Source organism: Macaca nemestrina, chromosome 11 (genome assembly GCF_043159975.1).
Source record: "Macaca nemestrina isolate mMacNem1 chromosome 11, mMacNem.hap1, whole genome shotgun sequence".
In the NCBI taxonomy this organism is placed as follows: Eukaryota; Metazoa; Chordata; class Mammalia; order Primates; family Cercopithecidae; genus Macaca; species Macaca nemestrina.
The window spans coordinates 80,651,774-80,712,721 of record NC_092135.1 but is presented as its reverse complement, the minus strand read 5'-3'; the positions used below and the strand labels follow the sequence as shown (position 1 = coordinate 80,712,721).

Below are 60,948 nucleotides of genomic sequence, written 5' to 3'. Positions count from 1 at the left end.
ACCTTTATGAGGAAATACTGGTGAGCAGGATAAAGTGATATTGAAAAGAAAAAAAAGAAAACTCTTCCAAACACAATAAAGCATATTCTAACAGGTTTTTGAAAAAATTGCAAGCCTTTTAATTCATTGACCTCTTTTGATTGATTGGAATTTTTACCATTCTGTACACTCCGAATATAACTAAACAACTACATGTTACTGACAAATTTGTGATTCTCTGAGTCTAAACAACATAGAAACTAAAAGATCCCTTTCCTAGATTTATATACTTGATTTTCTTATAAAAATAACTTCAGTTATTATGTCAATATTTATCTGAAAAAGGCAGCCCTCTGGCAGTAAACTAGTAACTGGAATAACTACAGTATCATTATGAGCTACAGTAAAACAACCCTGTAAAGTAATTTTTCCTATTTGAATGATAAATAGACTGGACAGGAGTGAAAAACCAAAACTATGAAAGAAAAACCCAATGTAAATAAAGGATACAGGTCAAAACAAAGTTCAGAAGGCAAATATGTAAATATTAGATGCCTCAAAAATCAACTATCAGTGGGAAAATTTCTATGAAAGCAATTTCAGAAAATACATGAACACATATATCTTTAATATACAGAACTCTAAATACTTGATAACATATTTAGGATACTCTACAATGCCCAGTTAATTGCTATAATTTTTTTCCCTCAGGTTTTCCTGGATGATACAGCAATCTACAGAATTTGTGCACTTACTGTTGCTCAAATTTGTATACTTACTGTGTGCACATATACTGCTGCACTGTTTCTCAGCTGTGAAAAATTAAAAACATTTTTTCAACCTTTGAGAAGGAAAGAAAACAATGAAGAATCTCTTCATAATAATATAGCATAACAGGGTATGTTTACTGTGCCACATCATGAGTGTTTTTAAAACATAATATAAATATATAGTCAGGGATAGCATTTTTAGGAGAACAAGTGACCAAAAACCAAGTTACCTCTTTTCAGGCCAGCCAAAAAACGTGAAGGGAAAGTGCGCTTTATACAACTTAGACATTTATGTAGATAATAGCACAGCAGACTCATGTTCAAGCCAGCCACCTGAAACCTAAGTCCGTAGAGAGGGACAGCAATCTATCGTCCATGGACTGAATCTGGCCTACTTTTGTATGGCTCTGAGCTAAGAATGGTTTTTATATTTTTTAAAGAGTTGTTAAAAGCAAATAACAGAGAAGAATACATGATGACTCCATTCTTGTTCTCTTGTGTGAACCATATAGCCTGCAAAGTCTAAAATATTTATAATCCGGCCCTTTACAGAAAAAGTTTGCGGACCCTTCTTTTATACCAGTGCTGTAGATAATTCTGGCAGTACAACTGCAAGTCTAAGATAATGTTCATTCATTCCCATCATAAACGTAACATTCTAAATAGGTGTCTTCTGATGTCATCTGTCAGAATTTCTTTTAAATTTTTTCTTCATCTTCAACATTATCAAAGTTCATCCTATAATAATAATGTAAAGGCAATAGAGAAAGGAGAAAGTATGAGTTTGCAATGTTAAAAATAAGGTAAAACACCACAAACTAACCAACACTTTATTTTCAGAAATACTCAATATTCTTGTTTAATGGATCATGACATGAAATATACTTTGCCAAAACATAACAATAAAAAAGAAAAGAGTATCTCCTAGTTCTCACCTGCCCACAGCAGATATTACTAACTATATAGGTTTACATAATTTCAAGCATATTCAGTAAGCTCTTTAACTTAATTTCAGGTATGATATTCTAGATTATGACAATTTTTAAATTTCAAATATTTAACACGATAAAAGTTATACCTCTCAAAATAAAATATCTTGAGAAAATATGGTAAAACACTAGAAAAATATGTTTGTTCTGTGGAACCAAGAAAATACAGAATCATAACTCTTTCCTATTTCAGATTTGTACAAATTTCAGATTGGTAAAGAATATTCTTGAAGTAGGTTATTATAAGGCTTTGTCTATTGGGGTCTGCAGTTTGAACTGGATTACAGTAGAACCTATAGTCTAATATGGTGCTATAAAGCCAGACTTCTCTATCCCTTTCCAGAGGCTGAGCTATTTTGTCCTCCTTTCGCCTCACAGGGAAAGAATCCAAGATACCTCATGTGATTGTATTAAATTCCATTTTAAAAGCACTACAACATTCATAGACTCTTTGTTCTGTTTTTAAATATGACCTACAGTAACATGGATTTGAAAAAGGTAAAACTGAACTGCCTTCTGAAGAGTAACAGGAAAAAGGTTGTGCTGCTTCTTGACAGATTAAAGATTCAAAGAGGGGCCAGGAGAAATATGGGTTTCAATACATTCTGATTACACCAAGAACAAAAGAAAATTTGCTATCCAAAACGTGTTATGAGGCTCCAGTATATTTATTCCTAACAACTCAATGCTTTATTTACGTTTGAACAAAATTTAAATAATTTATGGTTATAGTCACTATTTTTTTTTACGCTTTGTTGAGATATATTTCACATACTATAAAATTCCCACATTTAAAGGAGTTTAGTGGTTTTTGGCATATTCAGAGTTGTCCAACTGTCACTGCAATCTAATTTTAAAATATTTTCCGTATTCCCAAAATAAACTCCTTACTACCCATTAGCAGTTACCCAATTTGCGCTCTTTTCTATTCCACTCCACTTCAGCCCCAAGCAATCATTAATCTACGTTCTGTCTCTACGGATTATTCTAGATATTTTACATCAATAGTATTATATAATATTTGGTCTTTGTGACTGGCTTCATTCACTAAATATTTTCCAAAGTTCATCCACGTTGTAGCATAGATCAGTACTTCATTCCTTTTATGGCTGAAAATATTCTATTGTATGGATACACCACATTTCGTTTATCTGTTAGTTGACAGACATTTGGTTTCGTTCTTTTTCGCTATTATGAATGATACCACTAAAATTTTTGTATACATGTTTTTGCATGGACCACAGTCACTATTTTTTGTTAAGTGGTTTTACTTGTCCAAATTTCTAAAAGCACTTCAGTGTCTAGGCTACATTTTGATTGTCCTATTTCCCAAAGTAGAATTTTTAGCTATCTTACTATTTTTTGATGCCTCATTTTGCTTGCCTCTGGATACATGTAATGTATAGGAAAAATAAATTTTGCTAACTTTTGCCAAAGTCAACTCTAGGCTTAGTCCATACCTTATTCCTCTTGCCTTGATTTTGAAGAGTTTCCAATTTTTCATTTATTAAGGCAGCGATTGCTTTTGCATCTCTGGTATTTATCTGCTCTTCTTGAAAATTTCTCTAAAATTAAAAACACTTGTTATCTTTTAAGTATTTAATCAAAACATAACAATTCCACCTAAAAAACTTGATTAAATATGCTTTCAAGTTCTTTTGTTCCAAAACTTGAAGTGTTTGAAATTCAAATTTCTTCTCTTCAAGGAAATAATGCTGCAAAAACAGTTAACCCATAATGTACCTAAAATAAATATTAATAATAGTGTCATGGAAACATGAAACTGTTCTTTGTTAAAAAAAAAAAAAATGCATCACTGACTCCAAAAGCCCCAAAACATCAAAACTGTGCAAGAACACATGTTCCTGGAGAAAGTGTGAGAGGGCATTCCAAGATGGCCAAGTAGGAACAGCTCTGGTCTGCAGCTCCCAGTGTGATTGATGCAGAAGACAGGTGATTTCTGCATTTCCAACTGAGGTACCTGGTTCATCTCACTGGGACTGGTTGGACAGTGGGTGAAGCCCATAGAGAGCGAGCTGAAGTGGGCTTGGGGTGGGGGGTGTTGTCTCACAAGGGAAGTGCAAGGGGTTGGGGGATTTCCCTTTCCTAGCCAAGGGAAGCCATGACAGACGACCTGGAAAAACGGGACCCTCCCGCCCAAATACTGCACTTTTCCCAAGGTCTTAGCAATAGGCAGACAAGGAGATTCTCTCCTGCACCTGGCTTGGCGGGTCCTGCGCCTAGCTTGGCGGGTCCCACGCCCATGAAGCCTTGCTCACTGCTAGCGCAGCAGTCTGAGATAGAACTGCGAGGCAGTAGCCTAGCTGAGGGAGGGGCATCCACCATTGCTGAGGCTTGAGTAGGTAAACAAAGCAGCCGGGGAAGCTCTAACTGGGCAGAGCCCACTGCAGCTCAACAAGGCCTATTGCATCTAGACTCCACCTCTGTGGTCAGGGCATAGCTGAACAAAAGGCAGCAGATAACTTCTGCAGACTTAAATGTCCCTGTCTGATAGCTCTGAAGAGAGCAGTGGTTCTCCCAGTACGGCGTTTGAGCTCTGAGAATGGACAGACTACCTCTTCAAGTGGGTCCCTGACCCCTGTGTAACCCAACTGGGAGATACCTCCCAGTAGGGGCCAACAGACACCTCACATAGGTGGCTGCCCCTCTGGGACAAAGCTTCTGGAGGAAGGAGCAGGCAGCAATATTTGCTGTTCTGCAGCCTCTGCTGGTGATACCCAGGCAAACAGGGTCTGGAGTGGACCTCCAGCAAACTCCAACAGACCTGCAGTTGAGGGACCTGACTTAGAAGGAAAACTAACAAAGAGAAAGGAATATCATCAACATCAACAAAAAGGTCATCTACACTAAAACCCCATCTGTAGGTCACCAACATCAAAGACCAAAGGTAGATAAAACCACAAAGATGGGGAGAAACCAGGGCAGAAAAGCTACACATTCTAAAAATCAGAGCGCCTCTTCTCCTTCAAAGGATCGCAGCTTCTTGCTGGCAACGGAACAAAGCTGGATGGAGAATGACTTTGATGAGTTGACAGAAGTAGGCTTTAGAAGGTCGGTAATAACAAACTTCTCTGAGCTAAAGGAGAATGTTTGAACCCATTGCAAGGAAGCTAAAAACCTTGAAAAAAGATTAGATGAACGGCTAACTAGAATAAACAGCATAGAGAAGAGCTTAAACGACTTGATGGAGTTGAAAATCATGGCACGAGAACTTCATAATGCATGCACAAGCTTCAACAGCCGATTCGAGCAAGTGGAAGAAAGGGTATCAGTGATTGAAGATCAAATTAATGAAATAAAGCAAAAAGACAAGGTTAGAGAAAAGAGAGTAAAAAGAAATGAACAAAGCCTCCAAGAAATATGGGACTATGTGAAAAGACCAAATCTACATTTGATTAGTGTACCTGAAAGTGATGGGGAGAATGGCACCAAGGTGGAAAACTCTCTTCAGGATATTATCCTCAACCTAGCAAGGCAGGCCAACATTCAAATTTGGGAAAAACAGAACACCACAAAGATACTCCTCAAGACGAGCAACCCCAAGACACGTAATTATCAGATCCACCAACGTTGAAATGAAGGAAAAAATGTTAAGGGCAGGCAGAGAGAAAAGTCAAGTTACCCTCAAAGGGAAGCCCATCAGACTAATAGCAGATCTCTCGGCAGAAACCCTACAAGCCAGAAGAGAGTGGGGACCAATATTTAACAATCTTAAAAGAATTTTCAACCCAGAATTTCATATCCAGCCAAACTAAGCTCCATAAGTGAAGGAGAAATAAAATCCTTTACAGACAAGCAAATGCTGATGTTGTCACCACCAGGTCTGCCTCACAAGAGCTCCTGAAGGAAGCACTAAACTTAGAAAGAAACAACTGGTACCAGTCACTGCAAAAACATGCCAAATGGTAAAGACCATCGATGTTATGAAGAAACTGCACCACTTAACAGGCAAAATAACCAGCTAATATCATAGTGACAGGATCAAATTCACACATAACAATATTAACCTTAAATGTAAATGGGCTAAACGGCCCAATTAAAAGACACAGGCTGGAAAATTGGATAAAGAGTCAGGACCCATCAGTTTGCTGTATTCAGGAGACCCATCTCACGTGCAAAGATGCACATAGGCTCAAAATAAAGGGATGGAGGAAGATCTACCAAGCAAATGGAAAGCCAAAACAAAACAAAACAAAACAAAACAAAAAAACAGGGTTGCAATCCTAGTCTCTGATAAAACATAGTTTAAACCAACAAAGATCAAAAGAGACAAGGTCATTACATAATGGTAAAGAGATCAAGTCCACAAGAAGAGATAATGATCCTAAATATATATGCACCAAAATTAATAAAGCAAGACCTTAGAGACCTACAAAGAGACTTAGACTCCCACACAATAATAAGGGGAAACTTTAACACCCCACTGTCAATATTAGATCAATGAGACAGAAGGTTAACAAGGATAACCAGGACTTGAACTCAACTCTGCAACAAGCAGACCTAATAGACATCTAGATAACTCACCTCCCCAAATCAACAGAATATACATTCTTCTCAGCACCACATTGCACTTATTCTAAAATTGACCATATAACTGGAAGTAAAGCACTCCTCAGCAAATGTAAAAGAACAGAGATCACAACAAATTGTCTCTCAGACCACAGTGCAATCAAATGAGAACTCAGGATTAAGAAACTCACTCAAAACTGCAATTACATGGAAACTGAACAACTTGCTCCTGAATGACTACTGGGTAAATAACGAAATCAAGGCAGGAATAAAGATGTTCTTTGAAACCAATGAGAACAAAGAAACAACGTACCAGAATCTCTGGGATGCAGCTAAAGCAGTGTTTAGAGGGACATTTATAGCACTAAATGCCCACAGGAGAAATGAGGAAAGATCTAAAATCGACACCCTAACATCACAATTAAAAGAACTAGAGAAGCAAGAGCAAACAAATTCAAAAGCTAGCAGAAGGCAAGAAATAACTAAGATCAGAGCAGAAATGAGAGAGATAGAGACACAAAAAACCCTTCAAAAACAAACAAAAAAAATCAATCCAGGAGCTGATTTTTTGAAAAGATCAACAAAATTGATAGGCCGCAAACAAGCCTAATAAACAAGAAAAGAGAGAAGAATCAAATAGACACAATAAAAAATGACAGAGGGGATATTACCACTGAACCCACAGAAATACAAACTACCATCAGAGAATACTATAAACAGCTCTATGCAAATAAACTTGAAAATCTAGAAGAAACGGAAAAATTTCTGGACACATACACCCTCCCAAAACTAAACCAGGAAGAAGCTGAATTTCTGAATAGACCAATAACAGGCTCTGAAATTGAGGCAATAATTAATAGCCTACCAATCAAAAAAAGTCCAAGACCAGAAGGATTCACAGCTAAATTCTACCAGAGGTACAAGGAGGAGCTGGTACCATTCCTTCTGAAACTATTCCAATCAACAGAAAAAGAGGGAATCCTCCCTAACTCATTTTGAGGCCAACATCATCCTGATACCAAAGGCTGGCAGAGACAAAACAAAAAAAGGGAATTTTATACCAATATCCCCGATGAACATCGATGCGAAAATTCTCTATAAAACACTGGCAAACCAAATCCAGCAGCACATCAAAAAGCTTATCCACTACAATCAAGTCAGCTTCATACCTGGGATGCAAGGCTGGTTCAACATACGCAAATCAATAAATGTAATCCATCATATAAACAAAACCAAAGACAAAAACCACATGATTATCTCAATAGATGCAGAAAAGGCCTTCAAAAAAATTCAACAGCCCTTCATGCTAAAAACTCTCAATAAACTAGGTATTGATGGGACGTATCTCAAAATAATAGATATTTATGACAAACCCACAAAAGCTGGAAGCATGCCTTTTGAAAACCGGCACAAGACAAGGATGCCCTCTTTCACCACTCCTTATGTACTGGAAGTTCTAGCCAGGGCAATCAGGCAAGAGAAAGAAATAAAGGGTATTCAATTAGGAAATGAGGAAATCAAATTGTCCCTGTTTGCAGATGACATGATTGTATATTTGGAAGACACCATTATCTCAGCCCAAAATCTCCTTAAGCTGATAAGCAACTTCAGCAAAGTCTCAGGATACAAAATCAATGTGCAAAAATCACAAGCATTCCTATACACCATTAACAAAAAAACACAGAGCCAAATCATGAGTGAACTCCCATTCACACTTGCTACAAAGAGAATAAAACACCTAGGAAACCAACTTACAAGGGATGGGAAGGACCTCTTCAAGGAGAACTACAAACCACTGCTCAACAAAATAAAAGAAATGAAATAAAAGAGGACACAAACAAATGGAAGAATATTCCATGCTCCTGGATAGGAAGAATCAATAGCATGAAAATGGTCATACTGCCCAAAGTAATTTATAGATTCAATGCCATCCCCATCAAGAAAATGACTTTCTTCACAGAATTGGAAAAAACTACTGTAAAGTTCATATGGAACCAAAAAAGAGTCCGCATTGCCGAGACAATCTCAAGCAAAAAGAACAAAGCTGGAGGCATCATGCTACCTTTCTTCAAACTATACTACAAGGCTACAGTAATCAAAACAGCATGGTACTGGTACCAAAACAGAGATATAGACCAATAGAACAGAACAGAGGCCTCAGAAATAACACCACACATCTACAACCATCTGATCTTTGACAAACCTGACAAAAACAAGCAATGGGGAAAGGATACCCTATTTAATAAATGGTGCTGGGAAAACTGGCTAGCCATACGCAGAAAGCTGAAACTGGATCCCTTCCTTACACCTTATACAAAAATTAATTCAAGATCGATTAAAGACTTAAACGTAAGACCTAAAACCATAAAAACCCTAGAAGAAAACCTAGGCAATACCATTCAGGACATAGGCATGGGAAAGGACTTCATGACTAAAACAACAAAAGCAAAGACAACAAAAGCCAAAATAGACAAATGGGATCTAATTAAACAAAAGAGCTTCTGCACGGCCAAAGAAACTATGATCAGAGTGAAGAGGCAACTTACAGAATAGGAGAAAATTTTTGCAATATACCCATTTGACAAAGCGCTAATATCCAGAATCTACAAAGAACTCAAATTTACAATTAAAAAAACTCCAACAAAAAGTGGGCAAAGGATATGAACAGACACTTCTCAAAAGAAGACATCTATACAGCCAACAGACACATGAAAAAATGCTCATCATCACTGGTCATCAGAGAAATGCAAATCAAAACCACAATGAGATACCATCTCACACCAGTTAGAATGGCAATCATTAAAAAGTCAGGAAACAACAGATGTTGGACAGGATGTGGAGAAATAGGAACGCTTTTACATTGTTGGTGGGAGTGTAAATTAGTTCAACCATTGTGGAAGACAGTGTGGTGATTCCTCAAGGATCTAGAACTAGAACTACCATCTGACCCAGCAATCCCATTACTGGGTATATACCCAAAGTATTATAAATCATGCTACTATAGATACATGCACACGTATGTTTACTGCAGCAGTATTCACAATAGCAAAGACTTGGAACCAACCCAAAAGTACATCAATGATAGACTGGATTAAGATAATGTGGCACACATACACCATGGAATACTACGCAGCCATAAATAAACGATGAGTTCATGTCCTTTACAGGGACGTGAATGTAGCTGGAAACCATCATTCTCAGCAAACTATCACAAGGACAGAAAACCAAACACTGCATGTTCTCACTCACAGGTGGGAATTGAACAATGAGATCACTTGGACACAGGGCAGGGAACATCATATACTGGGGCCTGTCGGGGGGCTGGAGGCTGGGGGCTGGGGGAGGGATAGCATTAGGAGAGATATCTAATGTAAATGATGAGTTGATGGGTGCAGCAAACCAACATGGCGCATGCATACCTATCAAACCTGCACATTGTGCAGATGTACCCTAGAACTTAAATTAAAACAAAAACAAACCAAAGATGTTCCCAGAGGACTGAACTCATTCCACTCTAATACAGTCATAAGCACTGCCAACCATGACCAACAATAATGGAAGGCAACATATATCTCCTAGTTTTCATCTGCGCACAGCAGGAAGGTGACTGAAAAGCAGGGAAGGAACAGGTCAATATAACCTGACCTGCTTATTTGCTTCTGGGGCCACCTGTTGTCTTAATCTTGGTGTGAACCCTAATCTCCAACTACATGCTAGGATTTTGTTTTGTGTGTCAACTGCCCACCTGGATTCTTAAACAACAGTTTCATTTGACACTCTACTCCAACCATTATTCTGCTTTGGTCTTCCTGTCTGGCCTCAATGGCTGAATGCCACCCTTGTCTTTCAATTTGGACAGGGATGTTTGGTTCCTAACTTTGTCCCCTAGACTTCTCTGGACACATGGCAACATCTTTTCAAACAGCTCTGTCTATGGTATGGTTAACTCTTGTGACTCATCATCAAATTGATGCTTCTCTGATATTATCTGAAGAAGACTCCTATTTATGTCACCCATCTCTCAGCTGTTTTGAAAACTGAGAAACAGAGCTGTTGATTCAAAGAAATGAAGACTCAGGCTCTGGTATAAGCTGCCTCTCACCTCCATCAAGTTCTGCTTGCTCTAGATTGTTCTAAAGACAGAGACAGATTATTGACAAATCAAAAACATTCACTGAAAAATCTAGATGTGTGGCAATTCTAGATTTCTGAAATTCATCATCCAATTTCTTAATTTAGCCCTACTCATCTTAAAATATCACTACCAATAAATAACATCAGATCTAAACCTAATTCTCCCTCAAAATGTGGGGGGGCGCACGGCAACATATTCAAACTTACGTACATGGCATTTGAGGTCGGGGCATGGAAAAACACTGGGGCACTGTGTGTATGTTATATGTGCATAAGAATGAAACTCCTTGACCCTGAAAACAGGACAGGGAGCGGAGGGTGTGGTGTGATAAGGAATGCTGAAAACAGCCTCCTGAGAACACAGTTTGAGCGCTTTTACAAGGTCACGGGTGTCTCACGACCGGACCTCAAAAAGGTCATCTAGTGGATGTTTGTGGTTTAACAAGCCCTTTCAATAAATACTTGGTGGATGGATGCTGGGGCGGGCTCCCCCTCGGCTGGAATTGTCTGATAACTCATTCTTGGTGTTCAGTGCAAGCTGTAAGCGCTGCATAAAAAGCATGAAAATATTTGAAATTATGTATTTTTAATGTTTTAACAGAAAACATGAGTGGATGGCAAATACTTTATCATTCTTTCCTCCCCACAAAGTAAGCTCATTACTTTGAAACTTACTCACTAAAAAGTATACTGAATAGAAATATAGTAAGGAAATATTATTCCAAGCAGCAGTGTGTATTATAGAGTATCCTTAGTGACCTCAACAGTCACCATAACCTTTCACAGGAAGTAGAAAATTACCTTGAATTCCAGCACCAAAGATAATAATAATACCTTTTTTGTCTCTTTCTAGTATTTTTTCTATTAATTAGTATAAAAATATTAAGGCAATTGAATCTGTATCAACCATGAGACAAAAAAACCTTTTAAGAACGCTTGGTATACACGTAAATTTTAAAAACTTGTATCAGTAATATGTAATAATATAAAAAAAATGACAGGAAGCAGAAAATAGAAAAAAACATTACTCAGACTAAAACACATCTTTTGAGCTTGGCCTACTAAGGGAAGGAAGAGAGGAAAGTCTGGACATACCTTTGCTCTTTCATAGAAATAAAATTTAACAGTTGGATAGGCTCTGATACCAGCTTTCTGGCATGTCTGAGCATAAGCCTGACAGTCTACTTTTCCGGCTTTCACTTTTCCTTTAATCATCTGAAAAAGAAAAATATGGTTTGTCATTTTGTTTGGCATAAACTATTTTGGCAACAAAAAAGCAATAGGATATAAAACATTTTGCATCTAAGAATTTATTTAAAAAACTTTAATTCTTCCAACTCAAGATTATTTCCACATTATCCCTTTAAGCCCCTATTCACCTAGCACCACCTCTCCAACAGCAAATAAACCCTCCTTTGCCTTATCAAGAAAACTGAGTGGCTTTATCCTGAAATGTCTCAACTTCCTGCCACCCACAACTGGCACATCATACCATAAATGTGTTTCTGTTTCTATCTTTTTCTCCTTTCACTGGGTGTGTGCTGTGGTAGGACTCTTTGGGGACTGTTTGTCTTGTGAAGGCTGACTACTCCATCTGTATTCTCCAGTCCCTCCCTGTCAGAATGCATATTCTCCAGTGAAGATGTATATAATCACGAAAGGATTCCTTCCTGGATTACAGCTCCTCTGCCATTGTGCTTCTCATGCTCTCTCTTTTTTTCCTGAGCAGCAGTCTACTCTTTCACTGCTTCCCCACTGTCTGCTTATTTGGCAACATTTTAGTCTGGCTTCTGTGCTTACTGCTCCCTCCACTGAAACTGCTGTAAGTTCACCAGTGACCGCTTGACCAAACTGGGCACTTTTTGATCTTATTGGGCAACTGATGTTTACTGCTGACCACTCTTTTTTTTTTTTTTTTTTTTAAACAACTGGTAATCAATTTATTAAAATAGTTGACTTAAGCATCTACAATGGTGACTTCCACCTCAACTCCTGGCTCAATACTGATGGAAGTAATCTGCTTAACAATCTCAGAAGGACTGTGCGAGGCTGACCACTCCTTTCTTTTCTTATTTCTTTTTTAGCATTTATCACTACTCTCTCTTGGCTTTCTTACCCCTCTGACTGTTCTTCCTTTTTCCAGCATGAGGATCTGCTTTACCTGCCCCTCAAGTTATTAGCGTTCCATCTTTGATCAACAATCTTTTCACTGTGAACAGTTGCCCAGGGTGGTTTTCCGTATCTATATGCTAATGTACCCCAATCACTCTCTTCGATTTCATAGCTAACTACAAACTGGCCTGCTTTGAGTGAATGCTGCATAAGCACCCAAACACAAGATGTCCCCTGAACCCACTCTTCTTCCTGTCCTATTCATTCACTTCAAGCCAGAAATTAGGCTTATCCAGACTCCTCTCTATCCTTCATCTATCACATTCAATACTATTTATTCTCATCTCTCTTTTGTATTTGTCCCCTTCTTTCTATCATCACTGCCCTAATCCTGGTTAAAGTTATCACCTCTCACTTTAGGACAATTAAAACATCTTTGCTGCCTCTAGTTTCGTCCCCAAGGCAGGGGTATACTAATATGCAGACTAACTTGTGTTAGGGCACAAGCATGTAGGCAGACACACACACACACACACATACTTGCATACTGAAAGTAAGAAAAATGTAGGAATGTTATTTTCGTAAGTTTCTATGTCATTTACAAAATGTTTGTGTATGTGCTTACTTGTATTTCCAATTACTTATGAGATGGCACCATACTGTTTTTGGTGCTCTAAACATATTTCTCTGGCATCACTGACACTCTTCTGCCCATGTTCCACCTTCATTCTAATTTTACTGTAGCAACTATCTTGTATTACTTATATTTATTTCCATTTTCTCTTTTCACTAGATTAAAATCTCCTTAAAGACATGGAATTTCTTCCTTTTCATCTTCCTTTTCTTTCATCTGGAGTTATATGGCCCTACTACTTAGCATAATTGCTTTTCACTTGGTACTTAAAATTTGTTGAATGAGTGGTCTTTTTCATGTTTAAATAATTTTCTACTAGATATAATACAGAGTTGCACTACAAAGTTTATAATTAAGTACAGTTTTTAGCACATGAGAAATGAAGTAAAACACAATTATTACAGAAGGAAGCATAAGAAGATTAGAAAAAATGGAAAGAATAAACCTCTTATCTGATGCACCAGCTAATAACAAAAATAATCTTTCATAGCTAGTAAGACCTTTAAAATCCCTCTGCTAAAAAATTCCCATGGTCTGGGATGCTAAGCTTTAGTGTGAACTGAACTGGTGGAACTGGCACTGACTTTCTCATTCTAGTTGAATGTTTTATACCAACACTAGTGGCAAGAGTTCCTTGAGTTATGGAGGCAAGAAAGCTATCAACCTGGATTAGGTCACTAATAAGACTGTTATGACAGAAAGAAACACTAAAAACTGACTACATTGAGGGTACATATTCAGTTTACTTTTATATAAGCATTTACTGAGTTAGGCCCTGGGGATATAAAAATAAATAAAACATGGACTTTGCCCTCAGGAAGAGACAGTCATTTTCAAAGGAAGATGGACAATGCTATATCGAAAAAAAAAACCAAACCAAAACCAACCAACCAACCAAAACCCAAAATTGCTACAACTAAATATTTCCATTAGTATTCAGCTCCTTTTATTTCCGGTCAAATTTAAAATCTTTCAAGTAATAATAAATAAATAATTAATATGCATTGTATCAGTACACTGATAACATATCCAGGTGACAATGATTAACTGAGAAGGGCAGAGAATAGAGCAGTGCCATCAGAGCTAAGTTTTGTAGGAAGAGGAGAAAAAATACAGATGACCAAGGTAAGGACAGAGCATTTTAGAGAGAGGGGGTGGCATGTAAATAAGGATACATGTTCGGAGAACCTGAAGTACTCTGTTATACTGGAATCTAAGGTGTGAGGTGGACAATAGAGATAGAGCTCATATCAGATACCTGAAGTCAATGTATGCATATTGAGAAACTTAGTGAGCCAGAGAGGGAAATATTTTAGAAGATCACCAGGGCAGCACTGACAAAGGTAGACTGACAGTCTTGAACAACAAAGGCTTGAACTGTGTTGAACTGCTTGAACTGGGAATTTTTTTCTTCTAAGCAATTGCAGATGGAAAATATAATATTCATAGGATGTGAAACCCTGCATACAACCCACTGTGAGGCCTGAGCATGAACAGATTTTGGTATGGAATGGGGGTTCCTGGAACCAATCCCCTGAGTATACCAAGGGAAGACTGTACTTAAAAGGCAAATATGGTTAAGTCTAGACAACAGATGATAAAGGGTTGAATAAACAGGTTAGCAGCAGAAATGAATAAGAAATGACATTTGAAAGACATTTAGGAGATAAAACTGACAGAATCTAGTGACTGCCTGGAAGGCAACAGAGTACTTGGGTGGGGAAGAGGAAATAGACAAGAGGGAGAAGAAAGAGAAGTTTCTGGCTTTTATGGTTAGTAGATGATGATGTCTACCAAGATAGAGAAGATGTTAGCTAAAAGCTTTAACAAAGAAAGAGGAAATCTACTACAATGATTATAATCATAGAAATATAATAGTTATTTTTAAATTCAGAGGAAACATTTAAGAAAAAAACCTAAAAATTATGTATTTACAATGTTTTATCTAATTACTAAACACGAACGTTGTTACAACTTATTTAAGACAGGTAAGACTCACCCTAGCCAAGAGCTCAAACTCTGGAGCAAAATTCTGGCAAGGTCCACACCAAGGAGCATAGAAATCAATCACCCAATGATTTTTCCCTTGTAGAACTTTTTCACTGAAAGTCTGAGGTGTTAGATCTGTGGATACTTGAGGTAAAAATCTGTGGCAAAGGATCAAAATCATTTTTCATTATATAAAACCAAAGCAAACATCTAAAATGTAGTAATATTGTAATACTTTCTAAGTTAAAAATGATGTCAGGGAATGGCAACGTAATAAAGTACAGTACCATCTTGGTTAATATAATCCTTTACTAAGTAATTTAAAAGGCTAGAACCTTAACCCATAGTAAATTTAACTATTGACATAAAAGGGGGGTAAATAGCTTTGAATCTATTTTATACAATGATATACATTTTAATTACTCACCCTAGACCCCAGATTCTCAGGGAATAAGCATCCCTATTCCAACCATTGTAACTGCTGAGAGAAGAAAAAATGTTAGTTGTAAATAGGATTATCTATTATTGGATGTATTCAGAAAACAATCTTATTGTAGCAATTTAAAAAACAAGTTATACTGATTGATTTCATCTGGCATCTCTCTTCTCAGATATTCCTAGCTACAAATTCTGTTTACAAGGCCTCACAAATGTATTTTTCTCTAGTCTTGGTATCTTTGTGTCCCAGACAGCCCAGAATGTCTAGCTACCTATTGGACATCTCCTGTAGACCTATGGGAACTGCAAAACTCAGAATGTCCACGGTTTTAGTTTCTGAATCTTTATTCAAGTTATTACTGTCTGTTAAATTCCTACCAATTTTTAAAGACACATGTCAAAAACTACCTACAAAATGCAGCCTTTCATAATTTCCTCATAGTTGAGATCCTTTCCTCCCTTGAAATCCATGGTTCAATTTTACTTGTTTAATAACATTCATCATATGTACCTTACATTTGCGTTTTCTACCTGAAATACCACATGGTGTTGTGGAAACAGCATGGGTGCTGAGACAGACTTGGGTTCAAACCCCAGCTTCAACTTAACAACTGTGTGACTTGGGGAAGTTATCTAAGCCTTAGATAACTTATAGACCTTGGATTCTAAGGGCTGAGAATCACAGTTTACTTCTCTGTAATAGTAGGAAGGGCAGTAATTCCTAGTTCACAAAGTATATGTGAGGATTATTGGAAATAAGGTGAGTAAAGTATCTAATATAGTACCTGAAACCAAATAAGGACTTAATAAATGTTAGCTCTTCCTTTCCTTATCTTTTTGTCTAGATTATAAGTTTTATGCACATTGAGACTGTTCAGTACTCTCTTTTCATCTTCTGAAGTGCTCATTAACACACTATCTTTACGTACTAGGCTCCCAATAAGTATTTGTTGGGTTAACTTTTATTTTGTTCAGGTAACTTAACTGTTAAGTGTATAATTAAATAATTATAATACATGCCTTCAAATATGAGAGAATACTTACTGATACTGATAAGCTTTATTTGATTTTGGGGGAAAAAATCTTATCTCAGGGTATCTTTGAACATTTTCCTGGGCACAAAAAGAATGGTACTGTTGGCAATCTATACTGCCCACATTGATCAGTCCAGTTAATGTCTATAAAAGAAGAAACGGATTACCTCCATCACTTTTTACATATGTTTACAATAAAGAAACAAGCATTATATTATTATAGTGAAATAGTTATTATGTATCAGTGACTTTCACCCAGTAAAAATGGATAAGGGTTTAACATAAAATAGACCACTTATAATAATGAATTTGTAATCTAATTTTGTAATTAAGCACTTACTAAAATTATTGCAGATTAAACAATTTACTTCATTTACCTGTTACATGAGAAAAAACTATGTACTTCTAAAATTCAAAGTGCCAGAAACTAATGAAAGTCTTTGCAATATTTCAAAGAATTACTCTTTCCAATGAAAACAAGCATTATAGGTATCTAATATGTTATACTGACTCACACCTGAACTTAAAAATTGTATTGAAAAGAGCACAAAAATATGTAATCCTAAATGTTAAGATACTAGAAATCACTTTAACTCAGATTTATTTTTTATCTTGTAAATAAATGTGAAGTAGTAATTGCATTTTCCATTCTGGTATTTAAGTAATTTGTTTCCAATCTTGTACAACTTAAAACATGGTGCCTATTTTCAGGAAATTTTCTAATACACATGCTGAAAGCTTTTTGTTTTCTTACTTTTAAGTCCTACAATATGTGAGGAAATGTTATCTTTAAGCTCTAAAAATAAAGCAGAAAAAAAATTAGAAAAAATTGAAACAAAAAATGAGGTAAAGTTTTGGGTTGTTTTTGGCAACAATTTAGTTAAAAGCACCGGATATACTGGGCACGGTGGCTCATGTTTGTAATCCCAGCACTTGGAAAGGCAGAGATAGGCAGACTACTTGAGGCCAGGAGTTCAGGACCAGCCTGGCCAATATGGCAAAACCCTGTTTCTACTAAAAATACAAAAATTAGCTAGACGTGGTAGCACATGCCTGTAATCCCAGCTACGAGGGTGGCTGAGGTTGCAGTGAGTCAAGATTGCGCGACTGCACTCCAGAGTGAGACTGTACCTCGCTGACCAAAAGAAAAAAAAAAATGTGTACCAGATGCTATACACACAAAAGGGTAGGCTATGCCATTCACGTACCAGACAGAAACAGAGCTGGAATCAAAGTGGTATGATCAGAACTGTTATAAAGTAATAATTTAATTGTGGGTTCACTCACATCAGTTTCAAAATAATTCTGTTAAATAAACAGTAAATGTTAAGATTAAAAATAAATGATTTTTACTATACCCGGGCCATTCTTTTCCATTCTGGCATTAAGACTTGACAAGGATGACACCACGGAGAATAGAAATCAACCATCCATACTTCGTTGTGTTTTCTTTGTGTAACTAGTTCATTGAAGGTGGTGGGTGTAAGGGAGACCACTGAAGGATTCATAAGATCCTGAAGAGAACATAGCTTCCATTATAACATGTATATAAAACACAGCTGTTCATATATTCCTGGAAAATCGTTGGTACAGGCTGAGTATCTCTTATCCAAAATACTTGGAAGTATTGTGAATTTTGAATTTTGGAATATTTGCATGTATCTTGGGGATGAAACCCAAGGCTAAACATGAAATTCAGACTTTGGAGCATTTCAGATTTAAGATTTTTGGATTAGGGGTGCTCAATCCGTGTATGTCCTTTAGAAAGTTCTCATTTTTGAGAAACTAAAAGGTACTTAAGGATAGCTAAAAGAAATCTAATGTGAATTAACTTAAAAAATGAAAATAAAACTAACTTAGATTTTTTAAGTTTGGATTTTGCTCATCAGTTTTGTAAAAAATCAAGGTCTATTTTTCCTTTATCTCTACATATCACTAAAATGACAGGCAGGGAAAAGAGGTGATTTTAAGTTTCCGCGTGGATAATACAAAAGTTTCAAGGGCTGCCTGGATGTCTACAGAGGCCATAAAGTTTTGTTCTAGAACCAAGAATGACTGGCTTGAAAATGATTCTTTAATTACTAATGGAAAGCCTACTATCTCATTTTTCTGACATTCTGACTGGTGATACTACACCGTTCTACAGATTCTTTGCTCCAAATGATATTTTAACAAAGCTTCAGCCTACAACAATCAGGTAATACTAATGAAGAGGGTAGCTTCACTGGGAAACCACCACAAAACATTACGTTAGAGAAGGAGGAACAGATGAGTAGGACAAGGTTGGAGGGTCATTAAATGGATAATAATAAACAAGAATTTTTCATTTTTTTCTAGGAGGCCCCTGTATTTCAGTCAATCAAGAGTGTTACTGAGAAGAAAAAAAAAAAAAAAGATGCTGTAGATGCCGGACACTCATTTTCAGAGAAAACAGCGCAAGGGGGTGACGAGGTGAAAGTATACTGCATATGTTCAATAAAGAATTGTGTCCATTGTTTATAAGGCACTGTACATACCAGGTAACAAGTAAAACACAGATTTACGTTGAGTTTAGTAACAGTAAAACATTAGAAAAATTCTTTAAAAATCATTTTGTCAGAAAATAGTTTGGGCATGGAAAGAAGAAATCCTATTAAACAATATGAAATATTCATACAGGGTGTAACATATAAAAAGACAAATTTCTAGCCACATAGTCTATAGTTTGAAATACCTCTATGAACTCCAAGATTTGTTCAGCAGAGTGATGTCCTTCATACTCATGAATGTTGGACTGGTTGAATACCACTGTTGTTGGATAAGCCTGAATGTTATACTGATAGGAAGGAGAATACAAATTAAAGATTTTATAGATTTCACCTATTTGTTACAAATTTATAACAAGTTTGCCTCTAACAGGATTTTAAAAACCCATTTCTAAATTGCTGGTGACAAAAATTTTAGTCTCACCAAATTTAGCAAAGCACTCATGGCAATGAATACTGCTAAATACTGATGAATACCTGATCCTTATTTATAGCTGCTCCATTAGCCATGAAAACCATAGACATTGAAACATTGAGAAATCGACATGGTAATTACACGAATGGTCCCTTTTTACTCTCCTGAACCAAGATAAGAAGAGGCTATAAAGAACAGGCTGTATCTCTAGCTTGAGTCTTTTTTTAAACCATAATAAATACTTTTTCTACAAATGATGATGATCAGGAAATAACATAGCAAGAATAAAGACACAAATAATTAGGGGGTACATGATTATATTTTAGGTTAAAGAATTATGAATCATGCCCTATGAATGTAATCACTTTGTATTCTTTCTTCAAGATAGCCTTTATAGTAGGAAATGCTTAATTTCCTTCTCAGAAGTAAAATGGGCACCAGCCTAGGAAGCATCTCTCTCAAGCTCTTATTTTTAAAGTTATAAAGAGATCCCTGTCTGTAGATTTGCTGTAGCTGAACTTTGTACTCTTAAAGTTTTAAGTACTCATTAGCAAATTGGAATCTTTGACCAGGATTCAAAATAATTTTTGAAAAAACAATGGAAACATTTATATTAGTCTTGAAAAATGTGTGCAAATTCAAATAATTCATTGATTAACAAAGCGATTACAGCTGAAATTTAATGTGTTTACTATGTGTTGAGCATTATTTTAGCATTTAACATGTAGTTTCTCATTTATTCTTCACAACAATTCTACTTAGTTGCTAAAATTATAAAACCCACTGTATAGATTAGGAAACTAAGCTACTGAGAGGCTAAGTAACTTGGTCAAGGTCAACCAATTAGTGAGTGGCAACTAATTGGTGAGTGTGAATTTTGGCCTCTATTCCAGGTACATCGGATATCAGTTTTAAACGCTTACACTGAACTCACATTTGTTTAACGAGCTAAGATGGAAAGTAGAAAAACTGAAGGAATTAAAATTAAGATAATTATTGTTTACCACATTAATTTTGTATTTTTGGCATTTCTTTCAAAGTTACAGATAAAACATTCAAAACCAAAGGCCTTATTCATTTCCTTTTATAAAAATGTATTTTAAAGAAATTTCTACAGGCATGTGCCACTGCTGCTGGCTTAAACTTCTATGATGTTCTAAAAATGTATGGCTTTCTTTTGTTTTCCTTCCTCTTCCCATTTCTTTTTTCCCTTTATCTTTTCTCCATCTATTTTAACTTTTTTTATGAGTTATTTAAAACATTCACAAAAGTAGAGAGCAACAAACTCTCGCGTATTCATATAGCTACAATAATCACTGACTCACGGCTTTTTATTTCACTTATACTCCCTTTCTAGTCTACTCCTAAGATTATTTTAAAGCAAATTTCAGATGATCTGTAATTTCATCCACAAATATTTCAGTATATTTAAAATGTAAGGACTCCCCTCCATATAACCATAGTATCAGTTTTGTTGTCAAAAATTAACAATAATTACCTGAAATCATCAGATATCTTGTCAGTGTTCACATTTCCTCAATTATCTTTCTCTGCACTTGGTTTGTTTAAATTGCATCCAAACAAAGTCTAAATGTTGTATTTGACTGACAGTCTGTTAAGTCTCTTTAATCTCTCCTCCACTATATACAATGTATTTGACCAATAAACTGGGTGTTTGTCCTGTAAAGTTCTCCACATACTGGAAATTATAGATTTCATATCCATGGTGTCACTTAATATGCTCTCTTGTCATTCGATTTCCTATAGACTAATAGATCTGGAGATAGATCTACTATAGGATGGATTTTTTTTTTTTTTTTTTGCCAAGAGTATTTTATAGGTGATATTATGTACTTTCATTCTACGGTACATAATTTCTAGTTTTTCCTGCAACTGAGGAGTGAATATTTACCTGAGAAAATATTTTCATTTAGACAAAGATTTCAAAAGGCTTGTTCATTGTTTTAACTTCCTTCCAGCAAATATACTTAGAAGTATGAGGAAAGCCAAAGGAAAAAAATTATAAAATGTCAAAAATATTAAATAAATATAACAATCTTAAATAACTGGAAAATCATATAAGCATTTTATCAAGTTAATGAAAACAGCTGCCTGAATTTGATAAATAAGACCTTATTTACATTCAATCCACTGATTAGCTATTCATGGTTTAATCCAATCATATTTGATACCATTTTCTAAAAAAATTATTTGTTTAAATAATTTGTTACTACTCTAAATAGAAGATGTATTATTTCTAAGTTATTTTATTGTTTTAATAATAAACAGCCCAAAGGTCTCCATTTTATAAAATTAATTAGCATAATTTTTGATACTTTGCCTTACCATGTTACAGAGTCCCTCATGAACTGTACAATCTAGTGTACCAAACTTAAGCTGACCATAAAGAAGATTTGATGCTCTTCGTAACTCTGGTAGTAAAGCTCGACATGGTGGACACCACTAGGGAAGAAAAAATATTCATAAGCACCGAGCCAAATGACACAAACCGCACCCCCCCCATCATTTCTGCAACAAGTAATATGCTAAGTAACACATACTGTATTTAGTGGCAAACCTTCCCTGGAGGGGTAATTACATTAGCACTCATTTAGAAGCAATGTACATTAGTGGCCACAATGGATGACACAGTTCTAGTACTAATGATTCAAAGTTATCTAGAAAATGTCTTTTTGCCATAACAGGAGAAAATCTGACAATGTTAGAATTTGACAGACAAAAATAACTTACAGGGGCAAAGAAATCAACAAGCCATGGTTCTTTGTCATTGGCAGGAAAATTTTGAGGTCCAAGTGTGGTAACATGAGAATTCACACTTTCTTTGGCAAAAGCAAGTATATCATATAGAATCTTCTTTCCTTTCAAAGTGAATGAGAGAAATTAAAATCCAAATTCTGCTTTTTGTATGCACAGAAACATTTCAAAGTTTTTACACTCAAAATATTAAAGAAGATAAATTATGAACAAACTGATTTTGGTGAGGTTTTAGTGTTCTGTATACTATACAGGGCTTAGCTCTGATAGGAGTACCCTTTTCCTGCACACTCTTCTGTTTCCTGGACTAAAAATGTCAAAATTGGCCAGGCGCGCTGGCTCACGCCTGCAATCCCAGCACTTGGGAGGCCAAGGCAGACAGATCACAAGGTCACGAGATTGAGACCATCCTGGCTAACACAGTGAAACCCTGTCTCTACTAAAAATATAAAGAATTAGCCAGGCATGGTGGCGTGTGCCTGTAGTCCCAGCTACTCGGAAGGCTGAGGCAGGAGAATTACTTGAACCTGGGAGGTGGAGGTTGCAGTGAGCAGAGATCTCGCCACTGCACTCCAGCCTGGTGAGAGTGAGACCCCATCTCAAAAAAAAAAAAAAAAAAAAAAAAAGTCAAAATCTTTTTGAAATGTTCCCTCATCTTCAGAGGTAGAATAATGACTTTTTTATAGGGTTCTTTATTTACGCTTACTTCGGTGATTATTATGGCCTAACTCCTAAATCGTTTTCTACAACCTAGACTTCTCTTAGGAATTCAAAACCCGTGTTACCAACTTCCCAGTGAAAAATTTGTACTTGGATATCACGTAAACACATCAAACACAATACAGTCCTGAATAATGATATTTCAGGCAATGGTGGACCACCTATATGATGGGGTCCCATAAGATTATAATGGAGCTGAAAAATTCCTATGGCTCAGTGATGGTGTTGCTGTTGTAACTCTGCAGTGCAACACATTACCCCTTTTCTATATTTAGATACATTTAGACACACAAACTCTTACCACTGTTACAGTTGCTTATGATATTCAGTACACTGTAACACATTGTACAGATCTGTAGCCTAGGAGCAATAGGCTATACTGTATAGCCTAGATGTGTAGTGGATTATGCCATCTAGTGTTTTTAAAGTACGCTCTCTGATGTTTGCACAACCATGAAATCACCTAACCACACATTTCTCAGAAGACGTCTCTGTCGTTGACACATGGCCATATATTCAAATTAAGGCTGTGTTATTTTCCTCCAAACCTGCTCCTTTTCTCACCATCCTTATCTTGGCAATAACATAATTATCCACTAGCTGGCTAAATATAATTCCCCAGAGTAAGCCTTGACTTTTTTCTCTGCCCTGTATCATAGTAATTCTATCCATTCCATTCTTACCATTTCCAACCCATTGCTACTGCCTGAACTCAGTCTGGCCTACTGTAATAACCTGGCTAGTGTTTCTTCACTCAGCCTTCCTTAACTAATCCATTTTCTACATTGCTACCACAGTCCACTTACACTGAATAGTACAATCACTCAATTGCAATTTCGTCAAGACAGAAACATAGGTATTATCCTTGACTCTCTCTCTCTCGACCTCCCACACATCTCAACAGTCAACAAGTAATACTGATTTTGCATTCTTGGTCTTTTACAAATCTACTTCTCTTCATCTCTGTTACTATCAGAGAAGCTGGCTACCATATTGAGAGCAGCCCCACAAAGGACCACGATGAGGAACTGAGGCCTCTGCCAACAGCCAGTGAGGAACTTAGGCCTCCTGCCATATGAGGCCTCCTGACCATCGCAGGAGTAAGCTTGGAACCAGACCCTGTAGCTAGTCTAGCCTTCAGAGGACCAGAGCCCTTGTGTATTTTGAATGCAACCTCATGAGAAAATCCATGTCTGGAACTACCCAGCTAAACTGTTCTCAGATTCCTGACCACCAAAAACTGTGAATTAATACATGTTTGTTTTAAACCACTGAGTTTTGGGGTAATTTACTACTAAGCAATAGACAATAAATACTTCCCACTGCAAACATTTTTAAAAACCTGTCCATAAAAAAAAATTGTCCATTTATTTGTCTGTTTTCCCTAATAGCCCACAATGTTCTTTGTATTAGAGATTACTAATTATAGTTCACATTTTTTCCTATTCTTCAGTACTGTACCTGGTACATGTAGATGCTCAATAACTATTTTAATCTAAACAATGTAAGTTCTATTACAAAGTTTGTAAGACATAAAAGGAAGTGCTTGGAGATTCACAATGTATTTCCCAGGGAAGAAGCTGCTTTAAGTTTTGAAGGGCAATTTGGTGTTTGCTAAATATCCTGTGGAACAGGAAGGAGTGATTACAATGCAGGAGGAAAAATCATGTGTGAAGGCACCTAGAGGAGTGAAAGAATATGGCATTCACAAGGATCCAAAGGTAGCTGGAGCTAAGACTATCTGGAGGGGCAGCAGTGGGAATTAAGATTGGAAAAACTGGCGGAGCCAGACTGTAAACATATCCCATTCACTGAACAAACATTTCCTGAGTTCTTACTATGTGCCAGGCACCACTCTAGGTGCTGGAGATAGAGCAGTGAGCAAAACAGACACGATTATTGCTTCTATGCTAAGGAATCTGAAGCTTATGCTATAAGAAATCAGGAAAGTCAAGGCGGAAAAGTGACACAAGAATGGAATGGACAATAACTGCAAACAAAACAAAGAATCGATTGTAAGGAAGAGAGGCTAGGAGATAAGCAACCCTCCTAGAGGATATTATTATAATAGATGAAGGAGATAATGGGCCTAAAACAAAGCAGTAAGCACAGAGAAGAGGGATGTCTGATAACTATTTGAGAGATAAAAAATAATATAATTCTATTATTCAAACTTAGTCATTTCTAGCACTTTTAGTGCATGATGTATAGTTTAAACCTAGGTTTTGCAGTCAGTCAAATTTTGATTCAAAATCTACCATGGCTAGTTTCCAGTTGTCTGTCATAGGGCAAGTTACTTAACCTTTCTGAGTCTCCATTTTCTCCTTCACTGGGCTGTTGTAAAGATAAAAATGAATCACGTATGCGAGGCTTTTGGCAGAATGTCTGACTTGTAGAAAGCAGTGAATAAACAGTAGTTACTGTGAGGGTTATCTTACCCTAAACCTTTGCTCACAAAGTTCCTCCAGCCTAGAGGTCTCACTTCTTTTTCCCCTATAGTTGCTTGGGGAAAGTGAGTACTTTATGCTCAATTCAAATACCACTTCTTGACCTCTACTATGCAGAAGTCTATTTTATCTTGTTGTAGTTAATATATAATGACCATTAAGGTATTTTTTATGTTTTCTTATGGATCTCCCTCCTCCGTTCCCTACTACACTATTTTAAACTTCTTGAAGGAGTTCATGTCTTACAAATTTATATCCTCAACATTGAAAGCAGTGCTAGGTGCTAACGGGCATTTCATCGGTATGTGTTATTCACTTAACTGTATGATAGTTGGTAGTCTGTGTCTTTCTTTTGCTACATTTGACTTCTTTCAGGACAAGAACTCTGCTGTAGTCCGAACTCTTGGAGTTGAGACTGCACTCACATAAATGCAGAGCTAAAGTCCCAAATAAGCTGAAATAAAATTATAAATGCAAGAAAGATAACAAGGCAGTTAATCGGAAGTCTAGTGGGAGAAAAACCAAAAAGAATGTCTGGAAATTGCCTATAATGGCTGAGATGATACACATGGCAAGCTGGAATATAAACTGCAGGTGTTGCTTACTTTTGCCAACAAGCAGGACTTGAATTTCTCACTAGCTTGACTTATCACCAGAAACCCTGATCAAAATATTGAATAGAGAAAAGGCATTTATGTTAAAAAGAAGAGTAAAGAGAATAAAATGACTACATATAATTCAAAATATCTGTCCTCATATTTACTGAGAAAAGTTATTTACAATAAGCATGTCCATACAAAATAAATTTAAAAAGCACAATTAGAAAACCTCTATATGAAAATGAAGCTACATTTTTTATCATGTTTTCTATTCTTACCATGATGAATTTCATATTCTTTGGTTCCTTGTCCTTTAAATACTGCTAGAGATGGCTGAAAAACATACAGATTACTACAGATGTCTGGTGCAGAGGAACAGTCAAACCTGCCAACCTAAAGGAGAAAAAGAAGGTCAAATTTGATAAAAATAGTCTTACCCATTTGATTTGAAAATATTCATGATAATCCAAAAATGGCATTGCCCTAATGACACAGTTTTTAAACAGAAGCTAACAGGCTATGAAAATAAGAGACAGAAATAATTCATTTATATTTAATAATAAGACTCAATTTAGTTAAAAAATGCTTCCTAGAGAGTTAACAAAAACCTGAGGAAATTCCCAAGAAAATATGAAGTTATTCCAGAAACCTACTTTCTGAAGATGTAGAGAATGTTTATATAATCTTGAGATAGAGGAGAGATCATTTTCAGAAGCAGAAATAATGAAGAAAAAGGTTAATGTTTTCAAACTGTGTGAAAAAGAAGAACCTAAGCACAACAGCCAAATGATAAACCGGGAACAAATTCGTGGCATTTAAGACAGAAGATCCATTAAGAAACAAGATGGGCCAGGTGCGCTGGCTCATGCTTGTAATCCCAGCACTTTGGGAGGCTGAGGTGGGTGAATCGCCTGAGGTCAGGAGTTTGAGATCAGCCTGACCAACATGGTGAAACCATGTCTCTACTAAAAATACAAAAAGTAGCCAGGTGTGGTGGCTTGCGCCTGTATTCCCAGCTACTTGGGAGGCTGAGGCAGGAAAACTGCTTGAATCCGGGAGGCGGAGGTTGCAGGGAGCCTAGATCACACCAATGCACTCCAGCCTGGCTGACAGAGCAACACTACATCACATCAACAAAAAAAAACAAACAAAACTGGACAAACATCCCATCAGAAAAAAGAAAATAGGCCACAGATACAAAGAGAAAATTAACTGGAGAAAAATTATGATCTGTTAATAATCATGAAAAAGTATTTTTCCCCCAACCAGTAGAAAGCAACTAAATGAAAGTGAATATTGTTAACATATCACTTGTGGCCTATTGGAATTGTGAAGATTATGAAGAATGAGAGTACCATGGTGGGCACAGTATGGAGAAATGGCCACCCATGTGCTGTCAGTGAGATTATAAACTGATAAAACTTTCTGGAGGACTCTAGTAATGAGAATAAAAACCATTTAAGAAAACATAACCTTGAGTTGAAAATTTCCCATATGGCCAGGTGTGGTGGTTCATGTCTGTAATCCCAGCACTTTGGGAGGCTGAGGTGGGCGGATCACCTGAGATCAGGAATTCAAGACCAGCTTGGCTAACATGGAGAAACCCAGTCTCTACTAAAAGTACAAAAATTAGCCGGACTTGGTGGCATGCGCCTGTAGTCCCAGCTACTCAGGAGGGAATCACTGGAACCCGGAATCACTTGAACCGTGAGGCCGAGGTTGCAGTGAGTCAAGAGCATGCCACTGCACTCCAGCCTGGGTGACAGAATGACTCTGTCTCAAAATAAAAAAAAGAAAACAAAATTTCCCACACTAAAGATAAGATCTGCATAATTTGATATAAAAAATAAAGGAAACGACATAAAATCAGTAAGAGAAGATTTGCTAAACAATTATGGCATAGCCATATAGTAAGCCACTATGTAGCCTTTAGGGAATAATGAGGATATACATGTGTACACGGATATAGAGATTTTATATACATATAAATATATATGCATTTTTGCAAGTCTGTGAAAAAGTTTATGATATTGCTGAATGACAAAAGTTAACAAAAAAAGTATACAGTGAATTCATTTTGATTAAAACGCAGACATATACATTTGCATGTGTAGGTCTATTACAAAGGCCATTACAATATGTATGCATGTGCACACATATACATATGCCTACATACGCATATGGGCACTCACCAAATGTTTAAATGGTAATACAGTAAATACTTAGCAGGGTTATGAACAATGTTAAGAGTATGGGTGATGTTTTTAGATAATTACTTCATTTTTGTACTTATTTATTGTCCTGATTTTTAAACAATGACCGAGAATTACTTATATAAAGAAATAAGAATTTTTAAAAGGGAAAGATAACTTCCTATAGTATGCATTCCAGAAAAATTGTATGATACAGGTTTATCAAATGCTGAAATAAATGAAAATTAGCCACTTTCAGATTACATATAAACTTTTAATAAAAAAGAGGAAAAAGAAAGCACAAATCAAGACCAAAAGCACTTATAGGCTTCTTATAATTTCAAATAAGACTTTTTATGTAATTTAAAATTTAATTACTATATGTGTTAAATTTAAAGTACACCAGCAGAAGGCTAGGCAGAATACATTTTTCTTACTTGAATATGATCATTTTTAAGTAAAGTTTTTAGTTTTTTCAACTCATGATCATTTGAATTTTCATTTTTTCCAAAATGAAAAAATAACAGCCACCGATGATGAGCCAAACGATCCTAAAAGTGATAAAGAAAGGACATGTCAGAGATGGGAAATTCTAAAGGTTGTAATCTTCATTTCTATGACTTGAAGTTAGTTTTACCTCCCCTACCCATTATTTCAAAATACTGTCTAAAATTCGGACCCACTCATTCTCTTATTTTGTAGTTTACTTACAATAATGCTATGTAAAATAAACAAATATTCCAGAAGGGTTAGCCACTAAATTATAAAATCTTAAAGTAGATGACTGCCAAAAACAAATACATGATTTTAACAGCATATAGCTAAAAAGTTGGGTGGCAAAGTTGTCAGTTTTTCAGGCTTAACACGTAAGATCTGGTAGTGATACAGACTTCAAAAGATCCGTGGTTAGGAAGTATTTCATTTTGTGCAAAAGTAACTGTGGTTTTTGCCAGTACTTTTAAATGGCAAAAACTTCAATTACTTTTGCATCAACCTAATAGAAAAAAAATGATTCTACCACAAGCAATATTTCTCAGCATTCTATCCATAAACTGAATACTTCTTCTTAGTAATCAATATAATCTGTTCTGTAAGCAAGAACAAAAAGTTACGAATCAGATCCAAAGTTGCTGTGATTAAAATTCTGCCTTTTCTCATGCTCCTTTTGAAGGCCACCTTCAGGACTGGGTAGGTTTTCCATAACTACAGATCTATCCTGAATTAGCAACACCAGAACTCCAATTATAATTTAACCTACAAATGACTAATATATAATCCTTTGAAACTGCTACTTTCAATTCTCTCTAGAGATGAATAAAACAAATGCTGATTTTAAAATGTTAAGACTTGAAATGTTACCAACGTTCATTGCTATTTATCATTATTAATAAAAACATTACCTCTAGTGTGTTTGCCGAAAGTAGTTCAAAATCTGGAAGATTATGTATTACTTCCAAATATATTTCTTTAGCATCCAATGAGTTAAGAAACTAGAAAAAGAAAATCACATTGTAATCTTTTTGAATAAATATTCATTATATTTGATATCTTTCTTTTGTTTTTTCAATTTCCAATGTAGTATTTTTAGGAAAATGATTATAGAAGGTAAACAGTTTTTCAAACAATTCCAAATGTCTTTTTTCAAAAACAAAAAAGTGTATTTTGGCAATTATCAAAAATATTATATAATGAGGCTGTTTCTTGAATAGTGATATACAATAAATTCCATTATAAGGTGTTGCATTAACTGGAATTTTTAATTAATTATGCTGTGTATTCTATAAAAATCCTCAGAATAATCCTGAGTGACCTCTCAATCATCAAGAAAAACATTATGTTTAGCTTAATTTTAATGCTAACCATGTTTTACAGAATGCCAATGCTTTACACATTCACTTAAGAATTTTTATTACACTAGAAGAAGAAGAATAGATTATCGAAGACACTTCTTTCCCCAACGAATAATCAAGATTAATTAAGAGGAACTTAAAACTGGAAAATTGGAATGGATCTTATTGCTCATTATAGAGGTTTTCATCTAAAAACCAAACCACTTAGGAATTTTTAGAGTAAAATATAATGATACAGATCTTATCTTAAACTTGTTTTAGGCCTGAGTCTCTTATTTAAAACACAAATGAGTATAAAAGGCCCTTCTAACAAATCTCCTTTATTTCTGTCAATATTTTATCCTCAGCATACTTTTTTTTGTCATAGAACTCTCTCTCCCTGCTGGTCTGATTCTCTCAATGAAGCAGCTGTTATTATAAAGAATGCAGCAATGGTTATATCAAGAAAATGTATATGAAAGGTGACAAAACAGAGTTTAATAATAAGTCTTTAATGAACCATCTATGTTTAACAGTTTAAGTATTCCTTAAACTCATTAAAAACTTGTACGAACAATCATGGAATCCACAGCTTAATCATGCTAGGCATGAGAACAAACATATGGCTAAAAACAATAGGTACAACATAAGAATAAAAATTCAGGTTTTTTTCTAAGATTCTTTCCTTAAAACTTAAAAAAAAAAAATCTATAGCATAAACATTCTTAGAGGTCTATATGAAATAGCTCTGCTACCAAAGAGCTTAAAATGCCAAAACAAATCTTTCACGCCTCAGTTCTACAGCTTATTCACTTTAGTCCTATTCACTATGAAGATTTTACTAAAATGCCTATTACACAGCCTATATAAACTTGCAGTGATTAATCTACTAGAACCTCATTATAAACCTGTTTCTGTTAGAGGAGAATTTGATATTTATACCTATAAAGGACTGCTGTCTTATGTAGCCTCTGAATTCCACCAACCATATATATTTAGCTGGCATACTGTTTCATATTTCAAAACCTGAATGCTTTTGGAAGGGATAAGTAGTGTTTAATTCACCATTCCCTGTTATTACATTTCCAGAGTCATTCATTCCTGTTTCCTGTCTTTGACCTTGCAATTTTCTATCATGAAGCCCAGAGACTATAATACTGAAGGCAAGAGGCTCTATTGTTGGACAGGGTGTAGGCAATCCTTGGGGACTGATGGCACAGAATAAACTAGCACAACTTTTCTGGAGGGCAATCTGGCAATACCAATTGAGTTTAAAATGGCCACAGCACTCCCATTCTAAAAAGATAACTAAAAAAGTGCACAAGGATAAATACACAAGATTGCTCATTACAACATTGCTTATAATCTTAAGAAAGTAGAAACACACACCAAGAAGGAACTGATTAAACTAAGTATGTCACATGTAGTCAATGACTTACCACCCAGGTATCATTAATTACTTCAAGGATAATGTATACATATTCATTCATAAAATAATAAAGTATGCATATAAAATGTATATTTTTAAATAAGAAAGTATTTTCCTGATACACTGAGTGAAAAAAACTAGATTACAAAATAGAATCTACTATATTATCCCATTTATGAAAAATTACATATCTGTATCCATCCATCCATTTTACGCATATAAACACATTTTAAAGATAGAGCCATAGATTTTCTTGATGAATTCGTTATAAGGTATGAGAAAAAGAGAAATCAAGAATAACTCCAGGGCATTTGTCCTGAATAATAAAGGACAGTTTTCATCAACTAATATGGGAAAAATCTGGATGAAGCAGATTTATGGGGGGATATTGGGAATATGGTTATAGGCATTTAAATATGAGACACAGACTAATATCCCAAGGGAGATACTGAATGAGCAGTGATATATACGTATGTACATACATACATATAAATACAGAAGCGCACATGCACACATCCACACACATATATATAGGTGCATGTGTATAATATATCTGGAGCAGAAAACAGAGATTTCAGCCACAGATATAAACTAGAGAATTGCTGGCACAAAGTCATAATTGCGTATATATGTCAGTAGAGATCTGGATGGGTATTTACCAAGATTTGATGGTGGCTGTCTATTAGTGATTTGGTTTTAGGGAATTTTGCATCTTCTTTATACAGCTTTGTGCCATATGTGAATTTCTGAAAAGAGTATATGTTATCTTTATCAACATCTAAAAAAACAGAATTAAAATACAGAGGGAAAACTAAAGGAGATTTGTCTTATCAGAGTCCTTATTTTCTTTTGGGATTACACAGTGACCCATCCAATATCCCACTATTTATCTCAGTTCCTTGACAACTAGATTGAGCCTCAGTTTCCTCATTCAAACTTAGGGAGGTATGCCACATTAGTAGATGTGAAAACTGAGTTTACACCAGAATCCCATGGGGTACTTTAGAAAAATACTTAGGCCCCAGCCAAAACTACCACTGATCTATATTTTTAACATTAGAAAATAAACAATTAGGCTGGGAGTGGTGACTCACGCCTGTAATCCCAGCTCTCTGGGAGGCCAAGGTGGGCAGATCACCTGAGGTCAGGAGTTCAAGACCAGCCTGCCCAACATGGTGAAACCCTGTCTCTACTAAAAGTACAAAAATTAGCCAGGTGTGGTGGTGGGTGCCTGTAATCCCAGCTACTCAGGAGGGTGAGGCAGAAGAATCACTTGAACCTGGGAGGCAGAGGTTGCACTGAGCTGAGATTGTGTCACCGCACTACAGAGTGGGTGACAAGAGTGAGACTCCGTCTCAAAAAAGAGAAAATAAACAATTAAATCAAAAACAATGAAAACTCATGGTATAAATGCTCTTTCATATAACCTAGGAATGTACTCCATACTTTTGGGGTTTAAAAATATAATGGTTTTAAATGTAAGGTAATTTTAAACGTAAAGATGTAATGACTTTAAATGAAATGTAATCTTCAGCTTAAAAATAATCCTTAAATTTTATAATCTGAAGCATGTATTAAAAAGAATCTCAGAAATTAAATATCTGTTCTAAATAAGGGTTCCACAAGATAATATAAATTGTTCATTTCTTTGCTCACTGCTTACAAAAATAATATATTATTTTTGAGTGCATTTGTATATTATATGTAAAGGAATTAGTTTAAAGTGATTCATACCAAAATGCTGTTTTTCTCTCTGTTATTTAAAGTGGCTCCAGGAGGAAAATAAGCAGTAGTACTTGTTGTAATATCTAAGCTTTTACAAAGGTTATCCTGGGTGGCACAGTCCATCCATCCTACATTAACAAGACCATCCTAAAATGGAAAAGAAACAGAAAACAAACCATGTTGTAAATAGGAGGCAAAAAGTTAAAGGGATTTAGAGCTTTACTTAGCTAAAAACACAATTTTTCTACCACAAAATTAAAACTTCATGCCTTAGTTCTACAGCAAAGTTAAGTAGATTTCTAATATTATTAGAAATATTGGAAAGTAGATAATATTTCCAATATTATAAATTAATAAACTTAGAAATATTAAGTGCAAAAAATGGTACTTAGTAACTTGAGAAATGTTTTCTCCCTAATAGTGGAAATCTACTTTTTATAATTATTTCTACGAATCCACAAAAAACTACATTTACAATTTTTATAGAAAGTGAGCTGTCCAATAGTCTTTCAGGTTAAAGAAAATAAACCAAACTACTGTTTAAGACTTTTCATTATGGCTATCCTTTTAATAATTATACAGTTTATGAGACATTCTCTGTATGTGTCTATAATGTGCATTTAAATTAGTATCTTCCCAGTTTTCATTTACAGCGGCTAAGCTAATCCTTTAGTGAGCTCCAAAATCCTATATGAAAAGTACATTTCTCAGAACCTTAAGTTACTGAAAAAATTTTTTGGACTGGGCAAGTTAGTAAACAAATAGAGTTCTAACATACATTCAACTGGGATCTTGGAAAGATAAGGGAGAATAAGACAGAAACAAGTGAAATAACAGCTGACAGGTTTCCACAACTGATGAAAGATATTAACACAGCTATAGTGATAAAGAAGTCCAGTTAATCTCAATCAGTATAAATAAGAAACTCAGACCTATGTACATCATAACGAAACTTCAGAAAAATCACAAACAATTAAAAGCTAAGAAAGAATAGATCTTGATGTAGGTGGTATTACATGGGAGCATATATATGTAAAAATTAAGTTGTACACTTAAGATGTATTCACTTAACTGCATTTAAGATAGAACTTAGAAAAAGTATTTGATTAAAATATGTAACAGCAAAGTTTCAGCGGTAGTAAAATAATTTGTTTAGTACTCTTGCGTTAGGTAACAAATGAGTAAGTCAGGATACATGTACAAAATTTCTAGGGTACCCATTAAATGAACAATAAAAGAATGGGTAACTAAAGATCTAGTAGAGATGGGAAATGAAATTTTAAAAATCACTTGATTAATCCAAAAGAAGCAAAAAGGAAAAAGGACTAGAAAACAGGTAGGACAGATATAAAACTAACAAGATGGTAAGTATAAAGCCAACTATGTCAGGAATAATATTAAATATAAATGGACTAAAATAAAGAATGGCAACTAGATAAATACAAAACCTAATTACATTCTGATTGCAGGCTAATAAATATAAGGATACAGTAAGGCTGACAGTAAAAAATGGAAAAATGCCAACATTAAACAAAAGAAAGCTGGTGTAGCTATATTAGTATCAGTCAAGGTAGACTTGGAGGCAAAAGGCATGAAAGGAGATAAAGAGGGTTATTTCATCAGGTTAGAGATTCAAATCACCAAGAAAACATACAATTCTAAATTAATATCTACCTAATAACAAAGCATCAAAATGAATAAAAATTGACAGAAAACAAAGGAAATAGAAATATCCACAAAGTAGTAGAGGATATTAAGACACTTCTCTGTTATTGACAGAATAGGCAGACAATAAAATTATTAAGATCTAGAGGATTTGATCAACATAGCTAACAAATTGGACCCAACTGATTTTATAGAAACGTGCACCTGTGAATTACAGGATTCATTTTCAAATGCACATGAAACATTTTATAAAAATTTACCACATATTGGGCCATGAAAAAAGGCCTAACCACTTAAAAAAACTGAATCCATGTTCATTATCCACGGTAGAATTAAGCTAGCCAAAAAATAACAACAGTACTTTTAAAAATACCCTTTAATATTGGGAACAAAAAATACAGAATCTGTGATGCAAAGAGAAATAAAAATGGAAGATTAAAATATATTTTGAACTGCTAATCAAAATACTACATATATCAAAATAGAAGATGTACCTAAAGTTGTACTAATTTACAATCTAAATTCATATATTAGAAAGGAAAGCCTGAAGATGAATGAACTAATCATTCAAGAACAGCAAATTAAATCATAAAAAAGTTGAGGGAAGGAAATACAGTACTTAAGTCAATGAAATAAAGAAACGTGCAGTAAAAAAAAAAAATCAATAAAGCTAAAACTTGAGACTTTGAAAAGACTTATAAAGCTTAAAAAACCTCTCCTTGGACAGAATAAGAATAAAAACAGATGACACACACACAAAAAATATGATCAGAAAGTAAGAAAGAACATCACTATAGATACTACAGATATAAAAAAATAGGACATTATGTACAATTTTTATATCAATACATTTAGACATTTGGTAGAAAGAATGAAGTCTTAGAAAAACAGAATTTACCAAATAGAGGAAGTAGAAAATCAATCAATCAATCAATCAATCAAGAGAGATCGGAGAAAAGTCTATAAAAACAGATTCAAAGACAACTCCAGGCCCAGATGGTTTCCTGATAAATTCTACCAAAAAAAATTCTTTTTGAGAAAGAAAGAACACCAGTTGTACAGAAACTGTTTCCAAAGAAGAGAAAAAAAGAGAATACTTTCCAACACATTTAAAGGCCTGCCTAACTTTGATGCTAAAAGCGCACAGACTTTACTGAAAAGGAAAAATATAGGCCGATCACTCCGATCACCAAATATTAAAAAAAACAAAGATACTAATGCTCAGTCCTCACCCTCAAATATTTTGATTTAATTGATCTGAGGGACCTGGTTTTGTTTTTTTATTATTTTTAAAATCTCCTCAGGTGATTCTAATGTGTAGTGTTGAAAAACTAAAGGCCTAGGCATAGGGTGAAATAAGGAAAGGGAATGAAACAAAAGCATACTAAGTTAGTGATTTTATTATCAAATAAAACAGAATTTGTGTAAAAAAAATCCATAATGCACAAAGAGAAATAAATAGCTGCCAAAGGATATAATAATGTTCATACTGCTGCGAACAATATGTCAAAATATGTAAAGGAAGAACTGACAGAAATGTAAGAGAGAAATCAATGATTGAAAGAGATTTTAATACATCCCTTTTAGAAATTACAGATCATGCAGTCCAAAAATAAATAACATGATTAATAAATCTGATCTAATAAATACAATATTATACCTAACTTAGAAGATATTATTATATTCAAGCTCACAAAGAATTTCCACAATTTTCACAACTGACAAAGTGTCAAGCCACAAAGCCACAAAGGGTATTTCAATGGTGTTAAAAAATTAACATCACTCAGACTACTTCCAAGCCATTAACATGAGAGTAAAATAAATTTTAAAATGACTAAAAAAGAAAACAAAAAATAAAGTTTGGAAATGACAAAAACACTAACATGTAACTTTAGTTGAAGAGGAATTTATAAATTGCAGAATAATTAAAAAGTAAATGACACTTAGAATACGTCAAAATTTATTGAACGTAGCTAATTATTCAGAAAAAAACACATAGCTATGAATACAGTCATCAGAAAATAAGATTACAAATAGGTGAGTTAAATGTTCAAGAAACAAGGGAAGAAAACGTTTCAAATCAATTTCTAAACGTGTTTCTTTACATGGTGATATAATTTTACAAAATGATTGATGCTTACCAACATGCCACTAAGCCTGAGTCGTGTCTGTGAAGTCAAACAATCTGGGGACAAAAAAACCTTATGAGGCAGTTTTACCTTTATGAAGCCTAATGAAAATACTTGCATTTGCCTTTCCCCCAAATTACCACGTTCATTCGAAGGCAATTAATTGAGCTGGACCTCTATGAAAATCCTTCTACTTACACACACACACACACACACAAACACACACACATTCTCTCTCTCTCTCCCTCGCTCCCTCACTCTCTCTCTCACATTCTTTCATTCTCTCCCTTTAATTTCTAGGATTTCTAGCTACAGAGGAAAAGAGTAATTTTCTCTCTTTAGGATAATACTCTCAATCTCTCCTCCTATCAACAATCCCTTTTACCCAAGAGATCTCATAATTGGGGGAAAATAAAATGTAACAGATATTTGATAAAAGTATGTAAAGGATCCTCAAAATACAATAAAATCTTTAAATAGTGCCTTCACTATTTTTATGAAAGTTCTGTAAATATGAACACTAGAATACAATGAGAGAAGATTTAGAAGAAAGAGAGCTATAGCATCACAGAGCCTACAAAGACAGGGAAAAGCAATTTACCTGAGGTGAGAAGTAAAAGAATCTCAGGGAGTGTAAGAAGTTTTGTTCTTGATGAACAGAAATTTGGGCAATAGGCCAAAATGAGACAAAATCCCTTGGTGATTAGTTAAGTTTAAGGCTGATGTTCTGCTGCAAGGCAGTGTCTTCCTAGCATAGGACTTACAGGATGGGGTAATGGGTTGATTTTAGTTAAAAGGCAGTATCTTTTCGATATAGTAGCATGAAGGCTGAGAGATGAAATGTGGGGAAAAGACTCACGTTGGGATTAAATACATGCAAATACATTGAGTTACAATATTTTGTTATCTTGGACCAATTTTTAACCAACCACACTGTTTGAACACAGTTACAGTTTGTGGCTGGCTATGCAGAGTACTGAATTTTCAACATAATTTATTCAAGGAAAGGTTCCTAGAAGAAGCTGTCATCTTCAAATATATAATTGTATGAGGCAAATCTATGTATGTTTAAGAGATATATATATAAGCATGAAGCAAAGTCCGTATTTCCAAAAAATTATTATTTTGGGATGGGTTAGAGCTGTAAACAACTAGTTATTTTTGCAAATTGTCATATAACATCTGTGGCTACCTGAAGGTACAATTTATCATGAGTCTATTTAAGCTGAAAAACTGGTCCACTGAACATAAGAACATTCAAAAATGAATTACATTAAAAAATTGAATGTAAAATTACATTAAAAAATACATTAAAAAATGAATAATAACCTGTAAAATAATGAAAAAGGCAAATATTCATTAAGAAAAACAATTGCAATCTTGGGCATACACTGTAGTTTCAAGTACTTAATAATTAATTATAGTAGCATACTTAAAACTGTCACTGAAAATTTAAATGTCATGTTCTCTTCATTCCAGCAAAATTAAAAAATATTACCTCCTCCTTTTGAACAAAAAGTGATCAGCCAGCCAATACCAGCAGCAAAAGCAGTTTGTATGGAGTTAACAAAATTTCCTTAAAAAAAAAAAAAAGCAAATTCTGATCACCTATTACTCCTTTACTAATGGAAACAGTCTTCTAAGTAATTTTTCCTTTCTAATCCCACCCTCTTCTAATCCACTCTGAGTTTTACCAGTTATCTTTCCAAAGATACTCTTGAGTATGACAAATTCCTTCAATGGCTCTCCAATTTTTCATCATATAAAACCTAAATTCATTATTTCATTAAGAAAAAAACTCAAATTGGCAAGTTAGGCCCCTGTGACTTGAGCTTTGTCTACCTATTCAGCCAGCTATATTGTATTTCTCCATAGCACTTGACCCAATTATTCATCTTTTTGTCAGATTCATGAAGTATTGCCAGTTCCCCAAATACACAGTGATCTCCTAAGGTTTCCTATTCATTTTCATGACAGATTAGAAATGACTTCTTTCAAGAAGTATTTTCTAACTCTCTTTTCCCCAACTGGGTTGTTTTACATATGTTATGCTTCCTTAAGCTCTATAACAATAGTTACTATATTGCATTTTAATTGTTTACTAATGTTTTCCTCACTAATGAAGTCACTGATGGCAAGGATTATGTATTTTACTACTGCAGCCCTACTATTTAATAGTTTCTGACATGTAACTTTACTCAACGAATAAAATGAACATCTTGAGCCACGAATACTATTATTTCCTGGATAGCTTAATCTGCCTAAAGGCAGTTAATGAGTTAAAAGCCTAAGATTAGAAGCATTTTTAAACTTTAAACAGAATAGGTTTGAATTTACTGACTGAAAAGCATACTTAAAAAGGCAATGAAACACTTGTATCACAAAATATTTAGTTGCACTTTGAGAGAAGTCTTTTTACCCTAGCCCTATCTCATATCCATTTCCCATATCTCAATAGTTTCAGTTTCTGTACAAATCTAACTAGTTTGTTAAATTCAGCAGAGTTCAGAGTAAATGACACAATTCCCTTCTAAGAAACATGGAAAAGACACTTTAAAATTTCAATACTATGACCAAAATGTTAATATTGCCATTAAAAACAAAATACTAATTTCAAAATACCCTGAAAATCAAGCAAATTAAGAAAATAAAATTACCTGTCCAAAGTTCTGTCACTGTACTTCTAACATGCTGCATTGCAAAACTCACTAAACTCTCCTTTGATCTGTCTCCATGATATTTCACTGGGGCCTATTGGTTTTTGGAAGAAGAGAAACATCTTTTACTTTTTCTTTTAAAAACTCAATAAAAATAATACCAAAGAGTTTGATTTTTATATTTTCTTGAATAATGCAGCAAAGTTCTATTTCTCAATAGTAGAATGTATTTCCAAATGATATCCTGATGATCTTGACAGTACAGATTCTATGGAAGATATTTTAATAATACTATTTATAATGGTTTCAGTTTCATCACTGGAAACTAAGGAAAAAGATATCAGAGCTTTACATTCAATGAGACAATACTTGTAAAATACTTTGTAAACTAGCAAATACAATATACATATTGTATAAATTATGTTCCTTAAGACAGAAACTGAAATTGGCAAACATTTAATTTTACAATATAGCAAAGTCAATGGTGTTTGGCTGGGCACCATGGCTCACGCCTTTAAACCCAGCACTCTGGGAGGCTGAGGTGGGCATTATCACCTGAGGTCAGGAGTTCAAGACCAGCCTGGCCAACGTCTCTACTAAAAATACAAAAATTAGCCAGGCGTAGGAGCGGGTGCCTGTAGTCCCAGCTACTCGGGAGGCTGAGGCAGAACTGCCTGAACCCAGGAGGCAGAGGCTGCAGTGAGCCGAGATCACGCCCTTGCACTCCAGCCTGGGCAACAGAGTGAGACTCCGTCTCAAAACAAAAACAAAAACACAAAGAAATGGTGTCTAAAAATATTCAGGCCAGGCGCGGTGGCTCACGCCTGTAATCCCAGCACTTTGGAAGGCCGAGGCGGGCGGATCATGAAGTCAGGAGATAGAGACCGTCCTGGCTAACACAGTGAAACCCCATATCTACTAAAAATACAAAAAATTAGCCGGGCGAGGTGGTGGGCGCCTGTAGTCCCAGCTACTTGGGAGGCTGAGGCAGAAGAATGGCGTGAACATGGGAAGTGGAGCTTGCAGTGAGCCGAGATCGACCAGTGCACTCCAGCCTGGGTGACAGAGCGAGACTGTCTAAAAAAAAAAAAAAAAAATCATAATCCAAAATGTTTATCATTACAGAAGACCAGTGAGATGGCACCTAAAACAAGACTTAAAATGTTCTGCAAATTCCACATACTGTATTTTCTCTACTATTTAACTTGTCATAATGTTTCACAAATTTAAAAAAGGCTAACTTTATCCCTTACCATTCCAGACCGAAAAATGAAGAGACTGGGATAGCTGTTGACTCCTTTCATTCGGCAAAGCATTCTATCATCACCACAGTTAACAGCTCCAATTCGAAGTAACCCATCCACTTCTTTAGCAAAGTCTCTCCACTATGAGAGAAAAAGAAAACATATTTTTCTGATGAGACCACTTTTCTTCCCTTGAACACACTCCAAGCTATACATTTTTAAACCAGACGTTTGAAAGTATTTGATAATTATTTTTGATAACTACTATTCATAGAAAAAAAATTCTAACACATAAATTGCAGATTAGAAATAAAACTAGTAATGGGGATGTGAAAAATACGTACTGTGGGAGCTAAATCATGGCAGTGTGAACAGCCTGGGGAGTAAAAGTTTACAAACCACAGTTCTCCAGAATTAACAGCAGCATCTAAAAATAAATAAAATGGAAACAACTTAGAATTATTTATTAAAGGTTCATGCATGTTTTAGTTAACTTTTTGTGAAGATCAGAATTTAAAAAAAAAGTCATAAAATCTTCATATTGTCTTTCTCATTTTCTGTGCAATTTTCTTCTATATCTTCTACATAAACGACATTCTTAAAAAATTAAAAAAATTTTTTTCCACGAGAAACATTTTCAAATCTCAAACCAATGGTAACTTTTTAAGAAAACTCTCCTATGCCCATACTTGAAAAAGCAGCAGCCTCAAACTGCAAGATAAATATGGCCATAAAGTTCTAAAAAGTGACAGCACAAGAAACAGCAGCCAAACCTCACAGAAGAGTATGTGTGCACTAGAGAAATAAAGAAGACAAATAGAGTGACTGAGATTTAAGCTCTTCTATTATATGCAGCATAGGTTAAGTAGGTTTAGTCAATTCTGACAGCTACTTTAAACTCTGAAAGAATAAGAGACTTACATAATATAGTAAGGATTGTGGGGATTAAATTTAATCTAAGCCCTAAATAAGACATTACCGAGGCCGGGCGCAGTGGCTCACGCCTGTAATCCTAGCACTTTGGGAGGCTGAGGTGGGCGGATCACACGGTCAGGAGATCGAGACCATCCTGGCTAACACAGTGAAACCCCGTCTCTACTAAAAATACAAAAAAATTAGCCGGGCGTGGTGGCGGGCGCCTGTGGTCCCAGCTACTTGGGAGGCTGAGGCAGGAGAATGGCCTGGGCCCAGGAGGCGGAGCTTGCAGTGAGCCGAGATCGCAGCCACTGCACTCCAGCCTGGGCAACAGAGCAAGACTCCGTCTCAAAAAAAAAAAAAAAAAAAAAAAAAAGACATTACCTTGGAAAATCATTTTGTTTGAAAAGGTTGAGTTTTTTTTTTTTTTAAACAATTCAAAACATTAATACATATTTGCTAAAATTACAGATTTGAATGACGTATATCTAGCTAATAGTACATTTTACATTATTATCTGTAAAATGACCTGATGCAAGTTACAAATTTTACTCATTTAAAAAATTTAACATTGTAAAAATGTACTTTCACATTCAAGACAAAAAGGCGAGGATAATTTGCTTTGGGTTAAAGGATTGCCATATAATTTCATGTTAAAATTTGTTATTTTAAAATAAAAATTTCAGAAATTACAGTAAGACATTAAATCACACATGGTATTCTAAATATGTGCAACTAATTCAGGCTAATTAGAAATAGGTGCAGGACTCAGGGTTTACCTACATTTCAAGTATGAGACAGACCTGTGGGAAAACAGTTAATCTGTACATTACAGGCAAGGTGTATAATTCAGAACTATCGGCTGTTCTTTGGCAGTGTTTTCAAAGTCTGGCAAATGACCGTTCTATAGAGGTGGTGGAAAAAATTGCCATATTGGTTTAGACCATAAGCCAGTACAAATTTAAGTAAAAATAGTAACAGAATTAATGCAAACTTTAATGAAAGAAGGGATTATCTTATCAGCTATAAACAAGTAATGAGGTATTTTTATATAAAAATAGAAAGCAATAATTACACAAGGTATTACTGTTCATAAGTCTTAAATAAAAATATGCTGTAAAACAAATTTGAATGGTATTTGACATAAAACCTTGCTAGTAGTGAAAATGTCTCCTACCCTGCTAACAGGCATACCTCAGATATTGCAGGTTTGTTTCCAAATCACAACATAGCTGGTATCGCTATAAAGGAGTCACACACATTTTCTGGTTTTCCAGTGCATAAAAAAATTATATTTACACTATACTATAATCTATTTTGTAAGAGCATTATGTCTAACAACAACAACAACAACAAAATGTATATACCTTAATTAAAAAATAGGCTGGGCACAGTGGCTCATGCTTGTCATCCTAGCATTTTGGGAGGCTGAGGCAGAAGGATCATTTGAGCCCAGGAGTTTTGAGACCAGCCTGGGCAACACAGCACGAACCTGTCTCTACAAAAACAGCGGGGCATGGTGGCACGTGCCTGCAGTCTCAGCTAGTCGGGAGACTGAGGTGGCAGGATCGCTTCAGCCCAGGCATGAGTTCAAGGCTCTGGTGAGCTGTTATCCTGCTGCTGAACTCTCCAGCTGGGATGACAGAGTGAGACCTTATCTCTTAAAAAAAAAAAAAAAACTCAAACCAAGGAACAAAAAATAACTTTATTGGTAAAAAATGGTAACATTAACAGTCATTTGAGCCTTTCAGAAAGTCATGCATGTCATGATGTTGATGGGTGCTGACTGATCATGGTGGTGGTTAAGGTTGGGGTGGCTGTGGCAATTTCTCAAAATGAGATGACAAAGAAGTTTGCCACGTTGACTGACGTTTCCTTTCCTGAAAGATTTTCTCTGAAGCATGCAATGCTGTTTGATAGCATTTGACCCACAGAACTTCTTTCAAAATTGGAGTCAAAATTGGCCTCAAACACCCTGTTGCTGCTTTATCAACCAAGTTTATGTAATATTCTAAATCCTTTGTTGTCATATGAACATTGTTTACAGGACCTTCACCAGGAGTAAGTTCCATCTCAGGAAACCACTTTTTCTGCTCATCCGTAAGAGGCAACTCCTCACCGCCCCACGTTTTATAATGAGATTGCAGTAATTCAGTCACATAATCAGGCTCCAGTTCTCTTGCTATTTCTATCACATCTGCAGTTACTTCCTCCACTGAAGCCTTGAACCCCTCAAAGTCATCCATGAAGGTTGGAATGACTTTCCTCCCAACGCCTGTAACACTGATATTTTGACCTCCTTCCATGAATCACAGATGTTCTTAATGACACTAGAATGGCAACTCCTTTCTAGAAGGTTTCCAATTTACTTTGCCTGGATCCATCAGAGGAATCACCATCTATGGCAGGTAGAGTCTTGTGAAATGTATTTCTTAGAGAGTATGACTTGAAAGTCGAAATTACTCCTTGATCTATGGGCTGCAGAATGGATACTGTGTTAACAGGCATGGAAAAAAACATTATGCTCTTTGTCCATTTCCATCAGAGCTCTTGACAGGCGCACTGTCAATGAGCACTAATATTTTCAAAGAAATCTTTTTTTCTGTGTAGTATGTCTCAACAGAAAGCTTAAAATATTCATAAAATAATGTGCTGTCATCCAGGCTTTGTTGTTACATTTACAGAGCAGAGCTGATTTAGCCTAATTCTTGATGGTTTTTCGTAAAATGAGCACTGGTTTCAACTTAAGGTTACCAACTGCACTGGCCCCTAACAAGAGTCAGCCCATCCTTTGAAGCTTGGCATTGACTTCTCTCTAGCTATGAAAGTCCCAGATAGCATCTTCTTCCAATGGAAGGCTGTCCCATTTACACTTGAGAATTTGTTGTTTAGTATAGCCATCTTCATCAATGATCTTAGGTAGATCTTCTGGAAAACTTGCTGCAGCTTCTATGTCAGCACTTGCTGCTTCATCTTGTATTTTGATGTTATGGAGATGGCTACTTTCTTTAAACCTCATGAACCAACCTCTTCTAGTTTCAAACTTTTTTCTGCAGCTTCCTCATCTCTCTCAGCCTCTATAAAATTGGAAAGAATTAGGCCTTTCTTTGGTTAGGCTTTTGCTAAGGGGATGTTGTGGATGATCTCATCTACCCAGACCACTAAGACATTCTCCATGTTAGCAATATGGCTGTTTTGTGTTCTTATCATTAGTGTGTTCACTGGAGTAGCACGTTTACTTTCTACGTTGCATTTATAAATTTAACTAGCAAAAGAGGCCTTTTAGCCTATCTTGGGTTTTGATATGCCTCCCTCACTAAGCTTAATCATTTCTAGCTTCCGATTTAAAATGAGAGACATGCATCTCTTCCACTTGAACATTTAGAGGTCACTGTAGTTATTAATTGGCTTAATTTCAGTAATGTTTTATCTCAGGGAGTAGGGAGGCCCAAGAATAGGGAGAGAAAAGGGAGAAGGAAGAGGGAGCAGTCAGAATAGACACAAACATTAAGTCTGCCATCCTATGGGCACACTCCAAAACGATTACAATAGTAACATCAAAGATCACTGACTGCAGATCATCGTAACAGACAGAATAATAGTGAAAAAGTTTGGATACCAAAATGTAACACAGAGACATGAAGTGAGCACATGCTATTGGAAACATGTTGAGCTGACAGACTTGCTTGACATAGGGTTTTGCTAAAAACCTTCAATTTGTAAAAAAAAAAAAAAAGAAAGAAAAAGGCATTATCTGTGAAGTGCAATAAAGCAAAGTCTAATAAAATGAGGTACACTTGTATTTTGTCTTCATGGAGCACTTCTCATATTTGCCGAGGTCCCACTGATTGCTGAGTAATAAGAATAAAGTTAAAATATTTTTCATACTGTATCATCACAGCTCAACGGGATGTTGTGCATAACAGTGACCCAGAATAGAATTACTGCATTTCAAAATGCAACGTTCCACTTCTAAACTATACAACTAGAGGTATTGTCTGTTAAAATACATAAAACTATAGTTAATAGCTTCTGTTAGGAAAGTAAAGTGTAATTACTTTGCCTGTAACGTACAGATGAACTGTTTTCCCACAGGTCTATGTTATACTTGAAATGTAGGTGAACACTGAGTCCTGCACCTGTTTCTAATTAGTCTGAATTAATTGCACATATTTAGAATACCATGTATGATTTAATGTGTTACAGTAATTTCTGAAATTTTTATTTTAAAATAACTAATAACTAATTTTAACATGGAATTATATGGAAATCCTTTAACCCAAAGCAAATTATCCTCGCCTTTTTATCTTGAATGTGAAAGCTCATTTTTACAATGTTAAATTTTTTAAGTGAGTAAAATTTGTAACTTGCATCAGGTCATTTTACAGATAAAATATAAAATGTACTATTGGCTAGATACTACATGTTGTTCAAATCTATAATTTTAGCAAATATTTACTAATGTTTTGAATTGTTAAAAAAAAAAAATCTTTTCAAACAAAATGATTTTCCAAGGTAATGTCTTACTTAGGCCTTAGATGAAATTTAATCCCCACAATCCTTACTATATTATGTAGGTCTCTTATTTTATTCTTTCAGAGTTTAAAGTAGCTGTCAGAATTGACTTAACCTACTTAACCTATGCTAAATATAATAGAAGAGCTTAGAAGGCATTTGCTTGTTGACTTTCTAGAGAGTCAGAAATGATACCATTTGCTTAGCAGAAAAATGCCTGGGAAAGCTTCACTAGAGGGTCCTTCTCTATCACAACAATGCTCCTGCTCATTCCTCTCATCAAGCAAGGTTAATTATTTATGAATTATCTCTGAAGTTTTGTGGCTGCAATTTATCTTGAACTACCATTTAGAGTTCTATATGAACTATTAGCAGTTCTTAAGCTTTTCTGCATAGTGACACATCTGAAAAAGCATGAACCCATATACAATATAACTATCAGTGAAGTCTCATTCTAGGTAGACTCATGGATTAGTAAGTTTGCAAGTTTTGTTCAGTTCCTCTACCTGTAATTCCAGTGTTTTCTAACTCACTGGTTCACAAACCACTTACTGATGTGATGTATTGGGAGATGAGAGACAGTAAAAACCACAAAGGAACAGGTATAGGTTTATATAACTCACACAACAGATATGATTCTACCAGCCTGTGACATGAGCATTAATTCTATTAACAATCCAAATGAATCAAATTGTCTTACTTTATTTGCAGAATATAGGAAAGATATATTTTTCTATTCACTTAGAACATGTTCAAGTGTTTGTGTAGATGGCTTTTGACAAAGTAACACATTGAACAGCTATTTTGTATGTGGAGCTTACCAGCATGATGTAGAAATTAAGATTAAAATGCCACCCTTGGCCAGGCGTGGTGTCTCATGCCTATAATCCTGGCACTTTGGGAGGCCAAGGTGGGTGGATCGCCTGAAGTCAGGAGTTCGAGACCAGCCTGGCCAACATGGTGAAACCATGTCTCTACTAAAAATACAAAAATTAGGTGGGCATGGTAGCAGGCACCTGTAATCCCAGCTACTCAGGAGGCTGAGGCAGGAGAATCGCTTGAACCTGGGGGGCAGAGGTTGCAGTGAGCCAAGTTTGTGCCACTGCGCTCTAGTCTGGGCGACAAAGCAAGACTCCATCTCAAAAAAACAAACAAACAAACAAAAATAACAAAAAAAGCCACCCTTGCTTAGAAGGAACAAACTGTATATAATCAAGTAGCTGTAATAAATTTTTAACGATAATAATATATGAAAAACATTATATAGATTTATATGTATTTTTTGTGACTGGTAGGCTACTTTAGTTTTCTTTTTTTTTTTGTGGTGCCATCATGGCTCACGGCAACCTCCGACTCCCAGATTCACGCGATTCTTGTGCCTCAGCCTCCCGAGTAGCTGGGATTATAGGTGGGTGCCACCACGCCCAGCTAATTTTTGTATTTTTAGTAGAGATGGGTTTTCCCCATGTTGGGCAGGCTGGTTTCTAACTCCTGATCGCAAGTGATCCGCCCGCCTTGGCCTCCCAAAGTGCTGGGATTACAGGTGTAAGCCACTGCGCCCGTCCGTATTTTAGTTTTCCAAATTAAATGCAATTGTGATAGAGTAATATAAAATTGAAATTTGAAGTATAATTTATTGCTTTGAAGTATAAAAAATAAACCTATTATTACCGTACAAAGGGATGAAAGTATAAGAATCTATTCTGGTATACAATTTTCTTAAATGCAATGGAAAATGCAGAACTGTATTTTTATGGGCATTTCACACAAGTTGCCAATCAAATTAAATCTACTTCCAAAATAACTATACCTTTATCAAAAACTCTAAAATAAAAAAGCTCTAAGAAATTTTGCTGTAAGTTTGTAGCAAGCTCATTTGGCATCCAAACCTGATCTGAACTGATTTTTAAATTTCTTTTATTTAGTATACACTTACACATTTTGCTACAGAAATATTAATGTTTTTATTATGGTACACTTCCCCACATTCTGCTAGAAATATTTAATATACAGTATATTACATTATTACTGTTCGAAAATCCAAAAGATTTCTAAATTTCAAACATATATATCCCCAAGAGTTTCAGATGAGATCGAACTTGTATTAAGTTTCATAAAACCTTAAGCCCACAAACTTACCAAATTCTCTTCTTTCCAATGTTATGATTTCAGGATCATCATCATAAATACCTAATTTTAAAAGTATATAAAAATTATAAAATCAAAACTTCACTATATAAATTGCCACATAAAAAGAGATTACTCGTTTTAATCATCAAAAAAAATCAAACTACTATATTAAATCTCAAACTTAGAGAATATGCAACAACCTAAGTGGAAAAAAAGTAAATAATACTATCAATATATTTAGGGTGATCTAAAGATACTAGAATTTTGATACAGACTCTCATAGGTGTGTGTGTGGTAGTTCCTAATATTCACATAATTTCATCTCCATAGAAAATTTATATTATGGTTTTAAAAATAATTAGATTCAGGGAGGTGCAAAAATATAGACTCTTGTGTACTTTTTACTCACCTTCCTTTAATGGTGACATGTTAATTAGCTACAGTATAATATCAAAAACCAGGAAATTGAGAATGGTATACTGTTAACTAGACTACAGACCTCATTCAAGTTTCAGATTATATGGTTTTTAATACATGGTATCACGTTAGAATATGTTCTGCTAAAAAGTTTGGAGTATTTGCAGAGGCAGACACAAATACTTAGTAAATATAACTTTTTTAGGCTTTGTGGGATGTATGGCTTCTGTCACAACTTCTCAACTCTGCTCTCAAAGTGTGAAAGAAGTCATATATATTATGTAAACAAATGAATGTAATTGCATTCCAATAAAACTTTATTTATAAAAGCAAATGGCAAGCCAGATTTGGCCTATGAAACGCAGTCTGCTAACTCTTAATATAGACTATCAAGGTGTAGAGAATATACTTGAAAATACTATTTTGAAAAGAAAATTTATATTTACTAAAAGCAAATCCTCCAGATATAAATTTAAAATGCTGTGTGTTTACATTCTTTCTTCCTTGGTTCCTTTACTTTGTTTCCTCCTTCCACCTTATTTTTTCCTTCATGTTTAAGAAAAAGAACACCTTTCGTCCTTCTCATATGCAACCTTTATTGATAATGTTTCAAGGTATTGACCTTAATGTCAACCGAAGGCCAAAGCACCTTAAAACATCAATAAGGGTTCCATATGAGAAGGATGGCATTTCTATTGAAGAGATCATTATTAAACTTAAAGTTTAGCCTTTCTTGGAAAATATGATGCTCTAAAATATATTGAAAGAAATATTATTTGATACTAAAAAATACTGAAAGAAATATTTAACTACCCCTAATGCAAATATATAGTCATACATCACTTACTAACAGGGACATATTCTGAGAAATATGTGGTTAGGGAATTTTGTTGTTGCAAAAACATCACACAGTGTACTTACACAAACCTAGATAGCATATCTTACTACACACCTAGGCTACAAACCTGTACAGCATGTTACTGCTGAATACTGTAGGCAACTGTAACACAATGGTATCTTTGTATTTAAACATAGAAAAGCTACAGTAAAAATATGGTATTATAATTTCATGGGACCAATTTCCTACATACAGTCCATTGCTAAGTGAAATGTCATTATGCAGTCCATGAATGCATATTTTTTATTAAATAACAATCCTTATTTTAAAAGTATTTAACAAGATTTGACCAATACAACTTCGTATCTGTACAGATCATCTCTGTATACCCACTGACTTTCCTTTTAAATTTCACTCCCACAGCAAATTAAAAGAAGCTAATCAAAGTGACACAGATTAAATATATAACTTAAGTGGTGAAACAGAATTCACTTTTCTTTTACTCAGATAAAAAACATTTCATAAGTAATATTGTATCACCTTACCAAAATCATAACGATAATAGTTCCAGCTTTCATACTGGCCACCTTGATTATCCTCAAGTCCCTTTTCTCCATATTTGTCATACTTTTTCCGTAGATCTTCATCTTTGAGTACTTCATATGCTCTATTTATTTTTAAAAAATCACCATGTGCATTTGGGTTATTCTGTTAAAAAATATTAGATATAATACAATTATTTCAGATACACAATCCAAGTTTCCTTCAAAAAATATATGTAAGTTTAATTAATCTAGTGACTTCTGGGAGACCACATACCAACATGAGGAGGGGTAATACAACATGACATGAGTTACCATGGGTTGAAATGAAGTATTTTTTGAGAAACTATAATCTTCAATAAAAAAAAAAAGTAAGAAAAGTAATGAAATAATAATTGACTCTTCAAAAGGCTGACAGATGTTATCAGACCATGTAAGTTATTTTTCCTAAAAAATGCAGCTGAGTGAAACTAATAAGCCTGTTGAAACTCTTAATTTCATATTTATTACTCCTATAACAATTATAAATCAATACATTTATAGGTTATTTTTCTATTTAAGGCAAAATCAACTTATTAAAAAAGGATGTGCCCCAATCCATCAAATAATTACATAAAAGCCAATATCAGAAAACACCCCAAAACTGATTCCAGTACTTTGGGAGGCCGAGGAGGGTGGATCATTTGAGGTCAGGAGATCGAGACCAGCCTGGCCAACATGGTGAGATCCCCTTTCTACTAAAAACACAAAAACTAGCTGGGCAGTAGTGACGCACGACTGTAATCCCAGCTACCTGGGAGGGTGAAGCAGGGGAATCGCTTAAACCTGGGAGGCAGAAGTTGCAGTAAGCCGAGATGGCCTCACTGTACTCCAGTCTGGCCAAGAGAGTGAGAACCTGTCTCAAAAAAAAAAAAAAAAAAAAAAGAAAGAAAACAATCCAAAATTGGATTGGAAATGTTTCTTCCTTGTTACTGTGTTTCATAAAATTTGTCTCTGAAGGATGCTTTCATTTAAATAATACTTGGATGACAGAAGGTCTACTATCTTTTATATGGAAACTTAAAATCATTATTTGACATTTTAAAGAAATTTAAAAAAAAATCTTAAATGTGGATCTCAGGAAAAGATAATCAACTAAAGAAGAGTTTTAAAGAAATATTGTTTCTCTTGCTCAGCTTTATGCAATGAAATAAAATAATCCTATTTTAAAACTTCTACCTAGAAAAGAGATAATTATAACTGTATCTTCTCCTTGTTCATGATGGACGCTAAATCTCATTAAGACATAACCAACTAATTACAAAAACACCATAAAAATTCAAATGAATTTAGTTTTGAAAGATTTACGTTATTGGTACATAAATATTTATGACTGCCATTATATTCAGCTGCTCTCAAGTATTAATTTATAAAACTTTCTAACTGGTTTGTGGACTTGTGCATGGAAGAAAATAGTCAAAGTTAAAACATGCTATTATTAGCTATTACTTCTATTTTTAGCAAGTCATACCCTCTTGAGTTTTAAAAAAATATTTTTTGCAACTGTTCTAAAATACTTGATCTTAACCTACTTTAATAAGAAAACTACTTCAACTACTTCATGGATATTATCGTTTGTTTTGGGGTTAATGTCTTCAACAGAATTGTTGGAAATTCGTCCACAAATTAAGAGGGAACTGAATTTTTGGTACTGACATTCCTAAATAATCCAAAATAATCCATAACATTTCGGTGCTTTTGTTTCTAGCATACAAGTTGAATTATAATTTTGACGTGATTATTCTTAAGCATTTGATCATTTAAAGCGATTTAAATAAATATCAAAATGTACCAAAAATAAAATCAAATATTTTTAAAAACAAACGTTTACCTACCGGGTTTTTATCAGGATGTAACTTCAATGCCAATTTCTTGAAAGCCTGTCTTATTTCTCTGCTACTTGCAGTTTTGGATACTCCAAGTAAACTGTAAAAATCCTGATCGGTGCCCACTAAAATGGCCATATACACTATCAGAAAACAGAGAATGATCCTTTTCAAGTCTCTGATATAGTCATCTTTATTTAACCAGACTCCCATTCTCTTTCTTATGCAAGTTCTGATTTAAGTGAACATTAGGATTCACTGCTGGTTCCAGTTGATGTAATATGCAAATTTGAGAACTTCTGTCCACATTACTTCAAGGGTGAATCAAGCATCACAAATCTGTCCCCAAAAACATTAATCTAAGAAAGAAAAGCAGGCAGTTAAAATACATTTTGAACTAAACAATAACAGCACAATTTATTTATCAAAGAACATGGTCAGCAATACAATCTCCATTAAATGGCAAATCAGTGTGAATGCCCCACGTTCTTTCTACATTCATGTAGTTAGACTTGTGAAATCACTGAAGATAGCAGATAAAAGGTCATGAGTGGTAGTAACTAGCTAGAACACACACACTCAGCAATTTATACATGGAGAAAAGACCTCTGACGAGCACCAGAACACAAAGGTGGCAATAAGCTACATGTCCTTCCTCTTTCTACTCAGTTTTAGCTTTGCCTTTAATAGTTCTTCCTTTTAGCTACTTCTTTACCCCCTAAAGCTGTCTAATTTTCATTTTCAGCAGAATTCACTTGTAGGAAATGTCCTTGTAAGGGACTAGAAGGAAATACAGGGTTCTTTACTTTTCATATAACCCTACCAGAAATGGCAGTGAAGTACATTGTTATAATAGACAATCTACACAGCAGTCGATCTTTTTCCCGGAGTTTTCTCAGAAGGTGCTTATATTGAATTTAAGCAGAGGCCATTTTCTAAAAAGAGTAGAAAAATAATTTTAAGTTACCAGTGTAATTTTGTTGCAAAGTTCATGTTTGGTGTAAGTAAAAACAAAAAACAAAAAGAGAAGGGAATAGGTTAGACATACTCTCTGCAGGCAAATGATGGCAAAAACCATCATTACTTCTTCATATCACATTTCAACCACTATATTTTAGTTCCAAAGATCTCCTAATGCTTTGAAAAATCTAACTTTCCTTGCACTTCATTTCTGTTTTTCATCTAATCCTAAATGTCTATTTTTAAATTCTTCTCTTTACCTGTGAGTGATCTTCAGTTCATTTCTAATACTTCCTTTTCATTCCACAAAAATATACCTTTGAAAAATAATGATGTAGAGATTAACAAGTATCCAAACAAGAAAACAACCATCAGAAAAAGAGAGGTCATAGTCTCAATCAACCCTTTGGGATAAGATGTTTCTCGCCCAGGGGTTGTTCTTAGCGTCGGGGTGACCGAACTGCCCGTGGCCCGAGCTACTGGGCAGGTGGAAGCGCCAGGTAAATGCAAGGCTAAAGCTTTCGCGCTGCCATCACTGCGGAGTGGGACAGGGGAGACGGGAAAAGATGGAGACACGGGGGAACAGGGCTGTCAGGAGTCGCTGGTGTCTGAAGTCTCAGGTCGGACTCAGGCAGAAAGTGTAAGTAAGTGAGAGGGAACCACTGGGCAGAGGAAGGGTGGTGTGGATAACAGTGAGGAGGAAGGTGGGGAGCAAGAACACAACACCCAGGTCATAGGAGCGCAGAGGAAGGGGGGTTCAGGCGCTCAGCCATTCCGCCCCTCCCTGACCGGAGGGCCCTGGCCACCACCGGCTCCAGCAAAGCCCTGGCCCCGGGCCCATGCCCACCTTGCCATCGCGGGGTCGCTTCCTGCAGCTACTCCCCCATCCTGAAACCCTGGCGGCGGACCCCGCCTGGCCGAGCCCAAGCACCGCGTGCGGGAGAGAAGCACACGCACTCTCCGACGGCCCAGCCGCGGCGCACTGGACGGGGAAGGTCCAGCCACACCGGCCACTACTGGCGCGCGGCCGGCACCGGTCAGCTCCTCACGCGCCGGTGTCCAAGGCGAATCGGGGCGGGGCCTGGCGCGGAGCATTGTGGGAAAGGCGTGGAGGACGCTGCCTGGGAGACCCGCTGCGGGCCTAGCCGGCGCGGCGGCGGCGGTGGGGTGGAGAGGGCGGTGTAAGTTTAGGTTGACGTGGCCGTGTGCGCGGGATCCGGCTCCGGCTCCGGCTCCGGCTCCAACCCGGAGCTGAGGGAAGTGCCCTGGTCAAGCCGCCCGCGCCCTCTCACCAATGCGGCTGGCGCTTGCCTCGGGCGGGGAGGGTGGATGGTGAATCCCGCCTCTTCCTGCTTCCGTTGCCAGGGTGACGGGGAAACCCGGAGGGCGGGTTTTGGGGTTGACTTCCCTGAGACTCTTTTAAAGGGAAAACGGAGCTTTGCAGGATTTGGGTGATGGGTGAGTGAGGCCGAAAGGCGAAATTTGGCGGAGAAAGAAGAACTTGCTTGAAGTGACACTGATTGCAGTATCAGGCTAGCGGACTGAAGAAGCAGTACGAAACTTGAAGGAAATTAAAACATTTACAATTTTGTGTAAGCGTGTGTATCAACAAGCATTTGAGACTTCTACAATATTTTCTGGATTCTGAGTCATACAAGCTAGAAACTGGGGAGTTATCCGTGTTCTCCTCTCTTACCTTGACATCCTACTGCAATGGTACAGAAACTGCATTTTGTCCCACAGCAATATAACAACTGAAGTGGTTATATTTACTACATTTTCTATTTTTAAAAGAGAAAACCGAGCCTAGAGGATACCTGCTTATAACATCAACCCTAACATGAAATAAGTTGTGATTGGTAACAGTTTCAGGGGGAGTAAATCAAGCGTCAGCTTCTAGAAACTTGGAAGACCATACAGGATCTGTGGCTAAGCTAATATGTGGTAGGAAAAAAGAGGAAGTAGAATGAACAAAGGCAAAAGTGTTAGAAGCAGCCTGATGTAATAGTAGTTAATAAGTCTTAGGAACTTGTCTAAGCACACATGTAGTAACTCATCCAAATAATCTTACAAGATAGTGGCTATTGTACCTATTTCCCATTTGAGGAAACAGAGGCAAATATTTGAGAGCTGGGATTCACATCTAAGCAACCTGGCTTAGGGGACTATGATAAGCATTATGACACAGTGTGTAACCATTTTGTTACACACTGTAACAAAATCTTAAAGTAAATCGAAAAACAGAAAACTAGAAGATGAAGCAGGGACCAGATCACAGACAGGTTTTTATGCCAAGATGAAGATACAGATTTCTGCCTCTCAGGTGATGACGAAGCTTTTAAAAAAGAGACTGAGACTGTATTTTAGATCATCCTGGCAGCTACTGGAAAGAACAAGAGAATGTTAGACAAATAGGGTAAATGATGTAAGAGGTGGTGGGCCAGGTGTAGTGGCTCACGCTTGTAATCACAGAACTTTGGGAGGCCGAGGCGGGTAGATCACTCGAGGTCAAGAGGTCGAGACCAGCCTGGCCAACATGGTGAAACCCCATCTCTACTAAAAATACAAAAATAAGCCGGACATGGTGGCGCACCCCTGTAATCCCACATACTTGGGAGTCAAGAGAATCACTTGAACCTGGGAGGTGGAGGTTGCAGTGAGCCAAGATCACATCACTGTACTTCAGCCTGAGTGACAAGCAAGACTTTATCTTGAATTAAAAAAAAAAAAAAAAAAAAGGAAGAGATGGTGATTGGTTGGATATGGGAAATAAAGGAAAAATTTAAGGTTAACTTCTGATTTCACATTATTGAATACTACCCACTGAATGAAGATCTGCTTAGGGAAAAGATAAAAGGTTCTGACTTGGACATGCCTCCTTCAAGGTTCCTAGATCATATTTTAGTGAATATATCCTGCATGAAACTCATGGATAATGTCTAGATTGGAGAAAAATAATCAGATCACCCAAAGAAAGTGTGCAGAATAAGTAAAGTTGTGGACCAAGGATTAAAACCTTGGGGAATTTTAACATCAAGAATGAAAGTACACACGGGAAAAGATTTTAAGCTTCATGAAGGTGGATTGTTGTTCATTTTATTTACTGTTATGTTGTTTACTGTTATGTTTCCAGCTGCTCTTACTATATAGTAGTGTGTCCAAAATTGGTGGGTTCTTGGTCTTGCTGACTTAAAGAATGAACCTGCGGGCCCTCATGGTGAGTGTTACAGTTCTTAAACATGATGTGTCCAGAGTTTTTTCCTTCAGATGTTCAGATGTGTCTGGAGCATCTTCCTTCTGGTGGGTTTGTGGTCTTGCTGACAGGAGTGAAGCTGCAGACCTTTGTGGTGAGTTAAAGCTCATAAAGGCAGCATGGACCCAAAGAATGAGCAGCAGTAAGATTTAATCATAAAGAGCAAAGTAAATAAATAAATAAATAAAACTTCCACAATGTGGAAAGTTACCCTAGCAGGTTACCATTGCTGGCTTGGCAGCCTGCTTTTTATTCCCTTATCTGACCCCCACCTACATCCTGCTGATTGGTCCATTTTACAGAGAGCTGATTGGTCCATTTTACAGAGAGCTAATTGGTCCATTTTATAGAGAGCTGATTGGCCCATTTTGACAGAGTGCTGATTGTTGAATTTACAATCCCTGAGCTAGACATAGTGTGCTGATTGGTGCTGATTGGTGCGTTTACAATCCTTTAGCTAGACACAGAGTGCTAGACAGAAAAGTTCTCCAAGTCCCCACTAGGTTAGCTAGATACAGAGTACTGATTGGTGTATTTACAAACCTTGGGCTAGACACAGAGTGTTGACTGGTGTATTTACAAACCTTGAGCTAGACACAGAGTGCTGATTGGTGCGTTTACAATCCTTTAGCTAGACACAGAGTGCTAGATAGAAAAATTCTCCAAGTCCCCACTAGACCCCAGAGCCCAGCTGGCTTCACCTAGTGGATCCCGCACCAGGGCTGAAGGTGGAACTGCCCGCTAGTCGGGCGCCCAGCGCCCGCACTCCAAGCGCCCGCACTCCTCAGCCCTTGGGCGGTCGACGGGACAGGGCGCCTCGGTGCACGGGGTGGCGCTCCTAGGTAGGAGCCTACAGCCGATGAGGAGGAGGGAAGAGGCTCGGGCATGGTGGGCTGCAGGTCCTGAGCCCTGCCCGGTGGGGAGGCTACTGAGGCCTGGCAAGAATTCGAGCACAGCGCTGGCGGGCCAGCACTGCTGGGGGACCTGGCACACCCTCTGCAGCTGCTGGCCCCGGGTGCTAAGCCCCTTGCTGACCCTGGTCAGCGGAGCTGGCGACTGCCCGCCAATCTGAGTGCGGGGCCGGCAGAGCCCGCGCCCACCCGGAACTCCTGCTGGCCAGCGAGCGCCTTCTCAGCCTTGGTTCCCGCCTGTGCAGCTTTGGTTCCCGCCTGTGCAGCCTTGGTTCCCGCCTGCGCCTCTGCCCCCACACCGTCCCGCAAGCAGAGGGAGTCGGCTTCAGCCTCAGTCAGCCCAGAGAGGGGCTCTCACAGTGCAGCGGCGGGCTGAAGGGCTCCTCCAGCGCGGCCAGAGTGGGCGCTGAGGCCGAGGAGGTGCCCAGAGCCAGCGAGGGCTGCCAGCACGCTGTCACCTCTCAGTAGGTACTATATAACTATTTCTCGAATGAATAAACTTTAATTTGAGAAATAGGCTGAAGAAGAAGAAGAACCCATACAGGATGTAAAAACGAGATGATCAGAGATGGGCAAAAGGAACTAAACATCAAGGAAGTTAGAGTGAGTCAGATAAGATACTGACTACAACTTGCTAATTATGTCTGGCAATTAGGAGGTTATAGGGACCTTAGTAAGTACAATTTTGGTGGATGGTAAGGCTGGAAGTTAGACTGTAGTAGACTACAGATTGGGTAGGAGCTGAGGAAATGGACAATAGCAAGTACATATAGTCTGTTCAAAGTTTGGATGAAAAGAGGAGGAAGGAAACTTGTAACTAGAAGAGGATGTGGATTAAAAGAGGAAATGCTTTAGGCCTGGAAAGACTTGAGCAAGTTTATAAGCTGAGTGAAAGCCACAAAAGAGAGAGGCCACAGATACGAGAGGGATGGAGTCAGGAGCACAGATGGATTTATTAATCTTACACAGTTCATTTATTTATTATTGTTATTATTATTTTTTGAGATGGAGTTTCACTCTTATTGCCCAGGCTGGAGTGCAATGGTGTGATCTTGGCTCACCGCAACCTCTGCCTCCCGGGTTCAAGCGATTCTCCTGTCTCAGCCTTCTGAGTAGCTGGGATTACAGGTGCATGCCACCACACCCAAATAATTTTTGTATTTTTAGTAGAGATGGGGTTTCATATTGGTGAGGCTGGTCTCAAACTCCTGACCTCAGGTGATCTGCCCACCTCAGCCTACCAAAGTGCACATTTCATTTATTAATTAAAATAATCTACTGTTCTCTTGGCTAAGTCATTAGGGTTACTGTGGGGAGCAAGGACATAGCTCTACCCTCAATAAGTAGGATAATAGAGGACACATCAATTATTCAAACAAATCTGTAATTATGAAGGAAGAATACATAGTGTCGTGATGTTGTGATCTACTCTAGGGGCAAAGATTTGTCAAAAGTTTTACCAAAAATAAAAATAATAAAGAAGAAATTTAACATATATGGCAAAAAATTAGGGAATATTATAGGCAGATTAAACAGCAAGTGCATAGTTCCTATACTTCAAAAGAGCATGGGTAGGCTGGGCGCGGTGGCTCACGCCTGTAATCCCAGCACTTTGGGAGACCGAGACGGGCGGATCATGAGGTCAGGAGATCAAGACCATCTGGCTAACACGGTGAAACCCTGTCTCTACTAAAAAATACAAAAAAACTAGCCGGGTGAGGTGGCGGGCGCCTGTAGTCCCAGCTACTGGGGAGGCTGAGGCAGGAGAATGGCGTAAACCCGGGAGGTGGAGCTTGCAGTGAGCTGAGATCTGGCCACTGCACTCCAGCCCGGGGGACAGAGCGAGACTCTGTCTCAAAAAAAAAAAAAAAAAAAAAAGCATGGGTGTTGAAGGAACAAAAAGATCACCAGAATGTAGCAAGCCAAAAGGAGAGAGTCAACAAAATGGGAATGTAAAAATAGGGACAAGATGTAGTTTATTTTAAGGAATTTGGACCTTTTCCTACGAGGAATAGGAAGCCACAGAAGGGTTTAAACAATGGAATATCATTATAGTATTGAATTATTACTTTAATTTAAAAAAACTGGGCTGGGCGCGGTGGCTTATGCCTGTAATCCCAGCATTTTGGGAGGTCGAGGTGGGTGGGTCATGAGGTCAGGAGATCCAGACCATCCTGGCTAACACGGTGAAACCCTGTCTCTACTAAAAATACAAAAAATTAGCCTGGTGTGGTGGTGGGCACCTGTAGTCCCAGTTACTCAGGAGGCTGAGGCAGGAGAATGGCGTGAACCTGGGAGGTGGAGCTTGCAGTGAGCCGAGATCGCGCCACTCCAGCGTGGGCGACAGAGCAAGACTTCCTCTCAAAAAAAAAAAAAAAAAAAAAAGGAAAAGAATTTCAAAGTTACAAGAATGTTAAATGTACAGAACAAATAATTTTGTTTCCTCAACCACTTGAGAGTAAGTTGTTAACTTCTTGTCCTGTTATCTCCCAAAACTGGTTTATATTTTTTACAAACAAAGACATTCTCCTTCATAACCCAAACAGAATCATCAGAATCCAGAAATTAACATTAATGTCTTACTACCATCTAATCCTCGGACCCCGTTTAGGTCTTGCCAATTGTCCCAATAACATCTTTGCAGTACAAAGATCTACCTGGCAACTACTTGTTTCAATTTAGTGTGTTAATGTTTCAGTCTCCCTGGATTGGAAACAGTTCCTCAGTTTTTCCTTGACTTTTAAGACTTTGACACTTGTGAAGAATATAGGCCAATTATATTGTAGATGTCTTTCTGTGTCAGTTTGTCTGATGTTTCTTCATGATTAGATTTAGGCTGTGTATTTGGGAAGAATCTAACAGAATTGACCCTATGTTCTATCCATTGCAGGCCCCAAAGTTTGATTTGTCTCATTGTTGGTAGTTTTAACTTAGATGGCTTCATTATAGAGATGTCTGAGAGGCTTTTCTACTGCAAGGTTACATTTTTCCTTTTGTAATAAGTGATTTATAGGAGGTACTTTGAGACTCTATGAACATATTCTATTCCTCATCAAACTTCCAATTTATTCATTAATTTATATTATTATGGATTCATGGATTTTTATTCAATGGGTTAAAAATCCATTATTACAATTTATTTGGATGTTTAAGTAGTTCTAGATTTGACCAATGGGAATTCTTTCAAGCTGGCTTATGTGTCCTTTTGACAATCCCATCATTCTTTGGGTATGCTTATTTTAGTGCACAATAAGATGTTCCAGGCTCATCCAGGACTTTTCCTGGCTCAGCCATTATACTAGCCATTTCTCTAAGAAGCCTTGGTCCTTTGGAAGAATAGTATTTACATGGTAAGATCTAGGTGCTAGGCATGCATCATAATTTGGGGCTGCTGTTGCTTCCAGGTCTTCTCAGTGGACAAGGTAGAGTATATACACACACACACACACACACACACACACACACACACACACACACTTCCACATTTATATATGTATAAAACTGTGAGTTTACACCAATATTTCCAATTGCAATGTAATATCACAGGTGTCAGATTTATTTTAGTTTTTCCTTTCCATACATGTAGCTCTTCTCTCTGACAATAAGAAAACTGGTTCTCATTATCATTGAATGAGTATGTGT

At 36.4% G+C, this 60,948-nt stretch overlaps 1 protein-coding gene and 1 long non-coding RNA gene across 3 annotated transcripts; both read right to left on the bottom strand.

Annotated features, from left to right (window-relative positions):
* Window positions 1-586: 586 nt before the first annotated feature.
* Window positions 587-54,120, bottom strand: LOC105499546 (DnaJ heat shock protein family (Hsp40) member C10). 2 transcript variants are annotated; one of them, XM_011772168.2, is made up of 24 exons: window positions 53,990-54,120; window positions 53,006-53,117; window positions 52,192-52,541; window positions 50,321-50,483; window positions 48,530-48,580; window positions 41,305-41,387; window positions 40,970-41,101; window positions 39,717-39,810; window positions 38,558-38,635; window positions 37,072-37,115; window positions 33,275-33,412; window positions 29,683-29,772; window positions 28,720-28,833; window positions 26,369-26,483; window positions 22,301-22,428; window positions 21,896-22,012; window positions 19,323-19,424; window positions 17,968-18,123; window positions 16,620-16,753; window positions 15,565-15,618; window positions 15,148-15,295; window positions 11,498-11,617; window positions 3,199-3,303; window positions 587-1,487 (listed from the first exon to the last, which is right to left on the bottom strand). In XM_011772168.2, exons 3-24 carry the CDS (start codon window positions 52,393-52,395, stop codon window positions 1,476-1,478), a joined length of 2,382 nt encoding a protein of 793 aa, XP_011770470.1. In that variant the 5' UTR covers window positions 52,396-52,541; window positions 53,006-53,117; window positions 53,990-54,120; the 3' UTR covers window positions 587-1,475. The 2 variants fall into 2 exon arrangements, with proteins under 2 accessions (XP_011770470.1, XP_070929107.1); XM_071073006.1 differs by lacking the exon at window positions 53,006-53,117 and having other exon boundaries at window positions 53,990-54,013.
* LOC139357168 (uncharacterized) lies at window positions 25,812-26,362 on the bottom strand. Its single transcript, XR_011609906.1, has 2 exons — window positions 26,097-26,362; window positions 25,812-25,945 (listed from the first exon to the last, which is right to left on the bottom strand). It is a non-coding gene; the product is annotated as an uncharacterized lncRNA (long non-coding RNA).
* Window positions 54,121-60,948: the final 6,828 nt, after the last annotated feature.

Coding starts and splice junctions, on each gene's coding strand:
- LOC105499546 (XM_011772168.2), bottom strand. CDS start 52,395: ATGGGAGTCTGGTTAAATAAAGATGACTATATCAGAGACTTGAAAAGG. Junction 11,618..15,147: donor AGTTTGAGCTCTTGGCTAGG/GTGAGTCTTACC, acceptor TTTCTTTTTCAG/ATGATTAAAGGAAAAGTGAA. Junction 3,304..11,497: donor ATTTCTATGAAAGAGCAAAG/GTATGTCCAGAC, acceptor TTTTAATTTTAG/AGAAATTTTCAAGAAGAGCA.